The following is a 72,089-nucleotide window of genomic DNA, read 5'->3' on the forward strand; positions in this document are numbered from 1 at the left end:
ATTTCTTCCTCTGAAAACTGCCTTTTCATATCCTTTGACCATTTCTCAACTAGGGAATGACTTGTATTCCCATAAATTTGGTTCAGTTCCCTGTATAATTTAGATATGAGGCCTTTATCAGAGACACTGGTTGTAAAGATTTTCTCCCAATTTTCTGCTTCCCTCCTAATCTTTGTTGCATTGGCTTTGTTTATACAAAAACTTTTCAATTTAACATACTCAAAATTATCCATTTTGCATTTTTTAACACTCTCTGTCTTTTGTTGGGTTACAAATTCTTCCCTTTTCAATAAATCTGACAGATAAACTATTCCTTGCTCTCCCAAATTGCTTGTAGTATCAGCCTTTACGACTAACTCATGAAGCCATTTTGACTTTATTTTGGTATATAGTGTAAGATATTTGTCTATGCCCAGTTTCTGCCTTACCATTTTCCAATTTTCCCAGCAGTTTTTGTGAAATAGTGAATTCTTAGCCCAGAAACTGGATTCTTTGTGTTTATCAAAGAGTTTATAGTCATTGACTACTGCATCTTGTACACCTAACCTATTCCACTGATCCGTAACTCTGTTTCTTAGCCAGTACCAGGTAGTTTTGATGACTGCTGCTTTATAGTACAATTTGATATCTGGTATGGCTAGGCCACCTTCCCTACCATTTCTTTTTTTTTTAATTACCTTGATATTCTGGGCCTTTTCTTTGCAGATGAATTTTGTTGTTATTTTATCTAGCTCTGTAAAATAATTTTTTGGTAGTTTTATTGGGATGGCACTGAATAAGTAAATTAATTTAGGTAAAATTGTCACTTCTTTTTTTGTTAAATTTATTTATTTAACATATTTAGTTTTCAGCATTGATTTTCACAAGAGTTTGAATTACAAATTTTCTCCCCATTTCTACCCTCCCCCCCACTCCAAGATGACGTATATTCTGGTTGCCCTGTTCCCCATTCAGCCCTCCCTTCTGTCATCCCACTCCCCTCTCATCCCCTTTTCCCTTCCTTTCTTGTAGGGCAAGATAAATTTCTACACACCATTGCCTGTGTATCTTATTTTCTAGTTGCATGCAAAAATTTTTTTTTTTGTTTTTGAACATCTGTTTTTAAAACGTTGAGTTCCAAATTCTCCCCCCTCTTCCCTTCCCACCCACCCTCCCTAAGAAGTCAAGCAATTCAACATAGGCCACATGTGTATCATTATGTACAACCCTTCCACAATACTCATGTTGTGAAAGACTAACTATATTTTGCTCCTTCCCAACCCATCCCCCTTTATTGAATTTTCTCCCTTGACCCTGTCCCCTTTCCAAAGTGTTAGTTTTTGATTACCTCCAACCCCATCTGCCCTCCCCTCCATCATCCCCCCCCCTTTTTATCTTCTTCCCTCTTCTTTCCTGTGGAGTAAGATATCCAATTGAGTTTGTATGGTATTCCCTCCTCAGGCCAAATTTGATGAGAGCAAGATTCACTAATTCCCCCCTCACCTGCCCTCTCCCCTCCTCCCACAGAACTGCTTCCTCTTGCCACCTTTATGCAAGATAATCCATCCCATTCTATCTCTCCCTATCTCCCTCTCTCAGTACGTTGCTCTCTCATCCCTGAATTTGATTTTATTTCCTTTAGATATCTTCCCTTCATCTTCAACTCACTCTGTGTCCTCTCTCTCTCTCTCTCTCTTTCTCTCTCTCCACATACATGTATACATACATGCACATTCACTTATATATATACATATATATATATACATAAACATATATATATATATGCATATTCCTTTCAGCTACTACGATATTGAGGTCTCATGAATCATACACATCATCTTTCTATGTAGGAATGTAAACAGAACAGTTCAACTTTAGTAAGTCCCTTATGTTTTCTCTTTCTTGTTTACCTTTTCATGCTTCTCTTGATTCTTGTGTTTGGAAGTCAAATTTTCTATTCAGCTCTGGTCTTTTCACTGAGAAAGCTTGAAAGTCCTCTATTTTATTGAAAATCCATATTTTGCCTTGGAGCATGATACTCAGTTTTGCTGGGTAGGTGATTCTAGGTTTTAATCCTAGCTCCATGGACCTCTGGAATATCGTATTCCAAGCCCTTCGATCTCTTAATGTAGAAGCTGCCAGATCTTGGATTATTCTGATTATGTTTCCACAATACTCAAATTGTTTCTGTCTGGCTACTTGCAGTATTTTCTCCTTGATCTGGGAGCTCTGGAATTTGGTGACAATATTCCTAGGAGATTTCTTTTTGGGATCTATTTGAGGAGGTGATTGGTGGATTCTTTCGATTTCTATTTTGTCCTGTGGCTCTAGAATATCAAGGCAGTTCTCCTTGATAATTTCTTGAAAGATGATATCTAGGCTCTTTTTTTGATCATGGCTTTCAGGTAGTCCAATAATTTTTAAATTATCTCTCCTGGATCTATTTTCCAGGTCAGTGGTTTTTCCAAGGAGATATTTCACGTTGTCTTCCATTTTTTCATTCCTTTGGTTCCGTTTTATAATACCTTGATTTCTCATCAAGTCACTGGCTTCCACTTGCTCCAATGTAATTTTTAAGGTAGTATTTTCTTCAGTGGTCCTATGGACGTACTTTTCCACTTGGCTAATTCTGCCTTTCAAGGCATTCTTCTCCTCATTGGCTTTTTGGAGCTCTTTTGCCATTTGAGTTAATCTATTTTTTAAGGTGTTGTTTTCTTCAGTGTATTTTTCAGTAGGTTTTGGGTCTCCTTTAGCAAGTCATTGACTTGTTTTTCATGGTTTTCTCGCATCCTTCTCATTTCTCTTCCCAATTTTTCCTCTACTTCTCTAACTTGCTTTTCCAAATCCTTTTTGAGCTCTTCCATGGCCTGGGACCAGTTCATGTTTTTCTTGGAGGCTTTTGTTGTAGGCTCTATGACTTTGTTGTCTTCTTTAGGCTGTATGTTTTGGTCTTCTTTGTCACCAAAGAAAGAATGCAAAGTCTGAGACTGAATCTGGGTATGTTTTCGCTGCCTGGCCATATTCTCAACCAACTAACTTGACCCTTGAGTTTTTCAGCGGGGTATGACTGCTTGTAGACTAGAGTTCTATGTTCCACGTTTGGGGGGATGCGCCAGCTCTGCCACAGCAGCACTCCTCCTTTCCCAAGAACCCCCAACCCGGACTGGGCTTAGATCTTCAGCAGACTGTGCACTCCTGCTGTGATCTGCCACTTAATTCCTCCCACCAGGTGGGCCTAGGGCCGGAAGAAACAGCAGCTGTAGTTGCCCCACCTCCCCTGCCCCAGGGGCAGTGGCCGAACCGTGAACTCCTTCCACTCCCGCAGTTTTTCCCGCTAACCTTCTCCACTGTCTTTGGTGTTTGTGGGTTGAGAAGTCTGGTAACTGCCGACACTCACTGATTCAGGTGGCTAGGGCCCGCTCTGCCTGGCTCCTGGTCTGGTTGGTCCGAGCAGCTCACACTGGGCTCTGCTTGGCTCCGCTCCCAGCTCCAAGTTCCCAGCTCTCAGCTCCGTGTGGGATAGACCTCACCCAGAGACCATGCAGGCTGTCCTGGGCTGGAGCCCTGCTTCCCTCTGCTGTTTTGTGGGTTTTGCAGTTCTAGAATTGGTTCAGAGCCATTTCTTATAGGTTTTTGGAGGGACTCGGCAGGGAGCTCACTGCTTTCCAGCCGCCATCTTGGCTCCACCGTAAAATTGTCATTTCTATTATCTTATCTCTGCCTAACCAGGAGCAATTGGTGTTTTTCCATTTAATTAGATCTGACTTTACTTGTGGGAAAAGTGTTTTGTAATTGTGTTCAAATGGGCCTTGGCTTTGTCTTGGCAGATAGACTCCCAAATATTTTCTGGTGTCTACAGTAAGTTTTAATGGAATTTCTCTTTCTATCTCTTGCTGTTGGGCTTTGTTAGTAATGTATAAGAATGCCGAAGATTTGTGTAGGTTTATTTTATATCCTGCAACTTTGCTAAAATTGTTTATTACTTCAAGTAGTTTTTTACTTGATTCTCTAGGATTCTCTAAGTAAATCATCATATCATCATAAGCAGTTCTTCACAAAAGCCAAGTGAATGTTAACCAGGATTTGTGGCAAATCTTTTGGAAGGGATCTACAAAGTCAGAGAGTCCAACTATTCCTGAAAGAAATCCTTGCTTGTTGCTTGATGTAAGAAATCACATGCTTAATAAATGGTGATTCAGCCTCTCCTTGAATACCTCCAAAGAGATTAAGAGATTATCTACCAAGCCTTCAGCCAATTCCACTTTTGGACAGCTCTCTTAGGAAGTATTTTTTTTTGGTGTTTGTGTGTGTGTGTGTGTGTGTGTGTGTGTGTGTGTGTGTGTGTGTGACACTTGAGTTCTAAACTGTTTCCCTCTCTCCCTCACTACCCTGCACTAGGGAAGGCACAGATATTTTTTTTAACACAGATACATATGTGAAACTATACAATACAAAATTCTATGTATCAGTTCTTTCACTGGAGTTGGATAGCATCTTCCTTCATAGATCCTTTGTAGTTGATTTGAATATTCATATAACTCAGAATAGCTTAGTCGTTCACATTGACTTTTCAAAGAGTATTGCTGTTACTGTATGCAACCTTCTCTTGTTTCACTTTTCATTATTCCTTGCAAGTCTTTCCAAGTTTCCCTAAAATCAAATCACTCATCATTTCTCACAGCACAGTAATAGTCCATCAAAATCATATACCACAACTTATTCATTCATTCCACAATTGATGGATGTCCCCTCAATTCCCCTTTTCTTGCCACCACAAAGAGAGCCACTATAAATGTTTTAAAATATTTATGTTCTTTTTCTTTTACCCTGATCCCCTTGGAAAACAGACTTCATAGCAGTATTGCTGGCCAAAGGGAACACACACTTTTATAACTCTTGGGATGTAATTCCAAATTGCTCTCCAAAATGGTTGGATCAATTTACAATCCTACCTACACTGTACTAGCTATCCAACCTTTCCACATACCCTCCAATATTTGTCATTCCCCCTTCTCTCAGTTTAGCCAAGTTGATAGGGGTGAGATGATATCTCAAAGTTATTTTAATTTGTATTTCTCTAATCAATAATAATTTAGAGCATTTTATGACTATATATATTTACATATGTGTATCTTTTACTTCTTTAGCCAAAAAACTGCCTGCTCATATACTTTGACTATTTATCAATTGGGAAATGACTCACATTTTTATATATTTGACAAAGCCCTAAATATTTGAGATATGTGACCAGTATCCAAGAAACTATAAATTTCCCCCTCCCCATCCAGATTTTCTGTTTTCCTTCTAATCTTGGCTACATTGGTTATTTTTGTACAAAAACATTTAAATTTAATATAATTAATATTATTCTTTTTACATCTGCTAATGTTCTCTATATCTTGTTTATACTTAAGTTCTCTCCAAAAATCTGATAGATAATATGTTTCATATTTTTCTAATTTACTTATAAGATCTCCCTTTCTAGGTCATGTATCTATTTTAACCTTGTCTTGGTAAATGATTCTTAATTATTTCAACTAATTTCAACTGGTAGTTCAACTAGTTCAACTGGTACTCATTACCCAGGTCATAATCAGGATTTTAGGCCTCAATATCACTTCATGGCCCAGTTGTTCAGTCTCTATCAAAACCCATTATACAGCTAAAACTGCTTTTCAAAAGGTGTATGTTGAACTCCAGATGAAGAAAATTTCCTAGACCAAAATCCTAAGGGTTCATTTCTGCTTTGTTGTTTGTGCCATAAACTCCAGTTTGCATAGTCATCTTGTACAGTCACTCGTAATTCCACTGGGTCACTTTGCGTAGGCCATAAATCCAGGGCCAATGATATAGCAGCCTTGACTTCCTCAAAAGCTTTACTCTTCTCAAGTCCCCAATCAAATTCACGTTTTTTCCTGGTAACTTTATGTAAGGGTTTCAAAATCTGTCCTAAATGTGGAATGTGATGTCTCCACTATCCAAATAGTCGTATGAATTTTTGGGCCTCTTTCTTATTGGTAGGGATAGGAAAATCTTGAATCTTTTTTCTGGCTTGTGGGAGAATTTCTCACAGTCCTTTATTGTACTGTATACCCCAAAATTTTACAGTTTGAGCTGGCTCTTGAATCTTTGCAGGGTTAATTTCTCATCCTTTGCTTTTCATACACTCAATTAAAAATGTCAACCTCTTTCCCACTTATTTACGTTTTCTCCCTGTATCATATCATCCACATAGTGGGTAAGCTGCACACCAGGCAATTTTAATATATCTAAATGTTCAGCCACAGTCCTATGACAAATAGTTGGGCTATGCAGATATCCTCGTGGCAATTAGGTAAAAGTATATAGTCGGGCCTGTCATAAGAAAGGAAGCTGGTCCCATTCTTTAGAGTCTATTGGGATCGTAAAGAAAGCATTGGCCAAATCAATAACTGTGTACCAAGTCCCATCGTATTTCTGGATCCTTTCTATTAAGATAACAGCATTGGGAACAGCAGCATACAAGGGAGGAGTCACTTTCTTCAATTGTCTATAATCCGCTGTCATCCCCTACGTTTCATCTGACTTCTGAACTGCCCAGACAGGATGATTCCAATGAGTGGTGGTAGGAGCTAACACTCCTGCCTCAACATATTCCTTTATAATACTGGCAATTTCATCTTGCTCACCTGGCACACAATACTGCTTCAAAGTAATTACTTCAGAAGGTTCAGGTAAAGTGATTGGGTCCATTTTTACTTTTCCGACTAAAACTGTATTACTTCCTATCTTCCTTATTGCAAATTGGTATCTTCCCCCAGGTAAATTCAGAGTCATACCTCTCAACATATCTATTCCAATGATGTATTCAGGAATAGGTACAATGATCACTGTACATTCTTTCTTAGGCAATTGTCCAATTTTCATTGTTAGTTTGACTTGTCTGGCTGCTATTTCATCCCCTCCTAGTCCTGTAATGGTAATAGGAGTTCCATGCGTGAACTTGTCAGGATTTCCATAAATCAAAGTTGTCCTCCACCCTGGTGTTGATCAATGTCCTTGTTACAGCATTTGATCCATTTTCCAATATATAATCAGATTAATATGGGGTCTGTAATCCTGTCTGTGTGTTTCTTTAATCTGAGCTGGGGCTCGGCCTATTTCCTAGTTTCACTGAAGGTGTGACTCACTTGAATACAAGGGTTCAAGATCTGCAGGATTTGTAGGGCCAGTTCTCACTTCTCTGTTCTGTCTGATATTAAGCCCCTTATCTAGGTACGTTTTGTATAGCTCATTACTTGAAATTACCATCTATCATTCCAAAATCTACCCTTGTTCTCAATAGAGCAGTAAACATTTCTTTTCTTGTCACTCTCTTCTGGCATTGAATCCACTGGCTAGTCACTCTTCTGTCTTGAGGAAATTTATCTTTTCTCCAGTCTCCTAAATCACTTACCTGTGAAATCTTATCTATCTTCTCTGAAAGAGGATTCCCTACCTCCCCAATTATCACAGTCAGAATTAAGTGTTACTCTTGGTTACATCCTCTTGCTGCTAAAGCTAACAGACTAATCATCCTGTTACCCCTTTTCAGATGATAATCCCTAAAAACTTGCTGTACAAAAGGATTCTGACTAATGGTTATGAATTTCATACAGTCCATGCTTTCCATAGATACTCCTGGGGCCCCTTAATCTCTGATTTTCATAATCCAAGATATTAACAATTCTCCCATTCGTTGGTGTAAACCTACTCAAGATATCTGTGACTTCCTGCTGTGTAACATCTTCCAAAACCTCTCTGAACACTATTATTTTCTTGGATTTCCTGCCTCCTTCGCTGTATGGGGTGCCCTTCTGTCTGAGGAGCTTGATCTGATATTGTATCATTCTCTGGCTCTTGAGCATCATACCACAAAGTATCATTTTGCACCTCAACTCCCAATATTGTATCATTCTCTCCTCACTCACTTCCCCTGTCACAATGGCAACCAGAGTGGCAGCTATGCTTGACCTGGACTGAACTCAAATGCACTTTTGACCTCCTTGGCTTCCTCTTTCTTCTAGCTGAATTAACAGCAAAATCAGTCAATTCCTGAACAATAATCTGTTTTTCTGACACCTGAGATTCTCCATCTTGCTGTGGTATAGATATATTCTCATTAGAGCTAGATGATCCTCTAATCCTGAGTTCTTTCTCTTAATAGTCTGTCCCAGCTTTCATATATAATACGATATGCTGTGAGTAAAATCCAGCTTCTTCAAGAAAGTGCTGTTGGCAGTTCTCTTCCTGGCTTACCTTTAATTTCTTGCAAAGATCTGTCCAAATCTAGTCCTCACACAGTCCTGTGCCTCTAGCCCGTTGCTTTGCACATCATCCCATCCTGGGAAAACCATTTCTTCCTGTAAAGTCCTTCTACCTCCAAACAGAGATCTTCTACTTTGTGATCCCATCCTCCTAGTCACTAAGTGTATTAGCAAGGCAATACATGCAACATCAACAATCATTGTGAATACGGCTATGTAATTCTGTATCACAAAATGTGAGAGACTCTCCATATAGAAGACAGAAGAAGCGAAACATTTATCCAGATACCAGAGGACTAAATCCCATAACCAATAAGTCTAATCCATCATCGCAATGAGTAAGTCAATACACAATATCACAGCAGAGAACCACAATCCCTAACCTTCCACCCCCCTGCTGGAGCCTTCCCACAAACACACTCACAGCACAGCACACATCTGCTCTTTCCCTCGGCTCTAACTCCTCTCTCCAAGCTTTTCCTGTGACACACTTTCCTTTTCCTCCCAGCAAGTTCCTCTCACTACATGTGACTTAAGCTTCCTGTGATGTAAGAAGGTCACATGGCCTATTAATGGGTGGTAAAAATCTTCAAATGTAAACTGTTTCTACACTTGGTTTTCTTCTTCTTTTAAAACAAATTAACCAGTGATTTGTTTATTTTTTAATACCAGCACCTAGTTTTATTTAATTGTTCAATGGTTTTCTTCCTTTCAATTTTATTAATCTCTCCTTTCATTCTCATGATTTTCAATTTGATGTTTAATTGGGAATTTTTAATGTATTCTCTTTGCTAGTTTTTTTTTTTAGTTGCACGCCCAATTCATTGGTCTGCAATTTCTTTAGTTTACTGACATAAGTGTTTTGAGATAGAAATTTTCCCCCAAGTACTGCTTTGGCTATATCCCATAAATATTGGTATGTTGTTTCATTGCTGCCATTATCTTTAATGAGATTATTGATAGTTTCTATGATGTGTTCTTTGACCCACTCATTCCATAGGATTAGATTCCTTAGTTGCCAATTAGTTTTTTTATTTATCTTTCCATGGCCCTTTATTGAATGTAATTTTTATTGAATTATGGTCTGAAAAGGATGCATTTAATATTTCTACTTTTCTACATTTGATTGTGAGGTTTTGGAGCCCTAACACATGGTCAATTTTGTGTAGGTCCTATGTACCAATGTGAAAAGATGTATATTGCCTTCTATTCCCATTCAGTATTCTCCAGAGGTCCATCATATAGAGTTTTTCTAAAATTTTATTCTTCTCCAGAGGTCCTTTCTTGTTTATTTTGTGGTTACAGTTCTAGTTCTGAGCTAATTCTGAGAGGGGAAAGTTGAGGTCCTCCAGTAATATAGTTTTATTGTCTATTTCCTTCTGTAACTCATTTACTTTCTTTAAAAATTTGGATGCATGTATGTTTTGAACTGATATTATTTCATTGTCCATAGTACCTTTAATGAAGATGTAGTTTCCTTCCTTATCTCTTTTAATTAGATTTATTTTTGTTTTTACTTTGTCTGAGATCATGCTTGCTACTCCTGCATTTTTTTTACTCAAGCTGACTTATAATAGATTTTGCTCCAACTCCTTGCCTTTACTCTGTGTGTGCCTCTCTGCTTCAAATGTGTTTCATGTAAACAACATGTTGTAGGGTTCTGTTTTTTAATTCCCTCCACTATCTGCTTTCAGGCTGAAAGAATAAGCAAGAAGAAAAAAGAAGAATTCTAATAATAAAAAGCTCTTATAGGAGAACACTTGACGAAAAGGCCAAAAAAAGAGAATGACTTCAAAGCATTTAACAGCAAAGATTAAGAGGAAAACATAGACTAGTAACCAATACAACTAGGATTCCAGGAAGAGATACTTTAAAAAAGAAGTAAAAAAAATTTTATAGATGAAATGAATGGTAGAGAAAAATTTGGAAAAGCAATTGGAGCTGTGCAGGAAAATATTGGAATAGGATTTCACAGCTCAGAATAAGAAATACAAATCATGGTCCAAGCAATAAACTCCCTGAAAATTAAAATGAGTTAAAGAGAAGCTAATGATTCAATGAGATATCAAAAATATTACATCAGTAAAATAATTTTTTGGTAGTTCTATTGGTATGGCACTGAATAGATAGATTAATTTAGGTAAAATTGTCATTTTTATTATATTAGCTCGGCCTAACCATGAGCAACTGATATTTTTCCATTTATTTAGATCTGATTTTATTCCCGTGCAAAGTGTTTCATAGTTATGTTCATATAGGCTCTGGGTTTGTCTTGGCAAATAGACTCCCAAATATTTTATAGTGCCTTCAGTAACTTTGAATGGAATTTCTCTTTCTATCTCTTGCTGTTGGGCTTTGTCAGTAATGTATAGGAATGCTGAGGATTTATGTGGGTTTATTTTATATCCTGCAACTTTGCTAAAGTTGTTTATTATTTCAAGTAGTTTTTTACTTGATTCTCTAGGATTCTCTAGATAAATCATCATATCATCTGCAAAAAGTGATAATTTAGTTTCTTCTTTTCCTATTCTAATTCCTTCAATTTCTTTTTCTTCTCTTATTGCTACAGCTAATGTTTCTAGTACCAAATTGAATAATAGGGGTGAAAATGGACATCCTTGTTTCACCCCTGATCTTATTGGGAATGCATCTAGTTTATCCCCGTTACAAATAATGCTTGTCGAAGGTTTTAGGTAGATGCTATTTATAATTTTGAGGAAGGTTCCACTTATTCTTATGCTTTCTAGTGTTTTTAATAGGAATGGGTGTTGTACTTTGTCAAAGCCTTTTTCTGCGTCTATTGAGATGATCATATGGTTTCTGCTAGTTTTGTTGTTGATATGGTCAATTATGCTAATAGTTTTCCTAATATTGAACCAGCCTTGCATTCCTGAAATAACTCCTACCTGGTCATAGTGTATTATTCTCGTGATGAGTTGCTGCAATCTTTTTGCTAATATTTTATTTAAAATTTTTGCATCAATATTCATTAGGGAAATTTGTCTATAATTTTCTTTCTCTGTTTTAACTCTACCTGGTTTGGGTATTAGTACCATATTTGTGTCATAAAAAGAATTTGGTAGGACTCCTTCTCCATCTATTTTCCCAAATAGTCTACAAAGTATTGGAATTAGTTGTTCTTTAAATGTTTGATAGAATTCACATGTAAAACCATCTGGCCCTGGAGATTTTTTCCTAGGGAGTTCATTGATGGCATGCTCAATTTCTTTTTCTGAGATGGGGTTATTAAGAAATTTCACTTCCTTTTCTGTTAGCCTGGGCAGTTTATGTTTCTGTAGATATTCATCCATATCTCTAAGGTTGTCAAATTTATGGGCATACAGTTGGGCAAAATAATTCCTAATTATTGTTTTGATTTCCTCTTCATTAGAGGTGACCTCACCCTTTTCACTTTTGATACTGGTAATTTGATTTTCTTCTTTCTTTTTTTTAATCAAATTGGCCAATGGTTTATCAATTTTATTGTTTTTTTCATAAAACCAGCTCTTTGTTTTATTTATTAATTCAATAGTTTTCTTAGTTTCAATTTTATTAATCTCTCCTTTGATTTTCATTATTTCTAATTTGATATTTAATTGGGGGTTTTCAATTTGCTCTTTTTCTAGCTTTTTCAGCTCTATGCCCAGATCATTGATCTCCTTTTTCCCTATTTGATTTTGATTCATGTAGGCATTTAGGGATATAAAACTTCCCCTAAGAACTGCTTTTGCTGCATCCCATAAGTTTTGGTATGTTGTTTCATTATTGTCATTCTCTTGAATGAAGTTATTAATTGTTTCTCTGATTTGTTCTTTGGCCCACTCATTCTTTAGAATTAAATTATTTAGTTTCCAATTAGTTTTTAGCTTATTTTTCCATGGTTCTTTATTAAAAATGATTCTTATTGCATCATGATCTGAAAAGGATGCTTCGACTACTTCTGCTTTTCTGCACTGGATTGTGAGGTTTTTATGCCCTAGTACATGGTCAATTTTTGAGTATGTGCCATGTACTTTTGAGAAGAAAGTATATTCCTTTTTATCCCCATTCAGTTTTCTCCAGAGGTCTATCATATGTGCCTTTTCTAAAATTCTGTTTACCTCCTTAACTTTTTTCTTATTTATTTATTTATTTATTTATTTATTTATTATTTTTTACTAAGCTGGACAAAATAATAACAAAATTCATCTGGAAAAACAAGAGGTCTAGAATATCTAGGGTATTAATGAAAAGAGATGCTAGAGAAGGTGGCTTAGCCATACCAGATATTAAACTGTACTACAGAGCAGCAGTCATCAAAACTGCCTGGTACTGGTTAAGAAACAGGGGTGTGGATCAGTGGAATAGGATAGGTACACAAGTAGGAGAAATCAACAAGTTTAGCTATCTACTCTTTGATAAACCCAAAGAGGCCAGCTTCTGGGCTAATAATTTACTATTTCACAAAAACTGTTGGGAAAATTGGAAAATGGTAGGGCAAAAACTGGGCATAGACCAATATCTTACACCATATACCAAAATAAAGTCAAAATGGGTTCATGATTTAGGAGTAAAAGCTGATACTATAAGTAATTTGGGAAAGCAAGGAATAGTTTACTTATCAGATTTATGGAAAAGTAAAGAATTCATGACCCAACAAGAGATAGAGAGCATTACAAAATGCAAAATGGATAATTTGGATTATGTCAAATTGAAAGGTTTTTGTACAAAAAAAGCCAATGCAACAAGAATTAGGAGGGAAGCAGAAAATTGGGAGAAAATCTTTGCAACTAGTATCTCTGATAAAGGCCTCATTTCTAAAATATACAGGGAACTGAGCCAAATATATAGGAATACAAGCCATTCCCCAATTGAGAAATGGTCAAAGGATATGAACAGGCAGTTTTCAGAGGAAGAAATTAAAGCTATCTATAGGCATATGAAAAAAAATGCTCTGGATCACTACTGATTAGAGAAATGCAAATCAAAACAACTCTTAGATACCACATCTCTCCTGTCAGATTGGCTAAAATAACAAAACAGGAAAATGATAAATGCTGGAAAGGATGTGGGGAAATTGGAACATTGTTGCATTGCTGGTGGAGTTGTGAGCTGATCCAGCCATTTTGGAGAGCAGTTTGGAACTATGGCCAAAGGGCTATAGAAATGTTCATACCCTTTGACCCAGCAATACCACTTCTAGGGTTGTATCCCAAAGAAATCACACAAGCGGGAAAAGGACCCATATGTACAAGGATATTTATAGCGGCTCTTTTTGTGGTAGCCAAGAATTGGAAATCAAAGGGATGCCCATCAATTGGGGAATGGCTGAACAAGCTGTGGTATATGAAGGTGATGGAATACTATTGTGCCATAAGAAATGGGGATGATGCGGACTTCGTAACATCCTGGAAAAACCTACACGACATAATGCTGAGTGAGCAGAGCAGAACCAGGAGAACGTTGTGCACAGCCACAGATATATGGATTCTGTGAGGACCAACCCTGACATACTTCGCTCTTCTCAGCAACCTAAGGTGCAAGGACAACTCCAGGGGACTCACGATGGAGAATGCTATCTTCATCCAGAGAAAGAACTGTGAAGTTTGAATACAGGTTGCTTCTCTTTTGTTTTTGTTTTTGGGTTGTTTTTTTTTTTGGTTCTGTTTCTTCTTTCTCATGATTCATTCCATTGGTCATAATTCTTCTCCACAACTTGACTAGTATATAAATTAATTCAATGCAAAGTTATATGGGATAGTTATATGAGATTCCATGCCATCTTGGGGAGGGAGGGGAGAAAATCTGGAACTCAAAATTATGTAGAACCGTGTGTGGTAAACTAAAAATAAATAAATAAATTTTAAAAAAAGAAGAAAAAATATTATATCATAGTCAAAGTATTAAAAAAAAGAAAATGTAAAGAGATCATACAAGTAGGAAATGGACCCATATCTATAGCAGCTGCTTTTGTGATGGCAAAGAATTGGAAATCAAGGGGATGCTCATCAATTGGGGAATGGCTAAACAAATTGTGGTATTTGAAGGTAATGGAATACTATAGTGCAATAAAAAATGAGGAATAGACTGATTTCATTACAACCTGGAAAGACTTCTGTGAACTGAAGCTGAGTGGGGGGAAGAGAACCAGGAGATCATTATACACAATTACAGATACATGTTATCTGAAAGGACTAACTTTGATAGACTTGACTCCTCTCATCAATGCAAGGTTCAAAGACAGCTCCAAAAGGCTCATGATAGAAAAAGCTACGCACATCCAAATAAAGAATTATGGAATCTGAATGCAGACTGAGGCAAACTATTTGCTCTCTTATTTTCCTTCTTTTTTGGTTTCATTTCTCCTTTCTGATGAGTCAGTCCATTGGTTAGAATTCTTCTTTACAACTAGACTATTATGTAAATAAGTTCAATATGAAGGTAGATATAGAACCTACATTGGATTACATGCCATCTTGGGGGAGGAGAAGGAGGGAGAGAAAATTTGGATGCCAAAAACTTGTGGAACTGAATCTTGTAAACTAAAAATAAAAAATAAATTTATTAAACATATGTATTATTAAATTTATAAATTAAATTAAATTTATAAATTAAATCTATTTATTATTAAAAAAGAAAGAAAATGTAAGGTACTTCATAATAAAATTGACCTAGAAAACAGATGGAGAAGAGAAAACTCAAGGATCATTGGACTATTATGACAAGGATATTATATTTCTAGAAATCTTTTAAAAAATATGCTTCCTGAAGGTTTTAGAACCAAAGGGCAAAGCTGAAAGAAATAGAATCCACTGGTCATCTCCTGAAAGAAATTCCAAAATGCAAACTCCCAGGAACATTATGGTCAAAGCTCAGAGCTTCCATGTAAAAGAAAAAAAATACTTCCATTAACTCAGACATCACCTGAAGTAATGAAAGTTGCAGGTAGGAACTTAATATGTATCTAGGAAGTTAATAAGTTTAGGATGCTTTATGGATAAAGTTATGTCTAATTATGCAAAACATGTCATGCTGCTTTAATTGATGCCACTTTAAGTAATATGTAACATAGGAAGGTAAAGCAAGGTGGTACAGTAGATAGAGTGATGAACCTAAGTCAGGAAGACTGATCTTCATTAGTTCACATCTGGCCTGAGACACTTAATAGCTGTGTGACCCAGGGCAAGTCACTTAACCCTGTTTCCCTTAGTTTCTCAACTATAAAAATGATCTGGAGAAGGAAATGGCAAATCACTTCAGTATGTTTGCCAAGAAAATCCCAAACGGGGTCATGAAGAGGAAGACAGGACTGAAATGACTGAACAACAACAACATAACTGAAAGATTCTCAGGTTTCATTTTGCCAACTCAAATAGCAAGGAACTGACAGAATCATTGTGGTGACTCAGCTCAATTCCTCATATTTCTATGACATTGCTGGGAAGGAAATGCCACTTTTTTCCCTCTGACATATCCACCACCCTGGTGAAGGCCCTCATCACCTCGTAATATAGCGTTAGCCACTGACTGCACTCCCTACCTTGATTCTCTCCCCACTTCAGTTAATTTTCCAATCAGCTATCAAAGTGATCTTCCTAAAACAGAGATCTGATTATATCATTTTCCTATTCACTAAGCTATTGGACTCTCCATTTCCTCTAGAATCAAATTTAAAATTATCTGGCTTTTAAAGCTCTTCATAACATCATCCCTTGCTTCCTTTCAAGTCTTTCGCACCTTACTCTTGCTCCATATACTCGGCAATCCAAAGACGGGGATCTCCTTGATGTTCCCCTCACAAGACACTCTCTCTTCTGACTATGAGAATTTTCCCTGGCCTGTCAGGTCTGGAGCTCTCTCCTCTGTCATGGCCATGTCCTAGTTTCCTAGTTTCTTTGTTTTCCTTCATGTCTCAGCTACAGTCTCAAGAACGCTTTCTCAGTCCTCTCTAGTCTTACTACCTTTTCTCTGCGACTATCCCCAATTTATCCTGCATATATCTTCTTCGTACATTGTTGTTTGCATGCCATCCCCCCATTAAACTGTGAACTTTGTGAGAACAGAGGTTGTTTTTTGCTTTCTTCATATCCTCAGTGCTTAGCATAGTTTCTGGTACAGAGCAGGCATTTAATAAATGCTACTTAACTGTCTGATAACAGGCAGATGGCATTCTGAAGCAGAATTGTCATGCTCTCCACTTATCCTCTCCACTGAATCCAAACTTCACAGAACAAATCCCTTTAATAAAAGGATACAAGTCAAAGGGCTGCCATACTTGAGAACTTAGAGGGCCATATGTGCCCCTGAGGCCTCAGGTTCCCTACCCCTGCTCTATACAGCTGTCAAGCTAATATTAAAGCCTAGATCCTATCATGCTACTCTTCTGCTCTATAAACTCCAGTTTCTCTTTATTACTGCTAGGACCCAATGGAGTTTTATGTTTGACCTTTAAACCCCCTCACAATCTGACTCCAAACTACTATCTTTGCAGACTTATATATTAATTCCCCTCATGGTCTCTCATGCCTGCAATACACTCCCTCCTCAGTTCCATGTCTTAGACTCCCTAGTTTTCTTTGAAGTTTTGCTCCAACACCATTTCCTATGTGAAATCTTTCCTGATCTTTGACAGTTTCTAGTACCTTTCCCCCTATATAAATTAACTTCTATTTATTTTTATGTATACTTTTATCTTCCTGAAAAAAATGTTAACTCCTTCCAGAGATTTTTTTTTCATAGTCTTGTATTCTAGCATCTAACCCAGTGACTAAGTGGACCCTTAATAAATGACTTTGGATTGATTAGTCAATGGAAAATGACTTGGCTGATAGCTGAATGGATGTGAATGAGTAATGAAAGAGCGCTGTTAATTATATCAGTCCCATAATGTTGGGTTCACACATTGGATGAGAGAAACTTGCAACTGACAATACTACTTATGCTCCACTGTGGCAGTCTCTTATTCTGTGTGAATCTACTTCCTTTCCCCCACTTCAGATCTTTTACTCTCAGACTCAGTTCACAGATTCCCACTTCACTTTCTAGATTGGTTGCTGTTGGAAACATCTAATTTTGACCTGAGCCTGGTTTTCTATTGTCCCATTTATGTCTTTCCTTGAACCACATCTTCACCCTCATATCTAGTATGGTTTCTTTCTCTGGGCTGGGTTTTGCTAATCTTTATCAAGCAGTCTTTTTCATTCTCTTTGTATGGATCAAGGACCCATTAGGAAAAAATCTGTTTATCCCCAGATATAGCATTGAAAAGAACTCAATATCATTCAGAAGATAAAATGGGGGAGATGCTCTTCATTTCATCACATTTGGTGCATGGTCTTGGGCAAAAACCATGATGATATTTTGGGGAAAGGGGATTGGGAGCTAGGAAGGTGTTAGTGGTGAACTACTTAATCGGGGTAAGCTCCATGGAAAGATTAAGTTTATTGGTACCCTTTTGGAAAGAGGCAGGTAACAATGCTAAGGAAGCATTCTTTTCTTCTTTTTTTTTACCAATCATCTACTTTTTTGTAGTTGCAAAAATTCAGGCAGTATATGTTAGAAGAAATTCACATTAAAATCTATGGGTGATAGTTCATCTTCAGGAGTTGTGCTGTGCTTATATTTGAAACTCTTCTCTTCAAAAAGTAAAAAAGAAAAAACCTCAGACATCTAAATACAATATCAACTCAACTTTTACCTTTCCTATGGCAGAATCATGAGGAGAAAGGGATTAATGACCAGGGTAAGCACCTCATTAGGACCTCTTGAATGGAAGTCTTTTCAGCACATTTCTCATGGCTGCATTCACCTCCTTGTTCCGCAGGCTATAGATGATGGGGTTCAGCATGGGGGTCACCACCGAATAGAACAATGTGATGAACTTGTCTGTAATTGAATTTTTGGACTTGGGTTTCATATACATGAAGAGGATGGTCCCATAAAACACAGTCACCACAGTCAAGTGTGCAGAACAAGTAGAAAAGGCTTTTTTCCTCCCTTCTGCAGAGTTAATTCTCAGGATGGCAGAGAGAATAAAAATATAGGAGAGAATAATTAATAATAATGGGGAGAATGCAAGTGTTATGCAATCTATCAACATAACTATCTCATTCAAGGAGATGTCAGCACAGGCCAGCTTTAGTATGGCTAAGATTTCACAAAAAAAATGGTTAATTATATTTTTCCCACAAAAGGGCAACCTTATTGCAAGAGCTGTTTCCATAGTTGAATTAAGAAAACCTACAACCCACAATATAACCACCAGCTGCACATAGTGTCTCTTGTTCATGATGATAGGGTATCTGAGGGGATTACAGATGGCCATGTAGCGGTCATAAGCCATTGTGGCTAGGAGTACACACTCTGTGGTCCCCATGGCAAGGAAGATATACATTTGACTCATACACCCAGAAAAGGAGATGGTTTTTCTCCCCCATGAGAAGTTTGTCAGCATTTTAGGGACAAAAGAGGATGTAAAACAGATATCCAAGAAGGAGAGGTTACTGAGGAAAAAGTACATTGGGGTGTGAAGGTGAGAATCCAGGATAGTGAGCATAATTATAATACTATTACCCAGTATGATGACCATGTACATCACCAGACATAAAAGAAAGATGAGCCTTTCAGTCTTGGGGTATTCTGAAAATGCCAGTAGAACAAACCCCCTCCCAGATGTCCAGTTGAGTCCTTCCATCATATGTTCTTTCACCTGTAGAAGTTCAGAGAGAAAAGAACAGGTGCTTAGTGACTAGTCCCTGGGGAAGTGGGCAGCTTAGGAAGGGGGAATTAACCTATTAGCACAGGCTGATGTCAAGGAAGAATAGCACAATTCAGGGAGAGAGAGAGGGAGAGAGAGAGAATGTATGTATGTATGTATGTATGTATGTATGTATGTATGTATAGAGGAGTTTAAAAGAAATGGCCTGAGCATAGGTAGGGGCAATGCAGGGGCAAGGGTTGGGTAGAGGTCATGTCATGAGCAGCTGAGGGAATCAGGAAAGACTTGTGCCTTCTCCTGATGTCTCTGTTTTGGCTGATTGCACTAATATCCTCCTACTCACCTGGGCTCAGAGCCTCATGAGGCATGTTTGACTCTTTCAGCTCCTTCACTTTTATCCAGTCAGTTGCCAACTCTAGTTGATTTAGGGTCAGTAACATCCTCCCCATTCATTCCCTCTCCACTCACATGTCTACCCCACTAGGTGAGGCCCTTATCATCTCTAGCTTTGGCTATTGTAATGGGGCAGCTAGACTATGTAGTGGATAGAGTGCTGGGCCTGGAGTCAGAAAGACTCCTCTTTCTGAGTTCAAATCTGGCCTCAGACATTTATGGGCTGTGTGACCCTGGGCAAGTCACTTGACCCTGTTTCCTCAACTTCAAATGAGCTGGAGAAAGAAACCATTTTAGTATCTTAGCCAAGAAAACCCTAAATGGAGTCATGAAGAGCCAGACCCAACTGAAAACAAGTGAACAATAGAGAGAATTGTAATAGCCTTCTCTACTCATCTCCCTGCCTCTTGTCTCTCTTCTCCAATCTATATTCCACATACCTGAATGTACATTTCATAATGCTGAGTTCTGACTATATTAGATCATTCAGCTTAAAACAATTTCCTCTATTCCTTGCAGGATAAACCACAACCTATTCAGCCTGGCATTTAAGGCCTTCCACAATTGGACTATAGCTTACTTTTCCTCTTTCCTTACATCTCCTCTTTACATAATCCATGTTTGGGCCAAACTGGCTACTAGCTTATCTCCACTCTCATTATTCCATTTCATACCACACTGCACAAAAGCAGGCCAATTAGTCAGTCAACTAGCATTTATTAAGTGCCTGCTATGAACCAGGCACTGTCATATACTTGGGCTGCAGTCCTTCTCCACTGTCTTTTGAAGTTCTCCTCTTTTTCAACTCCCAATTCAGGTGCCAACTTGCCTATGAAGTAAGCTAATAAAAATATTCTTTCCCTCCTCAGGTTTTCCCAGAGACATTTACCTCCACTGCATTCAGTCTCACAATCTGTTGTTTTCTATGCCTGTTGGGTAAGCCATGTCATAGGATCATAGGTTAGACCTGGAGAGGACCTTAGAGATCATCCAGTCCAAAGCCCTTATTTTATAGATGAGGAAATCGAGGCCTAAGGAGAGGAAGTGACTTGCTATGATGTGAGAACTGGGGTCTGAATGTTGGTCCTGACTCCAGATCTTGCACCCTCTCCACTTCATATCAAACTGGAAACTCCTGGAGAGCAGGGACCTTTCCTTTTACATCTTTGTACCTCCTTAGTGTAATTTCTTGTATAAAGTATAATTACTTGTATCTCTCAGCAGCCTTCTACATGATCCTTTCCTTTGCTTCAGAATAACCAGAAACACCTGGCTACTGCTGACACAGCCTAGTTTAACCCATCGCTATTCACGTTTCTGTCAACAGTGTGAGTAGCCATAAAACTGTTTCTTCTCAGGAGCAATTTTCAGCCTCCTTTTCTCATGGAAAGAAGCGATTTGAGATAATGATTCAGAGATCTTGGCTGGGGCCATCTTCACCTGACATGTGTGCTAGGCTGTGTACTCCTTCAGGGTAAGGATTGAGCCTCATCCACCTTTGGGTCTTGGTGTGAAGTTGGCAAGAGGAGTGTGTTTGGGGTGCGGATAAAATCATGGGATTGAAGGTCATGGTATTACTGAACTAGAGCTTGAAGGGACTCTGAGGACTCTAACACCCTCATTTTACAGATGAGTAAACCGAGACCTAAGGAAGATAAATGACTTACCCAAAGTCATATTAAGGCTAAGAGACATCTTGATCCAAGGTTCTCTGACTCCAAAACCAGTGTTCTTTTCACTAGAGCATTAGAATACACTGACATTTTGAGTTTGAGAAGATTACAGGACAGTGGGGTGGGGATGCTCAGCAAGCCATTCATGGCATTTTGAGGCTTTTCCTTGTGCCATTAACCTCTTACTCTCCGTGCTGCAGACTCAATACATGAAAAATGTTGTAAACCAATCAGTAAATTCACCTTAGTATCTCAGTGATCACTAAAACTGAATACATAACCATAAAACTTTGCTGCTTGGTAAGCAATCTCTTATTTTTGCATATCAAGTGCTTCCTTCTCCAGAGACTACATTGGAATTTCAGAAAATGAAATTCTAGATATTTTCTAAGTTTCTAGATATTTTCTAAATACTTCATTTCACTTGACCAACTCTTAAAACACACTCTCGATGTGATCAGAGAAACTCTAAACTTCCATTTACCTTCTAGCATGTGTTATTTTCCTCTTTCTCTGCTGTTGACTTGATTTCTAAAGCATCTTAGAATCCCAACAGGCTTTGGGTTCCTCTCCTGGAACATTTCATGAAGTGATCAAACACAAGATTCTCGGAAACCTCGGCACCAATAACCTATTCTATCTGCATGAAAACCCTCACTGGGGAGATTTCTTCTCTCTCTTCTCCAGAACAAGATGAGAAGTAGCACAGGCACACCTGGCTTAGGCTTCTGATACATGAAAGAACTCATGCATGAGACAACAAAAGCCGATCTCACAGCATATCTATGTAACTCTGGCTCTTCCATAGTCCTAAATCTGGAACTAAGCTCTGGAGGACCAGGGCTGCTCTGGGAAAACAATTTCATAGATTCTTTTCAGGGACCTACTCCATCCCTTAGGCAATTTCAACTAATGACTCAGGAACTTCAGTATCCCCTGAGGAATATTGCCCCTAATCTTTTCATATTACTTAGACCCAATTATCTCAACTTGATTTTTGTTTTCTTGTTTTGTTTTGAATCAACCAGTTCTGGCTTTTTTGGAAATATTTTGTTGGGCTATCAGGCTTTTGCCTTAACGAAGACTCCTCAAAGATGTTAGAAATGTGAAATGTCAAGAATTCTTCTATTATTACAAATATTTCCTATCTTTACAGCAGAAACTTACCAAGAGTAAAATGATTCTTTAGATATGGACAAAAGTAAAAGAAATTATAAATCTGTGCAACTGAAACTGAACATCTGGGAATGCTGGATTTTTGCCCATAGAATAAGTGGAAAGTAGTAAGCAGCAAAGAAATTCCCTGTACTACCACTGGTCAGTACTTTGTTCAGCAACTGAAAGTCTAAGAAAATTCCTTGAGGCACAGAAAAATTAAATTAATTGCCTAGGGTCACAAAGTCAGTATATGTCAGAAATGGGATTTAGATCCAGGTCTTTCTGTCTCTGAGGCCAGCATCCTCTCCATTGCCACCCTACTTCTAATAAATAATCATGATGACTCCCGTATTAATATCTCCAGTCTTGACTACTGACAAGAGTTCTACTCAATGGAATTTGCACTGATTCCAGAGTTCCAGGACCTGGATTTGAATCCCTCCTGATTCTCTTGTTACCTCTATAATCTTGGGCAGGGCATGACGTCTCTAGGCCTCAGATTTGCATGTATAAAATAAGAGGACTGGAGTAGATGGCCTTGTAGCTTCTTCCAACTGTAAATCTATGATCATAGATGTCTTTAACCATTAGAAACAGTTGCCAGTGTCCTAATAAAAATTAAAGTTAGACAAGAGGGAAAGAAACTTGTTATTTTATAGTTCATATTGGTTAGTTATAAAACACTGAATAAAATGAAAAATCAAACACAACTTCAAACCTAGAAAGCGCACTATAGCCTCACACTACTGGACTCCTATTACCTACTCATTGGTATTTATTCACTTTTGAAAAACAATTAGTGGTTTTATTAGGAGTGCTTTTTAGTCTCCTCTATTGATTCATCTGGTATAGAATTTGGAGCCAGAGGACTTGAGTTAAATCCACACTGTTGTGTGAGGTGCACAAGTCACTTAATCTCTCTAGGTCTCAGTTTCCCTTTCTGTCATGGAGACCAATTTGAAGGGTATTTAAATAGTCCATACAAGAGATGACGAGGGCCTAAGCAAGGATTTTGCTTTTGTGAGTGGAAAGAAGGGGATGTCTATAAGACATTGTAAAGATCAGAAAATCACTAGGATAGGAAGCTCTGTAGAGGATGGGTTGGGGTGAGGAGAGATTAGAACCATGGAGATCAATTAGATTATTATTGCAAACCCAACCCTGGATTATAATCATCTGCTCCCTTCACTCCTGTGCTACCAAATGGACCTAGAGAACATCATAAAAGTGAGGCGATTGGGACCATTAAATTTTTATGTTATTTAATTCCAACTGGACCTTGATGGTAGCAAGGCAACCCCATTCCCCTCTAACAGATTCCTTATCTCGCTTACCATTGCTGTTTCAGACATTCTCATTTGTCCTCAAGCCCCAACTGAGAATCTCACATCATACTTCCCCTCCCCTCAAACTGAAGGCTGACCAGCATGAACTTCTGATTCTCCCCCTTTACTCATATTACATTTCTCCATCATCATCCCTCACTCTGCCTTCACTCCATTCTCTAATGAAGAGTCAGACCTCTTTACCAAGACCACCTCATCTATAGGTACTCTTTATCATTCAATCTCCCCTAGTACTTTCCAGCAAATTTGCGCCCCCTCCCCCACCAACCAAATCTTTTCTCTATTCTTCAATATCTCCTTCTATACTGGCTCCTTATCTGCTTCTTGCCTACTCATGTCTCTCCTATCCTTACAATGTCCTCATTTCATCTTCCCATCCCAATGGCTTTTGTCCTCCTTCCCGTAAACTCTTCGAAAAATACGCAGTACCTCAATTTCCTTTTTTTTCTTTCTTCAAACCCTCTGCAACCTAGCTTTAAAATTCAACTGTAACCGTAACTTTTCAAAGTTACCAGCAAATTATTTGCTGCTAAATCTAATTGCCTTTCTCAATCTTCATCCTTCCTGAGCAGTCTATAACATTTGACTCTGTAGGTTATCTCTTACTGCAGCCACTTCTCTGTGGGTTTTTGTGACACTGCTCTATCTTGGCTCTCCTCCTACCTGCTCAATCACTCCTTCCCAGTCTGTTTTGCTGGATCTTCATTGATATCATACTTCCAACTGTGTGTCCCCCAAGGCTCTGTTCTGGGCCCCTTTTCCTTTCCTCCCTGTACTATCTCATTTACCTGATCAGCTTCCTTGGGTTAAATTACCATCTATATGCAGATGATTTTACTGATTTATATATCTACTCCTAATCTCTCTTCTGAGTTCCAATATTGTGTCTTCAATGCAAGGCTTCTTTGAACTTTTGTCTCATAGTTATCTGAGAATCAGCATGTTTAAAACAGAACTCATTATCTTTTCCCCCAAATCTTCGCCTACTCTTAACTTTCTTATTATAGTTGAGGATAACACCATCCTTCCAATCACTCACTTTTGAAATTTCAGTGTTGTCATCAATTCCTCACCCTTCTACCCTACCTATCCAATTAATTTTCAATGTTTTCATTTCTACTATTGAAAGTTATGTTGATTCCGTATCCTATTGTTCCCAGTCCTGCTTGTCAATATATGTTGGGGGAAGCACTACCCACTCCCCCTAATATTTGTCATGTAGCCAAATCATCCTCTACCTGTGACCTTAGCATCCCTACCTGAAAAATTGTCATGTTCTTGTTACCTTGGGGTGGAACTGAGATGCAAGGGCCCCACTTCTGCTAAGGTGGACCCATCTGGATTGTCTTAAAGTTACCTATAAAAGCTGGCACCACTTTGAAGACATTGCTCATCTTCAGTGACCAGCTCATCAATGCGTTACTACTGTGATGTACTTAGATAAACTCCTTTTAATTTTCTTTCTCCTGAGTTCTGTCTCATTATTCAAGGTGAAAGCCCAAAATGAAGAATTTGTCTTTCAGCACTACGTTAAAACCTCTCCCCCTCTTACTCTATCTCTCTCTTTCTCTGTCTCTTTCCATACAAATATAGATTTATATCCCTTTCTCTCCACACACACAACTGTCCTAGTCCAAGTGAGAATTGATAAGGAAAGACAGTGAGCCATGCATTAAACTCATTGAGAAAGGAGATAGACAGACTTAACTGGAGTTCAACAGATCAGGCCCACCAAGATCTGAATTGAGTGATAAATACGAATGCATAAACCTCAGAAAAGTTACAGGATGACGATATTAGAAGGATAATCTAGAAATTATAATGAGGAGTTGGGGTAAAGTATCCTTATCCAGGAGGGACCAGGAAGAGAGTAAAATCCCTGTGTATGCCTGCTACACTAATATTTTACTGTACTTAAATAAAGTGGTGCCATATTTCTGTAACTCAGAGTGATGTCCAAAGTGACAATTAATCAGTGGAACAAGATAAAGAAATGTGAAATTTTTCCTGCTGTCTAGTTGTTCAAAGTTTGGTTTCCTTATTCCTTGAACTATTGTGCGGTTCCCAAATGTAACATATAAAGCAACAAGCATATAAATGCCAAAGAGATGCAGTGTGGCCCGGGGGCTGGGCTTGGAGGCAAGAAAAACTGGGTTCAAGTTCTGCTTGTGACAAATGACAGAATTGTTAACATAATTGTTAATGTAAAGACAGAAAATTGTTAATGCCAATTATGATATGGATTTCCTAAACCTCTTAGTCTTCATGACAATGTTAAAATTCCAGTAATGTCCTTACATTCCTACCCTTAAAATAATGAGATTAGGTTAAGCTGAATCATACCCTAGGTCCCCCTAGCCAGGGATGTTGCCTTGAGGAGACCCCAGCTCAAGCTGAATCTCAGCTTCTAGTGTCCTTGCCCCTTTCCTTTACGATCCATGGTGGGAGGACCAAAACAATCAAAATGAAATGATTTTCTTTTCTGGGATCGCCCGGGGCCACTTGGGTCTCATGAGCAGGCCTTGCTACCTCATATTTTCTCTTCTCCCTCTCCTCCCTAAACTATAAATGGATCTCTTTGGTCGGGAAATCCACTGGACATCCCCCAGGGAGATAGGTTTGCTACCCTATTATCTCAATTAAAAATGAGGAATAAAGATTCCTCAACTTATGGTTTTTATTTATTTCAGTACTTGACACATATAATAGCTATGTGACCATGGTAAGTCTGTTAACACCTTAGTGTCTTCGTGAAATTTTCTAGTTACTTTCCATCTTATGTGTGTATACCATATATCACTACCTATCTATCATCTCTCTCTCTCTCTCTCTATATATATATATATATATACATATATATATATATGTACATGTACATATACATCTATATGTATAGGTACACATATAATGTAGGTATATATGTGTATGTATATAAATAAATATATACATACAGCACACACATTCTATCCCATTAGATTGTAAACTTCTTTTTTGTTTTTCTTGTTTATTGATGGTTTTGTTAGGGGAGAGAGGAGTTAGCTTTAGTGTTGCCAAAGAAAAGAACAAAAGAAAGAAAAGAGAATCATTGGAATTTTTTTTTAAAAATTTATTTATTTAGTTTTAGTTTTCAACATTCACTTCCATAAGACTTTGAGTTCCAAATTTTCTCCCCATCTCTCCCCTCCCCCTCCCCAAAGATGGTGTGCAATTTGATATAGGCTATACATATACATTCATATTAAACCTATTTTCCCATTAGTCATGTTGTAAAGAAGAATTAGAACCAATGGGAGAAACCACAAGAAAGAAGGAACAAACAAAAAAAGAGAGAGTAAATAAGACACTTTTGATCTCCATTCAGACTCCTTAGTTTTGTTTTGTTTTGTTTTTTACTGGATGTGGACAGTATTTTCCATCATGAGTCCTTTGGAGTTGTCTTAGATCGTTGCATTGCTAAGAAGAGATAAGTCTATCAAAGTTAGCCATCACACAATGTGGCTGTTGCTGTGCAAAATGTTCTCCTGCTTCTGCTCACTTCACTCAACATCAGTTAATATAAGTTTTTCTAGGTTTTTCTGAAGTCCATCTGCTCCTCATTTCTTATGGCACAATAGTATTCAATTACATTCATATACCATGACTTGTTCAACCATTCCCCAATTGATGGGCATCCCCTCAATTTCCAATTCTTTGCCACCACAAAAACAGCTGCTATCAATATTTTTGTATACGTGGGTCCTTTTCCCATTTGTATGATCTCTTTGGGATGCAGACCTAGAAATGCTATTGTGGTATTACATTGCATAATTTTTAAATGCAGAGAAGAGAAAGAAACTCAAAAGGAAACACAAACAAGCAGGACAGCTTTGAAAGAAACACGTACTTTAATGAGATCAAGAAAAAAATAGAGACTTGAAGATTCACATACTGATCTTTTCTCTCTCCTATGAATAAAGAAATTTTGTGCTGTTCATTAAATTCAGAGGTTTTTTTTTTTTTAAAGAAAGTAAGCTCCTTGGAGCAGGGGATGTTTTTTGCCTGCCATTTTATTCCTGGGGCTCAGCAAGGCGCTTGGAGCAGAGTGTCAGCTTAAGAAATGCTTGTTGAGGATTTGCAGGTGAGTTGGTCTAGTGGACAGAGTTCCCACACTGAGACTCCTCATTAACTGATGAAACCACAAGGTTAGACCAAACAAATACAAACCAAAAAAAAAATCAGAGTTAAATAGAAATAGGTTTAAAAATTATGCCCTCGTTTTGTTGACACCTTAAAGTGGTTTTATTCATATTGATATATTTTATTTTACATTTCCTTCAGCTGAGAATATATATCATCTGTGCTGCAACTGTCTCCTAAAGTACTGCAGGTCTTACCAGCTGCCATGCCTTTGTGTCCTACTGCCACCTTAACTTTCAATATAGCTTATATGAACCTTGGGGTATTGACCATACCTCAACTGATATTCCCTTAGGATTTCCCAGCCTTTGGGGTAGCTAGGTGGTGCAGTGAGTAGAGCACCAGCCCTGAAGTCAGGAAGGACCTGAGTTCAAATCTGGCCTCAGACACTTGACACACTTACCAGCTGTGTGACCTTAGGCAAGTCACTTAACCCCAATTCCCCTGCCTTCCCCCTTCACAAAAGGATTTCACAGTCTTTACATCCTCAAGCTGAACTTTCTTTTATGTGTTCCCTCCTCCAATTAGACTGTGAACTTTTTGAAAACCAAGATTATCTTGAAGCTTAGCACAGTTCTTGGTAAATAAAAATTTTCTTAATATTTTTTAAACATTCAACTATTCATTCTGTTTGTTGCTGCTATAAATATTTTATTATATGTGGGGCCCTTCTTTCTATCTTTGTTCCTGGGATATATGCCCAATATTGGGGTCTCTAGGTCAAAGGGAATGGATGCTTACTCTTTTTTAGCATAAGTCTAAACTGCTCTCCAGAATTGTTCGATCAATTCACTGGCCTGCCAACAGTGTATTATTGTGGCTGGCTTCCCTATTCCAACACTGACTATTTCCATTTTTTTTGCATCTTTGCCGATTTGGGGGATGTGAGATGAATCCTGAATGCCTTTTCTTTGCATGGAAGTAGATCTGAATTCCCTCTAGCATTGTTCTCCCCATTGATACAAATAATCAACATCTGGGACTTCAAGTTATTTTACTCTATGGCCAATAAGTTTTGAGAGGGTGAACTGAGCAGTTTGGACAAAGCTATTAGAATAGATACAGAGGAAATTCTTCATCATAATCATGAGGTGGATTAAGGAACAAACACTTATCCCTGATAATCTTTCCATTTGAAATCAGAAAATGAATTCTATGTAATTAGGTCTTTAGGGCATTGTTCCTGAAGTACTAAAAAGTTTTGAAGTTCTACAAGCGATAATTTTAAATTACTTCAGGGACAAAATAAATCCCTAAGAACAAATAGGCATTTAAGGGGCCTTCTAGAGCCCATGGCTTGTCCTTTTGAAATGGGCCTCCACTATGGAGTCAATGATTCTGTCCGGGCTGCCTGCCAAATGACATTGTCCTTAACCTTAAATTCTGTCTTTTCTTCATTCTCTCTCCCTTTATGAACAATAATAATTTCAGTATACCACCTTGATAAGTTTTCAGGAATAAATATGTCCTGAACATACAGGGTTTTTCACTCGTTATAACAGCAGCTTCACCAGAGAATTGAATAATCGTGACATCCTGGAATAATGCATCTCCCCTTTAGGACTGACTTCTTTGGGAACCCATCAGCTAAAGAATCTTCAAAAGCAGATTGAAAAAAGTTGAAGTGGAAAATAAAAGGAAAGCAAACTTTTGGGAAAAGGTAAATTGAGTTGAAGACCGTACACATTCTGATCAGTCAGTCTTGAGCAACAGAGCAATGACTAATGCTACTGAGTTGAGTTAAGTAAATGGTTGCAGAGAGGAAGATTTCGGCTCCATGTAAGGGAACTGTTTCTAATAATAAATACTGGCCCAAAATGGAATGGGTTTTTTAATGGAAGAGCGTTCCCATCCCTGGAGGTCTTTAACCAGAGATTAATTTGGGTTGATGGGGGTTATTGAAGGTACACATCCTATCCTACTAAGATTATATGGTTCTATATAGCATGCCTTGTAAACACTGTAAAGTCTTATCATTGTGAGGTTGCCATGCAAATATGCATTTGTGTTCTAATCAAAGAATGTAGATCTCTATCATCTGAACTTCTAACAGTTTAGTGCTTACAGGGTGTTCAAATCTGCCCTCTCAGTAACTGTGTGTGTGAGGAGTCGTAGTCGTAGTCATAGTAATAGTAGGTGCAGGAGTAGGAGTAGGAGTAGGTTAGAGTGGACATTGAAGAGAAAATAATCCAACATATTCTATCTCCATTGGTATTAGGATAGATATCAATATTCCTCTCCTCTCCTCCTCCTCCTCCTCCTCCTCTGCCTCCTCCTCGTCCTCCTCCTTCTCCTCCACCAACTCTGCCTCCTCTTCCTTTTCCTCCTCCCACTCCTCCTCCTCTCCCTTCTTCTTCTTCTTCTTCTTCTTCTTCTTCTTCTTCTTCTTCTTCTTCTTCTTCTCCTTCTTCTTTTTCTTCTTGTCCTCTCTCTCTCTCTCTCTCTCTCTCTCTCTCTCTCTCTCTCTCTCTCTCTCTATCTCTCTCTCCATCACATAGAAGAAAAGCAAAGTTGTGTCATTGCGTTACTGCCTATGCCTTAGAGGACAAGTATGAAAGTGCTAGTATATATCTTTCAATTTCTAACATTTTTTTCTTTTCCATAAATCAACCATTAAAATTAAATTGATGTTTGGATGAAGTTCATGAGAGACGAATGAGTCTCTGGAAAAATGACATTACTCTGAAATCTATGCTTTCCGTGCCTGTTGCAGCACAGAACGAATGTGTCTCCTGTATTGCCTGTTGCTCTAACATGGTTATAAACTAGTGGAGTATCAGGAGTGGAAGACTCAGGAAAATGGAAAGGCCATGAAGGTAGTGGAAGATAGAGAATGATGCATGCAAATTGAGTAAGGAATACTGACTATATGGAGAGAGGAAAGGGAAGGAATGTGTGCCACTGATGATCTAGAAAAAATATTGGCTTCATATTCCAGCCTACATTAACAGCAATTTTCTTCTTGTAATGGCGAGGGTGAAGAAGCAGGCAGCACAGGAACATACCAGGTCACTCAGAGCTCCTTTCTTTTGCAGGCATCTCTTGGCCCCTAAAGAAAATTTCTTTCTTGAACCACCTCACCCAAAGAGGAGGTAGATGTCCCTGTTATGCTTTCCAAAACCCTGTCCTACACTAACTCTTTTAGCCTTCAGGGGTTCTATTTGTGAGTTCTGATAGGCATATTCCAAAGGCATAGAGGTCCAAAGAACAACCATTCCAAATGTCAATAAGCTGCCCAAGAGTGTACCATGTAAAGGATGCCTTTCCAGAGAAATGAAAAGATAACAGATGTCAGTTCAAACAGGTGTCATTCAGTTCATCACCAGGCTCCGATATCTAGCTTCATGACTTTTATTTTAGGAAGCACATGAGTAGAATTCAATAATGATGGTGCAGGCATAGTACAGGACCCAGGTTCAAGAATGAGCAAAAGGCAAACAAAAAAGGAAACATAAATATGATATTGAAAAGATAAAACTGAGTATTACTATAAAACGACACCTAGAGTAAAAATGCCACAAGCAGCAGACTACAAAGAAAAAACCAAGCTTCTGTTCCTTCCTGTATAGCTTCAAAAGATGGAGATTTTCCAACTAAAAACAGAAAACTTAACATGGTTTTTTGATCCTTAATAAGTTTAGCAGCAAATGAACTAGAACATTATGTTGTTTTGGTGAAAATTAGTTTTATTGAATCTGTTATGACAAAAAGGATGCCCAGGGTCATCCAAATGGTTAGTGACCAGGGGAAAATTGGAGCCTGTATCTCCTAACTTCCATATCCTATCCTTATTGCACTAAAAACTGGTTAAAAAAACCTTTTTTCTACTTTCAGCACTCTTATTTAACATGGTGTAATGTGAGTTATGATAAGAGCTTCATTTAGATTTTTATTTTTATATCAATGTGCACAATGTGTATTTTCTCATTTGAATCTCAAAAGAATACTGTGAATGAAATATCCCTGCTATTATTTCTATTCACAGATGAATTGAGGCTCAGAATTTACAACTTGTCCCTAGAATTGATTGTACCTAATAGGAAAACAGAACAGAAAAAAAATAATTATTAGAATTAATATAGGTAATTAGGAATAGGAATTAGGATTGCACCTGCGATTTTATTACTATAGACATCAAAATAATATTTTCAAATGGTATGACTATTTGCAAAATATTCTCAAAAAATTAAAATACTAGATGAGCTGAGCAAAGTTGTAAGAAATGAGCTAATAAGATTTAAAAAGCCCATTTTGTATCCTCTCAAGAAAATATGACAAAAATAGAAATCCAGCAAATAGAACTGTAGTCTCAGTAATGTAGACTTTCCTTCCAATGATGAGGATTATAACACATCCATCCTTGACAATATCTTCCCATAAATTCACCATTGGGGATTCACTTGACTCACTTGGTGATCTTTTTGGTATTTTCTTGGCAATGCCTAGGTATCAGAAGAATATGTGGACTGTACACTGGTCATTTCTTGCTTTCTGGAAATAAATATATTAACTATCTGAGCATTAGCTTACCTCTTCATATGTATAATTTTATAGCAATAAGTAAAATTTTGGTTATAAAAAGGATGATCTTAATCATTGGAAGAAAATTCAATGTTCATGAGTGGATTAGTTAAAAAATGACCATTGTTATTAAAATAATTCATTGATATATTTTAATAGCAATGGAAATGCCAATGTTTTCTTTGTAGAAGTAGATTAAAATGAAGGAATTTATATAAAAAAACAAATTGTCAAAAATATTAAGTTAAGTGACTCACCCAGGATTCCACAGTTATGGGTCAGAGGCAAGACTTGAACTGAGGGCTTCATGAGTCATAGGCTGGCTCTCTAATCACTATGTCATGCTGCCTCCCATGGAAGATACTAATGTTTTTTTTATAAAAAAATGGTAAATGAAAACTAGAGAAAGAATGCATTATATCATAAATTGAGCAGAAAGCTCAATAAAGGCAAAAAAATTAGATTCTTTCCTCACACTATGTAATATAAGAAATTTCACCAAACCCATTCAGTTCAACATTACTCTACATATGAACTTTTAAAAATAAGGTAAATGAAATGTATTTATTTCAGTCATTAAAGTAGATAAAATATCTATGTTAAAAATGAATGTATTAGAGCTTTGTGTTTTCAATTATTTTAAAATTATGTAAAAAATTTGGGCCAACAAAAATACATAATTATGGGAAAAATACAGTATATTGGGGAAAATAGTAGTATAAATATAAGAGTTAAGACATCTAAAATTGATAAGAAACCCAGGGCTCATTGGTCAAAAAATGTGAACAGACGATCTACAACAGAGGAAATGTACATTGTAAATAATCATTTGAAAACATGTTTGGATTTATTAATAATCACAAAAATACAAATGAACAATTTTGAGGTGTTACCTCACGCTAATGGCCAAATTGGCAAAGGTGTCAAAACAGTGCTAGCAGAGATATTGAGAAAGTTACATGTTCCAAAATGGTAACGGAATTGCAAATTAGGTTCACAAAAACTATTGCTGAAATCATATAACCCTTTTATCCAATAATCCCATTACTGAGACTATCCCAGGAGCACCAGCATGACTTTAAAGACAGTCATTTTGTCAAAGTCAACAGCAGTATTTATAATTGCAAAGAATTAGAAACCACCTAAATTAGCCTAATAGTTAGCAAATGGACAAAAAACAATGATGTATGAATATTCTTCGAAGGAGATCAAGCTGAAGATTTCATCAGGATAGGAACAGAGGATTGCATGGCTCCGTAAGAAAGGTGTAAGATGACAGGTGCATACTCGTAGTGCTCCATTGTTATCTTCAGATGTTGAGGGAAAGCAATGAAGACCTCTAATACATTGGGAAGCAGCACTAGGGTGAAGCTACGTGAGGGCAGGCATAAGACTCTCACCAGAGGGCCAGGCACAGATGAGTTGCAACCTGCAGAACAGCACGATTAGAAGTAACAGCCAAATTGATGAGCTCCCAGTTCCATTTGGGTTTTGAGCTACATCAGTCTATAAAGTCTTTGGCTATAGCCACGGCTAAGGACCATCTACTAAGTCATAGAGAAATTATAATTTCTGTATGTGGAGGGAGTGTATACACCGGAAAAATGATGATTCTTTCAAGTGACCACATATAATGGTAGACCAGTTTACGAATATGATAAATATTTGATACATTAAGAAATTTGGACAGATAAATTAAATAGTTCAAAGCAAAAAGCAGAATTGGAAATCATTGAGCCTCTATGTACCTCAGTTTCCTCCTCTGTAAAATGAATGGGTTGAACTAGATTATTTCTGAGGCTCCTTTGAGCTCTACATGCTAAGATCCTAATAATAAACTAGACAGAGAACTGTTTTTGTCACCAAGGATTCTCCACTTCCTTGTGACTAATATGGTCATTAAATCACCAAGAACAGGCTGGGGAAGAAGATTATTACTTTGTACAAATGCTCCTGAGCAGAGTTTTTGTGACAAGAATCTGCCCTTGGTCCACTTAAAGAGGCTGATAAAAGTTCAAGGTCAAGTTCAACCCTGACATTGTTGCCGAGTTCTAGATACAGCTTTAAAAATTTCAAATATATAGTTAGTGATGAGGTCGCCACTTGAACATTCAAGTTCCCAGTCAGTAGGTGACGCACAAATGTGGCTGAATAGTAATGGATTGGAATGTGAAAACATTGTTCTGTGTTCTCTGAATTTCTACAGGTAAAATGGAAAAGATAAATGAAACCACTGTGACCGAATTCTTCCTAAAGGGCCTTTCTGGCTATCCCAGACTTGAGATCATTTTCTTTGTGCTGATTCTGGTAATGTATGTGGTCATTCTTCTGGGCAATGGCATCCTCATTGTAATCAGCATCCTGGACCCCCACCTCCACACTCCCATGTATTTCTTCCTCAGTAACCTCTCTTTCTTGGACATCTGCTACACATCCACCTCTATTCCTCCTACACTGGTGAGCTTCTTATCTCAAAAGAAAAGCATTTCTTTTTCTGGGTGTATAGTTCAGATGTTCCTTGGCTTGGCCATGGGGACCACAGAGTGTGTGCTCCTGGCCACGATGGCCTTTGATCGCTATGTGGCCATCTGCAAGCCCTTGAGATACCCCATCATCATGAGTAAGAATGTGTATGTGCAGATGGCAGCTGGCTCCTGGATATCAGGGGGTGTCAACTCCTTGGTGCAAACGATTCTTGTGGCCCAGTTGCCTTTTTGCAGGAATAATGTCATTAATCATTTCAGCTGTGAAATCCTGGCAGTCATGAAACTGGCCTGTGCTGACATCTCTGGCAATGAATTTATCATGATGGTAGCCACTACAGTGTTCACTTTGACTCCATTGCTACTGATTGTTGTCTCTTACACCTTAATCATCTCCAGCATCCTAAAGATTCACTCAGCTGAGGGAAGAAGTAAAGCCTTTTCTACCTGCTCAGCCCACCTGACTGTGGTAATTATATTTTATGGGACCATCTTGTTTATGTACATGAAGCCCAAATCCAAAGAATCACTTAATTCAGATAAACTGCAAGCCACAGACAAACTCATTTCCATGTTCTATGGCGTCATGACTCCTATGATGAATCCTTTAATCTATAGTCTCAGGAACAAGGATGTGAAAGAGGCAGTTAAACATCTGCTAGGAAGGAAGGCTTTTAGCAAATAAGCACGAAAGACCTTGTACTTTGGTCCAATGAGTGACAGGAATTTATAGAAGAACAGCAGGAAAACCAATCAGGAGGCCTACTCAATGCATGAGTTCCACCAATAAATCAATCAGAAAACATATGCACCCACCATCTCCTGGGACCTATGTTTTATGCTGGTGACATAAAGATGAAAATAAAACACACCTTGCCCTCAAAGAGCTTCCATTCTATTGGGAGAGATAGCATGTATTCATATAAATATCTACCAAACATACACAAAATAAATGTAAAATATTTTTGGTGGGAGGCATGAGTAAGTCAAGGTGAGGAATAAGAAAAGACCTCATGTAAAAGATGGAATTTGAGCTGAGATTTGGACAAACTAGAGATTCCAAGAATCTGATAAAAGGCCTGAATCCTAGGCATGAATAGACTGTATAACCTCATGGAGTCAGGAGAGGGAATAGCAAAAACACCAATTTGGTTGTGCTTTATAGTGTATGAAGTAGAATACTGCATAGGAAAGGTGGAAAATTAGTTTGGAATCATGTTTTAAGTGGTTTTATTGCAAAGAAAGGAATTTTTATTGATCCTAGAAGAAATAGGGAATTACAGAAATTTAGGAAGTAGGAGTATGGAGTGGTGTGTGTGAGATGGCCAGACTTATGTAACTGGAATATTACTTTGTGAAAAATTGTGAATAAAGGGAAAGGCAGGATAATCCTTTACCACATCCACTGACTCTTGCTTGGTGTTCTCATCCTGTTCATTGTAAAATCCAATTAACTATACTGTATGCAACAAAACTTTTTAAAAAATCAATTGCATTGTCAAATTTCTCTCCCTGATGATCTAAATACTATCAGGCCCAGTTAGAATTTCCAAAACATCATGAAAGCTTCTTGGGAGCCATTGAAGTGCTGTTGAAAAAATCCTTGATTTAGAACTGGGAGATCTGGATTTCAGCCCTGCTTTCTCATATTTGCTAGTTCTATGCCTATGGGTCAGCCTTAACATTTTTGAGCCTCAGTTGCCTCAGGAAATTAAGGAAATTGCCATGTAGTTGGAAAGATGGGATATTGACCCAATATATATGTATGTATAATGTCAGCTCTCCAGATGCCCATGAGGATAACGAAACTTGTACCACTAACTATGTATCTGTATCTATACACACACACACACACACACACACACACACACACATATAATGACGAGAGCAAATATCAAGGACTGCAGGAACTCAGCGTTCAATCATTCAGCCTCTGTGTATCCACTGCACCACCTCGCTGCTGGGATTCAAGAGACAGAAAGACCATAATTGAACCTCAGTTATGGTGTTTTCAGGACAGGTGACCACAAGTAAGCCAAAACCTCACTACATTTCATTTGCATTTCTCATGCATAAAAAGAGAATCGGAATGCCTTTATCATCCATCTCAAAGTCTGGGAAAGGCTTTGTAACCTGTAAAGTGCAACATGTACTTTATCAATGGCTATTATCCTGCAATTCAACATTGGTCTCAAATATTTCCCTGGAGGAATGGAAATGGAATTCAGAACACAGAGAGAAGGGAAGAGACTGGGAGGAATGGAGATGAGGCTTAGGTGATGCACTTGTAGGGTTTATTAGCAAAAGGAATCAGGCAAACTAGGACCTAGGGAAATTGAACAATAGGTTCAGGTACAAATTCGGTTGTCTTTAATACTGGTCCTGAGAAACAGCTTATTCAAGGAGGGGGAAAATGCTAGCTTTTCTGCAAAACTATAGAAATGGTGGGTCCAGACAAGATACATTATTAGTGACTCAAATACTTCAAAGTGAATTTGCCACGTTCTTTTCAGAGACACCCCGATGATGCTCACATCTGGATGTGCCATAGGCATGTCAAACTCAGCATTTCCAAGACTGATCTTTTCTTTTCCAAAAATTACCCCCCTTTCTAAATTCCCTGAGTCTCAGAGTATCACCATCTTTCTCATAACCAAGATTCACAAACTAGAAGTCATGTTCAACTTCTCATTCTCCCCTTGGTGGAATCCTAATAAAGCTGTCCCCAGCCCCAATATTCTAACTTCCCCACTGAACAGCAGGCCCACTGCCTCTACCTAGCCACTCACCCCGCCCCCACTCAATCTCCTAACTTCTTCATATATGCCTCACTGCTCACTAGAACAACAGGTGTGGCCACAGACTCATATTTCTCACAGAACAGCAGGTGTCCATGTGAAGGGATCCCAGCCACTGCCTCGAGCTAGCCACTGCCCCCAGTCACATTCCTCGTATTTCCCACAGAAACAGCAGGTGTATCCATGCACTCAACCACAACAACAACCATCTAGTCTTAGGTGGACCACAATATTCAGCCAATTAGAAAGCAGCACCACCAGGATGCCCAAGCAGGATGTGGACCCCAAAACAATGGAAGAGACGTTCCCTAAGTAGGAACCTGTGAAATAATAGTAATGAACTGACCTGGAGTAAACGTATGACATAGAGAAGCTTATTATAACATCATTATCATACATACATACCCTCCCCAAATGGGTTTTTCTGTATGCATTGTGGGTAATTGCATGCACAGTTCCACTATGTCTGGGACCCCTCCTCTATTACCTAAATCCCTGAACAAACCCCTCCTGCCTTTTTAATATTCATAATTTCTGTTATGAAATTACAACTTTACGCTGTAAAATCCATCTTGCTTTCTCTGAAGTTGCTGGTTCCTCTTGGAACTTATCATGAGAGGCATCAATCTCAATAAATGCCTATACTTGGATTAGAGGTGGTCTGATTCTGAATTCTGTGAGACGGTTCCACCACAACACATCATGGAACTGCAACAGTTTTGGTGTCCCTGGGTGGGCAGATCCTAAACCCCAACAGTTTTGGCACAGACAGAGTTGAAAGTGCAACACCCTCCCATGTCCAATCAGTTGTCTACTCTTACCAGATCTACTGCCACAACATCTCTTGTATCTATCCACTCACTTTTACCCTAGTTCAGACCCTGATCACCTTACATTTATTACAAATATGTTCCTAATTCATCTCTTTGCATCTAATTGCTTTCTCCCCTCCCCAATCCCTACAGCTGCCAAATTAAGATTCTTCAAGCATAGCTCTGATCACGTCACTCCTTAGATCAAGAAGTTTAAGTGGCTCTCTATTGTCTCTACGATAAAATACAAACTCTTCTGTTTGGCATTTAATCTGGCTCCAATCTCTCTTTTGAAATCTACTATATATTGCTCCACTCAGTCAAACTGACTTACTTGTTTCATGTCCCCATATATATTACTATCAGTGACCCAGTTCTGTGCTTGTGTAGCAAGTCATATCCTATACTGGAATGCCTATATCTATTTAAGTCTCAGCTTAAGTATCATTTCCTTTTAGAGGCTTATTCTGATTATCCTAGTAGTTGGTACTTAATTTCCCTGCTCTCCAATGCTTTGACTCTGTGTGTCTCATTAGCAGAAATCAATCTCTTATGACACCAAGTATCCTATGCTTCATTTATCTTTTAAGAGTACCTTTACCCCCATATTCTCCATCATTGCTCTTGAGTAGGGCCCTATGATCTGTGGATATGGTTTTTATAACACTAAGAAGACACATGGAAACATTCACCCCGATTTCTCCATTCCAGGTACATAGGTTCTAACAATAAGTTCTCTGAAGTCACATTGAAGAGAAAGTCTTCTGTGTAAGATTCCAGAGGAATTCAGCCAAATTATCCCAAAGGATACAATAGAAGGATTTTTTCAGTGAATTTTTATGTACTAAACCTGAGTCATTCATTTAAGAATAAATTTGATTTACTTATATGTAGGGTCCATTACTAAATATCAAAACCTGTACTTGAATCTCAGGCACATCCCTTTTGAGCTGTAGCCTTGGGCAATTAGCCTTCTCTCCTACACATTACTCCTCTGCATACGCTATGATCCAGCTACACTGGCCTACTTGCAGTTCCTTCACATCCCATCTCATCTCTGGGCCTTTGTACTGCCTGACTGCATTTCTGGAAATGCTCCACCCCTCACTTCTGCCTCTCTTACTTTCCCTGACTTCCTTCAAGACTCAGCACAAATCCTATCTGAAGGATAGCTTTTTTAGTCCCTGTCCCTGCCCAGCTGCTAATGCCTGTCCCTTTCACACTATCTTGATATACTCTGCATATATCTTATATGGACCTAGTTATTTAGATGTTGTGTCCCACATTAGAATATATGCTCCTTCAGAGTAAGGATTATTTTTCCCTCCTTTCTTCATATCCCCAGCACTTAGCATAGTGTGTCCTATAATAAGGGTTTAATGAATGCTTGTTGACTGACTGACCAAGTTAACATCTGAAGGTCTCACTTTTCTTGATAGTAAAGTGAGTACAAGAATGTCTCTCCTACCGATCAGGATCATTTGAGGATCAAATAATGTATGCAAGGGGTTTTGTAACTATAAACTACAAGTTAATGGAAACTACTAGAATTAGCTATTATCTCTGATTAGAGTAGTTGATATGCCAGAGGATAAACATCAATTTTCCCTGGCCATATTACTGAGTTTTATACTTTGTCTATCAAATTTTGCTCATCTGGCCTAAGTGCAAAAGGAGTTACAGGAATAAGAAAGAGCCTTGAAGCCATTTGTTCACTCTAGCTTCTAACCAGTTTCTAGGAAAAACTTTTCAACTGAAGCACTTACTTCCTCCAGAGGAAGGTTTGAAACACATAGATGGTGACTTGTGAACAAGCAAGAGAAAGAACAGCTCTGCAAAGGTTGATTCTTTTGTCATTTTAAGGGATGAAGTGTATCTGCAGCTTAAAACAAGTAGAAGAGAAAAGTCAGCCATTGGAATAGAATAAGGAAATCAGATATTTCTGGTCTACTGTCCAAGTCTTCGCAGCATGTCTCCAAAATTTTGACAACACCCCCAAATTCCACAGAAATCAATATTAATACACTCTAAGTATAAAACATGAGGTATAGCTAAGAACGGGTTTGTGTAGTGTGCTCTCTTTATAACTAGATCATAAATCTCTTGAGAGAAAAGACTTGATTTTATTCATTTTTAAATTACTCCTTGCCACCTGATACCTGCACTATCTGTTAGCACAGAGTTTTTTCATAGAGATGAGTACTGGCCCATCGATTTATTTGATATATGTGATGCCACTGTGAGTAAACTTTACCAATCTAGGTCAACACTTTCACTGTAACTTGTAGTTTCAGAGAGTTGTCTAGACAATGAGAGGCAAAATAAATTGTCCAGGATCACAAAGGTAGAATCTGTCAAAGGTGTGACTTGAACTCTCATCATCCTTTCTCTATAGCCAACTATCCATTAAACTATGAGCCTTCAGGCAGCTTCACAAATATTTGTTTAATTTAATTGAACTGAGATGAATTACAGTGTTGCCTAGACTGAAGATTCAAACACAGATTTGTTTAAAATAATATAATGTAACACATTCCAAGCGATTGGACCTTGGGGACACTGTTCATGAAATATCAGAAAGTTTTCACTATGGGTATATATTCCAGTCAGAACTTTAAATTGCTTCAGGGACAAAGAAATCCCTAAGAACAAGAGATTTAAATTGCCTTCTAGAGCCTGTGGCTGATTCTATAGAGATTTGGGGGACCTCTACTACGGGTTCAGGTACTTGGTTCCCCTTGGCCAAATGAAATTGAGTAAACTCTTGAAAAATTCTTGAAACAGTTTAATGTCCTTTTCTTCCCACATTTCCCATCCCTGAGCAATTTTGGCTTCCTTTTATTCATAAGCATTTGGAATAAGTCCATCCCTGTACATATGTGGACTTTGGAAATTACATCTAACACATAATTGAAATGTAAATAGGACCATAAAATTCTGAAGCGACATGTCTCAGAAACACATCATCACACTGAAGAGCTTCTGAAAGTATGGGGCAATCAGTTGCTTTAGAAGGAAAATCAAGGCAAAGCAACCTGCAGCATGCTGAAGCCTAAGAGGAAAAACAACCTCCCAACTAGAGGTAAATGGCTGTAAAGACTAAAGATATAATAAGCCCTCAATGCTAAGCGGGACTCTGGTTCATGAGGATAGATTAGGCTAAACCATTAAGCTTGGGTATGGAATTTTTCTCACTGCAAAGGGACTCTTGGAACACAAAAAGATCTTCTAAGCAAGATCATCAGAGGCAGAAAGGCAGGAGGGAGTGAAAAAATTAAGAAAGAAGTAAAAATTGTATAGAAAAAAAAAGAATGTACAAAACCAACAGAGATGGAGATCTAGGTTTCTAATTTATACCAACAGGTATTAGATGCTAAGTTAAGGACTGGGAAACTTGTTCTCACAGAGTATGGAGAGAAGGCTGAATTTTATGGGAACATTCATTAAACTATAATGGTTGTATTTCTCACATGCCAGGTATTAGTTCTGATAAAAAGCAATCTGGTGTCTCTCCTGGTAGAAGGGCTAGAAGAAAGCTTCTCCACTATTCACGTTGTCAGGTAGATGATAAATAAATACATGAATGAATGTATCCATAATGTATGAAAAACATTTCTTCAGCACTTATGTATATAACACCACATTAAACACTGAGGATACAAAAAGAATGGCTATACGGTCCCTTTTCCCAAGGCACTCACTTTCTAATAAAGGGAAACAATACCTGTAAGGAGGTTTTAGCTACAAGTCAGATGGAAAGGCCACATGGTCCTTAGGGTACAGCAGCAAAACAAGTGCATCTTCTTGAATGCTATTTCTCCTAATAAAACCATATCTACTTCTGATATTGAAATATTTGACAGCACTGAGAACTTCCGCAGAGAGAAATGTATTTTATTTATTATTATAAATTATTTATTTATTATTATACAATTTATTTTATATCACGGCCTCTGAGGGGTCAGGGGTCATACCTCCTACACAGACAGTTGTCAAATCCTATCCCCACAAGGTTTGATGTTTTCAGGGGCTAGGCTGGAAGTAGGGCTGGTGTTCTTCATCTTGAAGAGATGCCCCACCTGAGCAACCAAACAGCAAGATCATATGCATGCAGTGTCTATGTTTCCAGTACCTAGGTATTAATGATGAATTATAAATGACTACAGATATCTGAATGACACTGAGATGAGCACCGCGCAGAAGAGACCAGCGTATGACGGCTATAAACACATGTGGAACTTAAAAGTAATCATGATCAGTGTAAAGGTAAAACTGTAACATCCACCATAATTTCGACCAAGTGATGCCTTCCAACTCAAGACTCCAGTTTGAAAAGGAATTTTATTGACAAGAGTTCCTTGTACTGAATGTCAAAGTTCTGTCCTACTGTACACATTTGGCAGGAGTAGAAAACAATAGACTCAGGAGCCCTGGTTCTGGGCATAAGATAGTCCAGATGGCTAAGTGAAAGATATAAGGTAATGCTAATACCACTGTCCCTGCCCTAAGTATTGTCAGAATTCTTCTTCAAACTTTTGACTTTTTTATTCCTAGAAATAACACTTTGGGTACCAGGTGTCTCCTACACAACAGATAATATCAATTGGTACAGAGCGCAAACAGCTGTGCTCTAGAATCTTCACTTACTAATGCTTTTCTTGTTATGTTATGACTTCAAGTACCTTTCACATTGTCTTTTTGTGTAAGCCTGCCTTTGTTCATCTCTGCAGTTGAACACTTGCCTGATTGTAATGTGGCATCTCATTGCCTAGATTCCTAGGCTGTTGCTATTGTTCCAGCATGAAGGGATGTCTTACTGCACAAGTGACAGGAGGCATGCATCAAAGTAGGGGCAGGAGTGAAATGCATTTTGGGTTGGGGAGCAGAGCTCATTGAAAATAGATGCTTCTCTTTAAAAATCGAAGATAGGTGTAATGATTGGGAAAAGTCATTGGTGTAACTGTGGTAGAACAGAGTGGAACTAAAAAGCCATTACACCTAGAACGCAGATCCCAGCATATCACTAAAGAGACCTTTCAAGAATGCATCCATTTTCTCTTGTGAAGGAAGATGTAACTTCAAAGCTCAACATGTTTTTGATTCTGTTTGTTTTTGGAGCTTGATTCATAACACATTTTTCTCAGAAGGCTAAATGGCTTACGTGTATGCTAGATGAATTCTGGCTGAGTAAAGGAAAAGATAAAACTAACATCTCTAGTAATCACTTAATAAATGCTTGTTTGATCTAGATAAGTGACTTTAATCATATCCTTCTGCTATACTTGTTATGACTTAGTTCTAAAAGTTCACAGAGCATGATACTCCAAAGACGCCAGGTGTAGGGCTGCGTTACCAACCTTTAGAGAAGGTATGAGTCTCTGGCAGTTTGTGGAGGTGTGCATTACAAGCCAAGATTAAACACGCAAATGACCAAGAATGTGTGAAAACATGAACTGCTATTACTTTATTAATATGATTATGTAAGCACTCAGTTGGAAGTCAGGATTTCAGGCATTGTTCCAAGTATGGATCCCTCAGCAATACAAGGCTTTATTTTGGACTTCTGCTACAAATTTTCGGGAAAACCTCTGCCTAAAGATCATGTAGGTCACTAAAAACACATGGCTTGTCCTACTGCCAATCTGAGCAAAGTATTAAACAGTTAACAAAGTAACTAGTGAGTGTAGATATCTGATAGACAGAGTCCTGACCCATGCTACCTCTGAGTGCTCTTCAGATAGTAAATGATAATACCTAGGATAAGGTGAAATGGTTCAAAGTCAAAGCGGTGGGGGTGAGCGGAGCAGTATGGGGAGAGAGGATGGCAGTTGGGAGAAATGACCCTCTTATACAAATAATAACAGAATTAATTTGTTTAAATATTTAGTGAAGTCCTACTAGAGGCATCTAGGTGCTGCAGTAGGAGTGCCAAGCCTAGAGTCAGGAAGACTCTTTATGAGTTGAAATCTGGCCACATACACTTGTGACTGTGGACAAGTCACTTAGTTCTGTTTGCCTCATTTCCTCATCTGTAAAATGAGCTGCAGAAGGAAATGGCAAAGTACTCCAGTGTCTTCGCCAAGAAAACCCCAAATGAGGTCATGAAGAATCAGACATGACAAAACACAAGTACTCAACAAGAAAAGGTCTCACCACATGTAGGGCACTATGCTAGGCATTGGGAGAGATACACAGATTAAGGCATGGTCCCTAATTTCAAGAAGTTACAGTCCAGTAAAGGGATATTAAACATACCTAATTGAATCTAATGCAAAAATGACACCATATAAATTCCAATGAGTCATGTGAAATCGGAGTGAAAATTAATGGAGGCCATTCACAGAGTTATATACATCATACTTACAGAGCATTGTACTCCAAAGATGCCAGGTGTATGGCTATGCTACCAACAATCAGGCTCTTTTAAGTAGGTCTGAGTCTCTGGCAGTTTGTGGAGGAGTGCATTGCAAGCAGAGATTAAACATGCAAATGACCAAAAAACCCCGAAAAGTCAAGAACAATGCCATATAAATCAGGAGACCAAGGTGAATTCTGTTGAGAGGAATGAGATGCGAAGTTATACATGGTAGTTATATGAGATTCCATGCCGTCTTGGGGAGGGAGGGGGGAAGGAGGGGAGAAAATCTGGAACTCAAAATTATGTAGAACCGTGTGTTGTAAACTAAACATAAAAAATAAATAAATAAATAAATGAATGAATAAATAAATAAATAAATAAATAAATAAATAAATAAATAAATAAATAATCTTTTACAATTTGTGGTGTAGTGGGCATATAAGGCTCACGCAGTTCTGTTTTGTTTTTCTGCCAAAGGAAGAGGAGTCCAAATATGAGCAGTTTACTCTTTTGATAACCAACTGACTTGGGTAGAAAAATGGATGACAACCTTCTTGCTCATTCCAATTCTCATAAGATTGGGCACAGAGCTTGAAAAACAAAATAGGTAATTTAGGCTCAAACATCAGGTTCAACTCTAGAAGAGTTGACAGAGATTGTAGCAAATAGAGATTAAACAAGAAGTATGATGAAGGACCTAAGGACAAATAAAATTTTCCCGTCTTCCCTCTTCCCTTTTCCCTATTTCCTTCATTAGAAAAAGCAGTTCATCTACTCTGGTGGACAGATAAATTTTTCTCTGCCCAGGAGACCAAAGTACCGTATGTCAGAGCATACCTAAGGAGGTCTAGGACCCTATTAAACCCAGTATAGGACCCTATAATGGTTTATAACCTAATTCTACTCTGCAGAAATATTTGTATGCTATTTTATGGATATTATAAAAATATTTAGTCTTGATAGGAATGAGTTATTTCCATAGTGTGTTTACACTATACTACAAAAAATTTATATTTTTATAACTATCCACTAAATATCTCCTAGCTTCCTAGAAAGTTTATGTGTTTAGTGAATGGGTATTGAATTTACCCCAGCAGGAGGTCAACCAGTGCTTTAAAAGTCCCAAAAAATGCTAGGTCTAGAAAGCCAATGATGGCTTGAAATCTGTTCACAGAGTCATGTGTGAGTGTATGTGTGTGTGTGTGTGTGTGTGTGTGTGTGTGTGTGTAGCACTGATAGTTTGAAAATGAGGTTGTTTTGGATGCGCTAGTCTGGAGACATGGCCACTGTGCAAAACTTGGCTAGGATACTGGAAATTCTCCATTTATGGCCATGTGTTAAATATAGTATTCTTAAAAGTAAAAGTCATATTTGAATCTACTGTAGTACTATAAAGTTGGTGCCATCTCATCTTGTCTGAAATCTTGTAGGAGGAAGATACAGAACAAATGGAAAGAGACAATAAGACTTCGGTGACTCTATTTTTTCTTCGTGGTCTTGCTGGCTACCCCATCTTTTATTTCATTTTCTTTCTGTTATGCCTTATCATGTACATTATAATCCTGTTGGGCAACAGTTTCCTCATTACAATCAGCATCCTGGACTCTCACCTCCACACCCCCATGTATTTCTTTCTTGGTAATCTCTCTTTTCTGGACATCTGCTACACATCTGCTTCAGTTCCTCTGTTACTTGAGAACTTCCTTTCAGATGAAAAATCTATTTCCTTCATAGGATGTGGACTACAAATGTTCTTTCCCTTTGCCATGGGGAGCACAGAGTGTGTGCTCCTGGCTGTCATGGCATATGACCGGTATGTGGCCATTTGCAAGCCTCTGAGATATCCCATCATCATGAACAAGGGGCTTTCTGTGAAGTTGGTGACCGGTTGCTGGATGGCAGGTGGGTTGACTTCAGTGATACAAACCACCCTGACTATGCGGTTGTCATTTTGTGGGAACATCATTGATTATCTCACGTGTGAGATACTGGCTGTGTTGAAATTGGCCTGTGAAGACATCTCCCTCAATGTGATCGTAATGATGATATCAAATATCTTTATGATAGTGATTCCAGTGGTATTCATATTCCTCTCCTACTTTTTCATCCTCTTTACCATCCTGAGAATCAATTCTGTTGAGGGAAGGAAAAAAGCCTTTTCTACTTGCTCCTCCCATCTGACTGTAGTGATCATGTTTTATGGGACCATCCTCTTCATGTACATGAAGCCCAAGTCCAAAGACTCCCAAGCAACAGACGAACTGATTGCTCTCTTCTATGCTGTGGCCATTCCCATGCTGAATCCTATCATCTACAGTCTGAGGAACAAGGATGTGAAAGCTGCTGTGACAAAGCTTGGCAAAAAAATCTTCTCACAGAGAACATGAGAGATTTTGACACATGAACCATGTAAGGTGAAAAACTAACAGCCCGCATTCAGAATCAACTTTTCAAAGCCTGATTGTTTGTGTTCCCCAGCGATACTCATGACCAAAACCACCTATGGCAAGGAACCATCATACAGGGGACTAAAATGAAAGATAAAAACTATAAAACATTTTTTTTTTCTGTTTGAAAAGATAAAGGATTTAAGATTCAAAGAAGTGGAGCCCTGATGATGGAACCAAGAACAAAAAAATAGAAGTTGAAAACAATGATAGGCAAAATTTCATGCCAATCAGAACTGCCCCCAAATGGAATGGGTTGCTTTGAGAAGTAATGAGTTGCCCATCATTGAATACCTCCAAGCAGACTTAAGTAACCACTTGTTGGATGTGTTAGAGGTTGTTACAGTGGGAGCCATTTGTGGGGGGTAGACTAAATGGCTTCTGAGATAATAATAAAGATGATAGCTAGCATTTCAACATTTTTAAAAAGTTTGATAAATGCTCTACTCAGCTTATCATATTTGACCCACACATCAGCCCTGTGAAGAAGGTGTGAAGTGTGCCCATTTTCAAAGATAAGGTTGAAAGATTAAATGACTTCCTTAGGGTCACATACTGGGCAAATGGCTAAGGTAAGATTCAAACTTAGGTCTTCCTGACTCCAAGTCCAACATTCCATCCACTATGGGACATAGCTGCATAGATTCATTGTCATTTTCACCTTCTGTGATGCTATGGATCTCTTTGACTGTAGAAATCCCTCTATAACTTGACCACACATCTTGTATCCAACTTTCTTCTACATAACTACAAACAAGAACACTGTACCTCTTAGTTTAGTCTCATCATTTCTCTCCCTCTCTCTCTCTCTCTCTCTCTCTCTCTCTCTCTCTCTCTCTCTCTTTCTCTCTCTCTCTCTCTCTCTCTCTCTCTCTCTCTCTCTCTCTCTCTCTTTCTCCCTCTCTCCCTCTGTCTGTCTCTATGTCTCTGCTTGCTGGCTGTCTCTGTGAGGGGGGGGAGGGAGGTGGTGAGTCCGGGTGTGCATCTTTCAGTCTGTTTCCCCAGTCTTGTCATATAATGTCTGTTTTACTTATGACCACCTCCTTTTCTCTACAGACCTTGACTGTGATGGGATGCTTGTGCTTGAACCCTAATTCTAACAGCCTATGTTTGGGTGCCTGTGGCAAAATTCCAATTCCAAAACACGCCTAGTTCTCAAAACATATTCTTTCCCAGCCAGTCTCTTTAGCTAAAGGGCAGCATGCCCCAACTAACTTATCTCTGCTTCTTCCTCAGTAAGCAGCTATGCTCAATTATGGTTTGATTCTGGATGATATGCTGAGTCTAACAGACATCCTAGACATAATCAAATGTATACTCCCTTACATTAATCTTCTCTAACAAGACATGTGAGGAATGCACCTGGATATTCCCGGTCAGCCATGAACTTTTGGTGACGTAGTGATTTTCACTGTCAAATCCATACCTACACCTCACCACCATGGGCTATTTCCCAGTGAACTCTGGGTAAGATACCTGCTCAGTAGATACAAAAAGTGTATGTTCCTTTAAGAACTGACCACCCCTTAATCATGCCTTAGCCACTCCCTAATCCCATTCCAAAACACCTAATTGACAGGTTTCATCCCTAAATCTTGTACTTAAACTTTCCCCTTAGCCCTGTATGGTTGCAGGTTCCCTAAGAAGTCTTGCCCGCTTTATTTATGTAAAGTGTAATAAATCTTTGCCTCCTTGACTTAAAGAATGCTTGGGTCTGCGAATTCATTGCAGGAGACCTGGGAACTTTGGTTTGGGATTCCTACATCCCTGGGGATCTTCTCTCCCTCAACAACTGTTTATCACAACTCTGCTGCCCTGCTGTCACCACCACCCCCCTTCCCTCTATCCATTCATCTCTACTTCCCCCACACTCGACAAGGTTCCAGTGTTTCCTGCCCTCCAGAGCTCCTCTTGTCCCCACCTGCTTCAGCCCATGATATTCTCCTGCTTGGTATCCCCACTGCCAACAGTGGCCAGAGGCTGACTCCACTATTCTTCCACCACAAATAGCTGTTTAGGCACAAATTAAACCTGCTACATCACCAGGACGACCTAGGAAACCGCGCCGAGTTCATGTACCTTAAAGTCATCGGACTTTCAGACTCCCAGCAACTAAATGGGAAGATACATAGCCACCAGTTCAAGCGCTATGGGGCAGCCAGGGACTGTCCCCAATGAACCCCATGAATGTGGGCAATTCTCTGGAAACCCCACCAGATGGAGCTGCTGAGCCACTTTCTGCACAGCTGGGCCAGAGACTACATCCAACCTTTCCACTGTCCTTCCTCCGGAAGCCAAGATCTTCCTGTTCTCAGCCACAGGTAATATCCTGTGCTGACTCAAAGAGCCTCAAATTCACCCTAATTCTGCATCCACCAATTTCCCCCAGACTCTTGTTTTACAGGTAAACACACAGGTAACACAGGAAGGCTGCTGGCAGGTGTTCTAGCAAAGGCTCCCTCTTGATCCAGGCAGACAGGAAGGCAAGAACCGAGACACAATAAGGGGTCGAGTGAGCTTACTGTATTCTGGTTTATTATTCTCACAAGGATCGCTGATTATGGGAGCATTGACTCCTACAGCTTCCCTACATCTCTTTTCAGAGGGGCTGAGGAGAATATAGTAGGAGCTACAACTCCCACAGGTCCGATAAACCTCAAAGGGGGCCAATTCTAGGATAACGCAGATTCCCCTCCTAAAGCTTTGATGGAGGCTGATCAAGGCACCTACAGCATTCCAGTATCTCTTCTCTGTCTCTCTCTGTCTCTGTCTTTCTCCTATCTCTCTCTCTCTCTCTCTCTCTCTCTCTCTCTCTCTCTCTCTCTCTCTCTCTCTGTGTGTCTCCTTGTCTTTCTCTTTTCTGTCTCTGTCTCTCTCTGTGTCTCTGTCTCTGTCTCTCAGTTTGCCTCTATCTCTCTCTCCCTTTCTGTCTCTCTCTCTTTCTCTGTCTCTGTCTCTTGTTCTCTGTTTCTCTGTGTGTGTCTGTCTCTCTCTGTGTGTGTCTCTGTCTCTCTCCCCCTGTCCCCCCCCCCGCTCCCCGTCTGTCTCTGCTGTCTCTCAGTGGGGGGGGGGGGGGGTGTGCCCGTGCATGAATTTTAAGGATAATACAGATTCCCCCCTCAAGCTTTGATGGGGGCTGATCAAGTCACCCACAGCATTCCAGTATCTCTCCTCTGTCTCTTTCTATCCCTGTCTCTCTTCTCTCTGTGTCTCTTTCTCCTGTCTCCTCCCTCCCTCTCTGTCTCTCTCTCTCTCTCTCATTTCCAGTTCTGTAAATTTGTTGCTAAGGTTCCTTACCAAGGACATGTATCTTTTTTTTTCTTTTTCAGAAATGCAAATTCTAATCAGCTTCCAAGGCCTCACCCATGTCTCATTTTTTATACCAACATTGCCTCAATACTACGGGTCACAGAGATGCTGTTTGGTTGCATGTTTTCTTGTAAAATCTTGATCAATTTCCCACATATTCCATTTGTTTCTCTGGTTAGATTTTAGCTTCTTTGGGAGCAGGACTCATTTCATATCATATATTTATTTTATGTTCACTTCACAGCTTAAGAATATAAATTGTATTCAATAAATATTTGTTGATTGATAGGAAGCATTTAAAATTTGTTTTCCTGAATGGCGTAATCCACTGAGAAGAATACCTTGTTTATTGGCTAGGTATATTTCACATTGAAAATTACCATTATCATTATACCAATCATTAATAATAATAGTATTTATAATGAGATCCTATAATTATTTATATAAAGTTTAACATTGGGTAAAACACTTTCAAATCACCAGAACCTGAGTTCAAACCCCAACTCAGTTATTTACTACCTTTGTGACCTTGCCCAAGGCTCTTAATCTTTCTGAGCCCCATTCTCCTACTCTTTAAAGTAAAGATGGCAGATTAGAGGATTTCAGAGATCCCTTCTGGGTCTACACCTGTAATCCTATGAATCTAGGACTTCATTTGATCCTTCTAACCATTCTGGGAAGTAAATGGGTCAACATTTATCCTAGCCACTTTATAGAAGAGGAAATCGATGCTCAGACACATAAATTGTCCTCAAATCACATTTTATTATTGTTGTTCAGTTATTTCAGTCATGTCCAAATCTTTACGACCCCATTTGGGATTTTCTTGGTGAAAATACTGGCCATTTTGCCATTTCTTTCTCCAGCTCAGTTTACAAATGAGCAAACTGAGGCAAACAGGGTTAAGTGACTTGCCTTGAGTGACAGGGCTGGTAAGTGTCTGAGGCCAACTCATGACTATGAGTTTTTCCAACTCCAGCACTCTATACACTGTACCTCCTAGCTGTCCATATTATGCATATAATATATGCATGTTATAAATACATATATTTAGGTATGCTATACAAATATAAATAGATACATGTTTATGGCTATATTGTTTATAAAAGCAAGCTACTAGAATGGGAGAGTATAACAACAATGCTGCTAGCAGCTGCTGCGGCTTGTAAGACCAACAAGAGCACACAGAAGGGCTGCCAATGCAGGTTCTTTGATCTGCTTTTCTAAGGAAAGCAATTTTAAAGAGTTAACAATCTCAGTTTAATTATATCACTCACTTAGTTCGGGGTTGGGAGGGGAAGATCAGCTCCCTGAACCTCAGGGCAATTACAAACAGAAATTACAAGCATACATTATAAACAGAGCAAATAACACAAAGCAGTTTATCCATAGCAATGCATAGTTACCAGAGAAGCATCAACATCTGGGTTTCAAAGCCAGGGGGAGCTATCTCAACGGCTTGCAGAGTCTTGTCACCCATACTCTTTCTATGAGTGTACCCCCAAAAGTGAAACACTAAACTTCCAACACATATACTGTGCTTAGGGCCCTGAGGGCTTGAGGCTCACCATCCAGGGTGTGGGAAAGTTGTTAATCACTAGCACCACATCCTGTAAGTTATTTCCAATCAATGACTCTAGATTGTTTCAGTTCTGAGAAACACTCCAAGACAAAAGATCCTACTTTACCTGCCCCATTCAAACCAAGGCCAGATTCATTAAAGGCATTTGATAGCAAAATATCCTGTCCTAATTACCACGACATTCAGCAAGTATCTACTCCCTTAGCACAACCTCTATACTTCATATTCTCAGGAGGCTCTCTAGTTTTCATTTGAACAGTAATGTACTGGTTCCTTAACTTGAAATGGACTCTTCCTGCTATTAGTACAACTATAGAAAATTTCCCATCTTTTTGAACCCTAACAAGTCAGGAAACCCTTCTGGGTTTCTTTGGGAAGGAGAGTTTGGAAACGGTGTTGGAAAGGTTTGTCTCTAGTTCCCTATAACTTTAGACAGAGTAGTCCTAGACTTAGCTTTGTATAGACCTCTAGAAACACCATGTTACAAAATCTTGCTCTAAATTGCTTCTGACTTTGACAGACTGAACTAGAGGTCAGAAACCAAGGAAAAATCAAAGAATTTCTTATTATATTCTTGATTACTAAATCAAAACATGTGACTTTTTTTAGGATGTTGTTAAGACACTGTTTCCATATTACATTTTACCTGACTGGTATATATACACACAAAATTTAAAAATACAAGGAATTTGCATGATAAATTTGTTGGTCCTTGTGTGCATATACACTTTTATCCTTGGCAGTGAAATAAATAGGGATTCTTATGCCAGGAGCAATTTTTAAATTGATTTTATTTTTTTTCATTTGACATATATTTATTCTCTCTCCCTCCACCTCCTCCCATGTTGGAAAAATATTCTTTTAACCAAAATATATAGTAAAGCAAAATTAGTCATAAATGTGTCTTATTCTCCATATTTAGTCCATCATTACCCTAAGAGAAGGTGTGTGTCATTCTTCCTCATCTGTCCTCTGGAATCATGGTTGGGTGAGAAATGATTATTGAATTAGAACCAAGGTTTTTCCTCTTTTCTACTTCCTCATACAGAAATCAACCAATGTGGGAAATCTCTCTTAAAGATTTACCCAGGCCAAGATCTTGTCAAAGACCATAAAAAATTCTAAATTAAGGCTAATGGCACATTCCTGGTCTTTGTGTTTACTCAGATGGGTCTGGGGAAATGTTGATTGTCCCTTACATCAGACAGGTGAAATGGAAATTGATGTCCCTTTGACCAAGATTTGGGTGATCCAAGTCATGTACCCCAAGACCCTCATAGTAAAACAGCCAGCCTCTCATTGTAGTATTCATTTTCTCCTTGTTAACCACTCAGAGTTGATTGCCATCCTCAGGAACACCTGCACTTCTAAGAGCATATAAATGGTGAGCCCACCACCATCAGGGTTCTTTTGTTCTAAGAGAGATGGCTGAATGACCATCCTGTTATCAATAAGCATGCTGACCTCATCAATAAAATGATTAAATCACCCAGAAACTATGTCTCTAGAAGTTTTTAAATGCCACAGCTGGCCATTATGTTCTTCAGAAGTTATTTGGTCTTTCAAATTTGTTTTAAGGCCCAGTTCAAATATCACCTCCTCCATAAAGCCTTATCCCAATGATTCCACTATGGTCTCCCTTATATCATAATTTTGAGTTGATTTGGACTTTCAAGAAACTTAAAAACTACTGTAGATTTCTAAGGGCCCATGTATCAAGGCAGTTCTGAGTGCTGCAGTTTTCACAGTATTGTCCTGCATTTTAACTCCTGCTGAGGTCCAATTAGTATAAAATATAGAACCTTCTTATCTAGTATACTCAATTGTATTAATCCTGGTAATAGAACTTTGATGAATTTCAGTTCTAAGCAAAAACTAGATCATTAATCAGCTTGGATAGAGGTGAAAGCACTGGGATAATCTAGCCATTCACCAATCCACCAAAGAAGCATTTAAGGGCCTTCTATGCATCAAGCATTGTTCTAAGTGGATGCAAAGACAAAAATAAAATATTTCCTGCCCTCAGGGATGTTACATTCCATTTAGAGGAAACAATATGAACATGTGTAAGTAGATTCAAAAAATAAATGCAAAGCCATCATTGGAAACTTTGGAGAGTAATGAATGGGGAGGTCAGAAGTCAGATAGCAAGGGAGTGAGAAAGTGGAAACAGTGAATAAAGGCAATGTTTTTCCTTAAAAGTTTGTCTGTGAAAGAGGGTGCACATAAAGTATGATAGGCAGCTAGGTGGTACAATGGATTGAGGACTGGTCCTGGAGTCAAGAAGACCTGAGTCAAAATCCTGCCTCAGATGCTTCCAAGCAAGGTGCCTGGGCAAGTCATCTGACTTCCCTAAATGCCAATTTCCTCCCTTTAAAATGAAGATAGTAATGACATCAACTTCCCAGACCTGTCATAAAGATCAAATGTAATAGACAGAAAGTACTCTGCAAACTTAAAGTGCGAGATGAATTACTTTGCTTTAAAGGGTAGCGACTTCCTTGCTAAACCCCCATATCTACAGCTCCAAAAATAAAGAAGTAAAAGGGGTTATGAGAAAGTTACTCAGCATGTCTTTTCACAGAGACTCTGAAAGACTTGGTATTGGGTTTATCATTAGCAGAAAAACAGGCAACTTCCCTTAGCAAGTGCTAAGGGAGATTTGGACTCCTAGGATGCAGGTTTCCATTCATATCACTGGTATGGGTGCTTCCTATTACCACATGTATTAGGTCCACCATGATTTAGGAGGAGATTTCATGAGTTTCTGTCAAGAAAAGTATGATAGTCAACCTGCTGATGATGAGTCTCTAGACTTACAGTACTTGTGCTGGCCTTCAAACATGTCTGTGACCAAGTGTGCTCCAAGCTTTTCCAGCATGGGAGAGTCTGTCAGAGTCCATACTCTCAACATTGCCCTTAAGAGTCTAGTGTTAACTGCATCCCATCTTGAGGTATAAGGGGGGGACCCTAGGGGAAGAATTTATCTTATTAGCAAAAACAATCATATGCTCAAATTAATGGTTAGGTAAAATGTTTTCTATATAATCTAAATAATAATTTGGCAAGGGGAAAAATAAGAAGTGACTCAGACTACATTGCAAGAAAATGAGAACCTAAAGGGGGTGGGATTGACCAAGGGGCACACAACAAGCAAGGCTGGCTCTTGATTTCAAAGCAGATTATGATGAACTCTTCTATTTCTTCTTTTTGAATTACATATGAACTAACAATTATTTTGTAGCTTTGTTAAACTGTAGATTCACCATAAAGGACTAATAGGGGGAAGTGGATAAGAACAATTAAGAATGAGGAGGCATATGGGAGAAGCTCTGTGTTTTGATAATGATCACAATTCTTTAGTGATTTCTCATTTTGCCTTATTGAACATTTTTTCCTCAATGATCTTATGATCTTCCATAAGGAATTGGCAATTATATGGAACTCCAGAATGACTCTTAGCTTATCCCATGATTTTTAAAAGAAACAAATAAATCCTTAAAAGCAGAACCTTTAGGCTTTTTCTTCATCATAAGGAGATATATCTACTTCGAAACCAAAAAAAAAACATCAGTAGCTGTGCTAGAGAAAGAAATGGCAAACCACTCCAGTACCTTTGCCAAGAAAACCCCAGAATGGGGACATGAAGAGTCTGAAACAACTAAACAACAGTGGTTTTACCTTGGGCAAGTTACTTCCCCTCTTTGGAGGTTTTTTGTCTTCATTCGTAAAACAGAGCTATACAAGATGATCCTCTAATGGATAATTCCAGTTTTAACATTCTTTGATTCTACTAATTTTTTTCTTATTCTGTATTGAAAACTTAATAGCCATCAATAGAACCATGCCAAACCACAGTACCTTAAAAGGACAATTTGTAAAACTATTTAATTTATTTTTAGTACATTTTATTTTCAACTTATAAGATAGGTACAAGTATTCGAATATATGTATTAATACAACAAAAGAACATGCCACTTGAAACAAATGATTGTTTATACATCTAGAGATTCCATTACTCTCTCTTTCCAAAGGAACTAAATATTTATTATAGAGAAGTATATTCATCATCATTCTTGTTTTTCTGACTTTTTCTCTACTTTGTGTATGATGGGAACTTTTGACAATTATTACCATGAGAAACACGATTTTGGGGATCACTGGACTTCCTAGGCAGGGCCAAAGTCCTGAGGAAGAACCCTGTGATAATCCCAAGGGAAGGCTGCACAGACTACAGGACTTCCAGAGAACGAACAAGCAGTAGCCACCCCCCTCAATCTGTGGGGATCACAGGGCCCCCTAGGGGTCGGACCCTAAGGAGGACCCGAGTGATGGCCCCTTAGAACAGTTGTGGGGAAATCACAGGACCTCCTAGGGTTGGACCCCAGGAAAGAGCCACGTGATGACCCTTAAGAAAAGCTGTGCAGACCACAGGACTCGCAGAGGAAGACCAAGCGGTACCCCACTTAATCTGTGGGGATCATGGGGCCTCCTAGGTGTCAGACCCTAAGGAGGACCCAAGTGATGGCCCCTTAGGATGGCAGTAAGATCACAAGGCTCCCAAGACAGGACTGGAAGACCAAAGTGATGTCCCCTTAAGAAGGCTGTGCAGACCACAGGGTTCCTTGGGGGAATCCTGAGTGGTAGCCCTCTTAACACTGCAGTGGGGATCACAGGACTCCCCAAGGCAGGATCAGGAAGTAAGCCTAAGACAAGCTTCCGCTGCTCATTGCTTTCCTTTTTCCTTAGCCTTAGGAAAATCCATGTGATTTACCTATTCTCACCCAAAGAACTCGGGACCAGAGTGGGCAGAGGAAGGCATTTATTACGCTCCTCGAGAGAACAAGTGTAGTGCTCACTGGAACACTCACACTGATATAGCTGCAGGAGCAGGGGTAAGCATTCCCTCCACTCCTGCTAGAGCTATGGTTAGTTTACAATCTTTATTTTTTTATTGTTTTCCTAGGTTACACAGTTTATATAGTTAGGATAATAAGGATACAGAAGCAAAAGTGAAGTTAATTAGATTTTCCTCCTCTGAGTTTAGGAGTAATCTACATTCTTTACTCCCCTACGCTCCCTCTTTAACATATGCAAATTATGCAAATCAGTAGGCCTGGACTCTTGACCAAGACCAGACCCTAGATAAGCTTGAACTGGTACAACCTGGTTTGGCCTGTCTAATTCCCCTGACTGTCTTCTCAAAAAGCATGAGCATGCATACAAGCCTCTGACCTCTCACCTGACTGACCTTGAGGCCTGGTTTCTGCTAAAGCTGGGGTGGGGGAGAGGGGAAGAAGTAAACCTTTAGTTCTGTGGAAACAAAACTCCTCCTCCCATTTCTTACATTACTGTCTTTACCAAGTTATCACCAAGTATTTTGTTCTTTTGGTTCTTCTTTATTCATTCTTCATCAGTTCATAGAAGTTCTCCAATGTTTCTTAAACTTCTTTAGACTAGTTATTTGTAATGATTCAATGATATTTCATTTGCTTAGTCATTCTCCAATTAGTAGAACCCAGTTTTCTCTCTCTGTAACAACAGTGTTGCTAGCAGCTACTGTGGCTATGTAAGACCACCAACAAGAGCACACAGAAGGGCTGCCAATGCAAGTTCTTTGATCTGCTTTTTTGAAGAAAGCAACTTTAAGTGGTTAACAATCTCAGTTTAATTAAACATACATATATCATTCACGTAGTTCAGAGGGAAAAGTTCAGCCCCCTGAACTTCAGAGCAAACAAAAACAGAAATTACAAGCATATATTTTAAACAGAGCAAATAACACAAACCAGTCTATTCATAACAATACGTAGTTACCAGAGAAGCATCACCTCTCGGTTTCAAAACCAGGGGGGTTATTTTAACATTTTTCCCAGAGTCTTGTCATCCACACTCTTTCAATGAGTGTATCTCCAAAAGTTAAACAACAACCTTCCAACGCATATACCCTGCTCAGAGCCCTGGGGGCCCCAGCCTTACTATCCAGGGTGTGGGAAAACACCACATCATGTACAAACCAAGGACTCTGGACTGCCCAGGTGCTGAGAAGCACTCCAGGACAAAAGATCCTACTTAACCTGCCCCATTCAAACAAAGGCCAGACTCATTAAAGGCACTGAAGAGAAGAACAGCAAAAAATCCCGCTCTGATTACCATTACACTGAATGCCAGTAGAAATAGGGCACAGGCAGTGACCAGAAATACACAGAGTTGAGAAAGTCTTCAAATTTTCTGAGAATGTTGCCTAGTTGTTTGATATATAACTTAAAACTTATAACAAACAGTAAACTGTATGGAACTATGGAACATTATTGCCAAAGCACCAGAACCTTTTAACTTTGGTGCTTTTCTTCTTTAAATTGCGTTTGAGACTGACCAGTTAGGTCTCTAAAAGGTCAAATTGTATGTGCATTGCCTTCTGGATTCAAGGGATGAGTAGACATAGGATTGTTGATCATATCAGATATGTTCAAAAGTTAAAATTTTAGTCCAGATGCAATGAATCATGTAATTGTTTACAAAAATCTTGCTTTTATATTTATTCTTTTGGCATCCCAATTCAACTTCCATTGAGAGTGGATATGCTTTATATCAAGTGTATGAGAGATGAACATTTCTACATTAAAATATCTGCCTTTGATATCCAAGACAGCAAAGAATGTATTGGGGTGGAGCCAAGATGGCAGCTGGAAAGCAGGGACTAGCGTGAGCTCTCCACCGAGTCCCTCCAAAAACCTATAAAAAATGGCTCTGAACCAATTCTAGAACTGCAGAACCCACAAAACAACAGAGGGAAGCAGGGCTCCAGCCCAGGACAGCCTGGATGGTCTCTGGGTGAGGTCTACCCCACGTGGAGCTGGGAGCTGGGAGCTGGGAGCAGAGCAGAGCAGAGCCTAGCATGAATGGCAAGGACCAACCAGACCAGGAGCCAGGCGGAGCGGGCCCTAGTGCCCTGAATAAGTGAGCTGCAGCAGTTACCAAACTTCTCAACCCACAAACACCAAAGACAGCAGAGAAGGTGAGTGGGAAAAGCTTCGGGAGTGGAAGTTCACGGTTTGGCCACTGCCCCTGGGGCAGCGGAGGCGGGGCAGCTACAGAAGTACAGCTGCAGTTGCTTCCGGCCCCAGGCCCACCTGGTGGGAGGAATTAAGTGGAGGATCAGAGCAGGAGTGCACAGCCTGCTGAAGATTTGCGTCAGGTCTGGGTTGGTGGTTCTTGAGGAAGGAGGAGTGCTGGGGTGGCAGAGCTAGCTGTATAGAAATAACTCTGAAATCAATGGCGCATCCCCTCAAGTTTGGAACAAAGTACTCTTTGCTCTACAAGCAGTCATACCCCGATTAAAAACTCAAGGATCAAGTAAGTTGGCTGGGAACATGACCAGACAGTGAAAATACACCCAGATTCAGTCTCAGACTTTGGAATCTTTCTTTGGTGACAAAGAAGACCAAAACATACGGCCTGAAGAAGTCCACAAAGTGCAAGAGACTACACCAAAAGCCTCCAAGAAAAACATGAACTGGTCCCAGGCTATGGAAGAGCTCAAAAAGAATTTGGAAAAGCAAGTTAGAGAAGTAGAGGAAAAATTGGGAAGAGAAATGAGAAGGATGCAAGAAAACCATGAAAAACAAGTCAATGACTTGCTAAAGGAGACCCAAAAAAATACTGAAAAATACACTGAAGAAAACAACACCTTAAAAAATAGACTAACTCAAATGGCAAAAGAGCTCCAAAAAACCAATGAGGAGAAGAATGCCTTGAAAGGCAGAATTACCCAAATGGAAAAGGAGGTCCAAAAGACCACTGAAGAAAATACTACCTTCAAAATGAGATTGGAGCAAGTGGAAGCTAGTGACTTGATGAGAAATCAAGATAGTATAAAACAGAAACAAAGGAATGAAAAAATGGAAGACAATGTGAAATATCTCATTGGAAAAACCACTGACCTGGAAAATAGATCCAGGAGAGATAATTTAAAAATTATTGGACTACTGGAAAGCCATGATCAAAAAAAGAGCCTAGATATCATCTTTCAAGAAATTATCAAGGAGAACTACCCTGATATTCTAGAGCCACAGGGCAAAATGGAAATTGAAAGAATCCATCAATACCCTCCTCAAATAGATCCCAAAAAGAAATGTCCTGGGAATATTGTCACCAAATTCCAGAGCTCCCAGATCAAGGAGAAAATACTGCAAGCAGCCAGAAAGAAACAATTTGAGTATTGTGGAAACATAATCAGAATAACCCAAGACCTAGCAGCTTCTACATTAAGAGATCGAAGGGCTGGGAATACGATATTCCGGAGGTCAGTGGAGCTAGGATTAAAACCTAGAATCACCTACCCAGGAAAACTGAGTATTATGCTTCAATGCAAAATATGGATTTTCAATAAAATAGAGGACTTTCAAGCTTTCTCAGTGAAAAGACCAGAGCTGAAGAGAAAATTTGACTTTCAAACACAAGAATCAAGAGAAGCATGAAAAGGTAATCAAGAAAAAGAACAAGAAAAAGAAATTGCAAGGGACTTAGTAAACTTGAACTTTTTTGTTCACATTCCTACTTGGAAAGATGACATCTATGATTAATGAGACCTCAGTATTAGGGTAGCTGAAGGGACTATGCATATATATATATATATATATATGTGTGTGTGTGTGTGTGTGTGTGTGTGTGTATAAGTGAATGTGTATGTATGCATATATGTATGTTTTAAAAACAGATGTTCAAAAACAAAAAAAAAAGTTTTTGCATGCAACTAGAAAATAAGATACACAGGCAATGGGGCATAGAAATTTATCTTGCCCTACAAGAAAGGAAGGGAAAAGGGGATGGGAGGGGAGTGGGGTGACAGAAGGAAGGGCTGACTGGGGAACAGGGCAACCAGAATATACGCCATCTTGGAGCAGGGGGGAGGGTAGAAATGGGGAGGAAACTTGTAATTCAAACTCTTGTGAAAATCAATGCTGAAACCTAAATATATTAAATAAATAAATTTAAAATTAAAAAAGAAATAATGTATGTTGAATATCATGCGTTGCTTTAATATGATTAGGAGCTTGTGTAGGAGTTCTTAACCATTTTTCAAACATTGACCCCTTTGGCCATCTAACAAACCCTTTCTCAGAAATATATTTTAAAATAACTGGAAGCAATGCTCAATTTCATTTAGAGCTGAATGTATATGGTCATTCCTTCTGGTCTATAGCACTCTCATTGCAATCAGCATCCAGGACATGTGCCTCCATAGTCCCTTGTACTTTTTCCTTAGTAATCTCTCTTTCTTGGACGTCTGCTCCATATTCACCTCTATTCCTTAAGATCTGATTGGCATCTTATTTCAAAGAAAAAAATCACTTCCTTTTCTAGATACACAATGCAGAAATTGCTTGGCTTAGCTATGTAGACTGCAGGGTGTGTGCTGCAGGATGGATGACTGCTATGTGGTCACCTTCAATTTTCAAGATGTCTCATCATCTCAAGAAAGATTGTATATGTGCCAATGGCAGCTGGGTCCTGGTTAGCAGCTGTCCATTCACTGATGTAAAGAGTTTTTGTGGTCTAGTTATGCTTCTGCAAAAATTATGTCATTAGTAATTTCTCATGTGAAAGCCTTGCTGCCATGAAAGTAGCCTGGGCTGACATCTTTGGCAACAAATTGACCAGGCTGGTGGCCCATATGTTATTCACACTGACTCCACTGTTGTAAATCTTTGCCTCTTACATTTATGATATCCAGCGTCCTAAAGATTAACTCACTTGAAGAGAGAAATAAAGCCTTTTCCACCTGGTCAGCCTAGCCAATGATGGTACTGTTATTCTACAGTACTATTCTGTTCATGTAAATGAAGCCCAAGCCCAAGGAATTATTTAATGCATATAAACTGTAAGCTACAGACAAAATCTTTCCCATGCAGTCATGATGCCTATGATGAATCCTTTAATCTATAGTTTCGGGAAGAAGGATATAAAACAGGCAGTGTTAACGCTTAAGAAAGAAGTTCCTTAGCAAACAAATATAAAAGGCATTGTGCTTTGATCCATTTTATGATAGGAACCTAAAGAGGAGCAGTAGATGATAAATATGGTCCCTCCCTCTAACAATCCATCCATGCCTACCCACCCTGTGCTACTCAGTTCAAGTGCTACTGACTATCTTCCATAGGGGATCCTCTCCCTGTTCTGCGGGTTTTCCTTTAGATTTTTTGGCTTTAAATTGGATACCACTGGAGAGGATGAGTTGTCCATCAGTAATCTGTCAGACTCACTTAATAATCAGTCCACCTCCTTTTCCAATTATATGTCCCTCTGATGACATGTTTTCTGCCATTTTTCTGGTTTGGTTCCTCATTGGTGAAATATTGTCGGCTGCTCGCAATCACCATTCACTTCTCTATTGCCCTCTGACTTTCTCTATTATTCTTCAGAGATTAGTATTGAGAAGCAATTAAGAACATGCAACTGGTAAAGGGAGTGGGAATTTCTGATTCTAATGAAACTGAGGGCAAAAATAACAAGAAAAGGAGAAGGAAAAGAGAAGAGAAAAAAAGCAGAGCAAAGAAAAGCTCCCTTCTCTGGATAGGGTGTGATCTTACTGATAAGAATGAATAATATAGCTTCAACCAATAAGCAACTGGAGATGGAGGGTAAGGAAGGGACTTGAAAATTTATTCCTATCCTCTGCTTTCTCTTGTAAAATTGATTTTACTAATAATAATAATGGCCAGCATTTATAGAATGCCTACCATGAGCCAGACACTATGCTGAGCACTTTAAAAGTATAATTTCATTTGATTCTCACAACTCTGTAAAGAAAGTGCTACTTTAGAGCCATTTTAGAGTTGAGGAAAGACAGGTTAAATGACATGCCCAAGGTGACACAGCCAGTGAGTGTCTAAGGAAATACATGAACCTAGGTTCAATGCCCTCTTCACTCATGACCTGACTGCCTGCTTTTTGGTCCCCTAAATGCAAGACTTTGAATTTATTGCCATTGATTCCTTTTAGATGCGGTCCAATGCCTGAGTCTTTCAGCTTTCAGATCTTGACTCTCTCATCTACTGTGTTAACTCTCCATTCCAGCTTTTTGGTAGTCAGAAAAATGCAAATTGCATTAGTTCCTTGAATGTTCCTGAGCTCTATCCAATTGGGAGATACAATTAAAGATAACAAAATTCAATACTGGGTATATTTTGGGGCAGTTCTGGTGATACAAGTTTGCTATTGCATTGCTTTTACATTTGAGAACTGGTCCTTTCTTTTTTTATAGTAAGAATTATAAAAGTGTGAATTAATAGTCACCCACTGTCCTTACTACTGAGACTATATCTTAAGAATATTATTGAAGGGGAAAATATTTATAAATATATATATAATGTCTATATATACATATCTACATATATGTTGATGTATACATTATATATGCATGTGACACACAAATACTTATACAATCCATATGCCATATATATTATGTTACACACGGTATATATATATATATACATATATATTATCTGTATGTTATACATATGTGTGTGTGTGTGCGCGCGCTTCTAGTTATATTTTTCTAACAGCAAAACACTAAAGTAGGCATGGGAGAGAAAATTGTCTATCAATTGGAGAATGACTGAGTAAATCATGGTATATTGATGTAATGAAATGTTATTGCACTTTATATTGCATATAAAGAAATGAAGATATATTGGAGGACTTCTATGAAGTGATTCAGAGTGAATAAAGCAGAACCAAAGAACAAAATGCTTGATACCTTTTTTTGTTAAAGGCAACGTTAACTGCCAAAAGTTTATGTTACACACGAACTAGATAAATGTTAAAAGGGTCATGAAAACAAGAATGATGATCACTATACTCCTCTATTGTAATAAAGTTGATATATACAGTTTCTTTGGAAGGGGAGAGTAATGACCCCTGAGTAATGAATGCTTAAGACACACGAATAATCATTTATCTCAAGTTACATGTTCTCTCAATATGCTCTTATTCATATATTGGACTATTTGGGCTTGTCTTTTGAATTCAAAATGAAATGCATTGAAATAAGAAAAAATAATTTAAGCATTTCACAAATTATCTCTTAAAGTTATTAGTGATTTTGAATGTTTCTATTGAGGGCTGTTAAGTTTTTGACAAAGAATAAGAGGGAAAATTTAATAGAATCAAGGAATACGAAAAGGGGAAGTATCCATTAGAGATCATTTAGTATAATTTCATTTTACGAATAAAAAACTAAACCGCAAAGGAGAGGAAGTGACTTGCCCAAGGTAACACTTCCACTAATGTTTTATGTTTTCAAAGTACAGTAGATATATCTCCTCGTGATGAAGAAGGATCCTTCAATATCTACCTTTAATTTAAAAAATCATGGATTAACTAAGCCACTTTGTAGTTCTATAAAATTATAGATTCTTTATGGAAGATTATAAGATCATTGAGAAACTAAATTTTAGTAATCAAGAATGAAAAGGTTGAAGTGCGTGATCATTATTAGAACACAGAGTTTCTCCTTCTACATGTCTTTTCATTCTAAATTGTTCTTGTCCATTTCCTCCATTAGTCTTTCATGGTGAATCTACAGATTAACAAAACTACGAATGGACTCTTAACCCAAGCATCATTTTAAAAAAATAGAAATAGAAGATATCAGCGTGATCTACTTTGAAATCAAGAGACAACATTACTTGCTATATGTCCCTTGGCAAATCCCACCCCTATTCAGTTCTCCTTTTCCTCTCACCAATATAATTATAATTCCCCCAACCCTCTGCTTTGCAAAGTGTCATTTAGAATTTTATGAAAACATTTTATTCAACCATTCATATGAGCACATGATTTTTTATTTCTTTCTGTTAATGTGATAAACTCTTCCCCTAAGTCCTCTCCTGTTGCCTCAGGATGGCATGCAATTAACACTAGGCTCTCAAAGGCAATGTTGACAGTCCACACTCTGGCAGGTTCTCCCATGCTGGAAAGACTTGGAGCACACTTGGTGACAGACTTGTTTGAGTGCCAGCACAGATATTGTAAGTCCAGAGACTCATCACCAGCAAGTTAATAATCATGTTTTTCTTGACAGAAACTCATGAACACCCCTACTAAATTGTGGTGGACCCAAGCATACAGTATACAGTAATAAAGAAAATACCCGTACCAGTGACATGAATTGAAAACTCCCCCCGAAGATTAAAATCCTCCTTAACACTTTCTATGGGAAGCCGACCATTTTCTTGGCAATGATAAATTCAATACCAAGTCTTTCAGAGTCTCCGTGAAAAGACATTTCTGCTCAGTAGCTTTTTCACAGCCCCTTTCACTTCTTTATTTCTCAAGCTATAGATAATGGGGTTTAGCATGGGAGTAACCACTCCATAAAACAAAGTTATGAACTTATCGATTTCCTGAGAATCCACCGATGATGGCTTCAGGTACATAGAAAGGGCAGTCCCATAGTACAAGATCACTACTGTAAGGTGAGCTGAGCAGGTGGAGAAAGCTTTGCTCCTTCCATCTGCTGAGTTGATCCTTAGAATAGTGAAGAGAATGAAAGTATATGAGATGCAAATTAAGAGCATTGGGATTGGAAGGAGAAGCACACTGACCACCAGCATGATCATGTCCATGGCCAGTGAGCTCGTGCAGGCTAACTTCAATAGCGCCAAGATTTCACAGGTAAAGTGATTGATGGAGCTCCCACAGAGAGGCAGCTGCAGGGCAGAACTTGTTTCAAGCAAGGCAGTAAGGCAACCTGTTATCCATGACCCAGATGCCATCTGCAGACAGACACTTTTGTTCATGATGATAGGGTACCTAAGGGGGTGACAGATTGCCACATACCGGTCACATGCCATCATGGCAAGGAGCAAACACTCTGTGGACCCCATAGCAAGGGAGAGATACATTTGCACGGCACACCCTGTGAAAGGAACAGTATTTCCTTTCGTTATGAATTTCACCACCATAGGAGTGACGGAGGAAGCTGTGTAACAGATGTCCATGAAAGAGAGATTGCTGAGAAAAAAGTACATGGGAGTGTGAAGGTGCAGATCCAGTATGCTGATTGTAATGAGAATGCTGTTACCCAGTAGGGTTACCAAGTACATCAAGAGGCACAAGATAAAGAGGATGATTTCAAGTTTGGGGTACTGGGAAAACCCCTCCAGAGTGAATTCTGTCACTGTACTCCAGTTCATTTCAGTCGCTTATCCTCTGTCTTCCTTTCCAAAGAATATAAAGAAAATATTACATAGGCAGCATCATTATTACACCAAAAATATCACTTTATTTTCTCTTTTATGACATTTAACTCTTTAAGAACATTCTCTTAAAATGTACACTCTTCCATAGAAGTAAGGATTGGAAAGAATATTTGGAAATTTTGGAAAGGATATTGATGTTAGCCAGCAACTAGAAAATTATTATTTTAATGGATAAAATTGTTTAAAAGGATGAAAAGCAATAGTCTAATCATGGGATGATGAGCAATGTGAAAGAAAGGAAGGGACAGATTAAAAAATATTGGATTCCTAGTTAGGGAAAAGTTGGACTTGATAACATCCTTAAAAGTACCTTTCATCTCTAAGATTCTTTGATTCCTCATGGGAAGATAGGACACTAGATGAAATGGTGAACATCAACACAACGTAATCTATCCTAAGTGCAAAATACAATGGAATTAAGAGAAGAGACAGTGGTGGTAGGGAAAATATTTAAAGCAATAGGCTTAGCATGCATGGAGTGGTGAGTAATGGGAATGGAAAGAAAGGTCTGTTTCCAAATGAATTGGATTTAAACTTAGAGTGTGCTGGCTTTCTCTGCCTTGGTGTAAGTGGTTCCTTATATCTGGAATGCACTCCCTCCTCATCTTGACCTTTGAAAATCCCTTGCTTCCTGCAAAGCCCCCAAAAAGGTGTCCCTTCTCCTACCTTTCCAAACACATCAAGTTGTTAAGTGTTTCTTCCCTCTCAAAATTACTTTATCTCATTTTGTATGTCCTTTGCATTCACCTATTCGTGCGGAGTTGTATTCCTTTAGCAGAACACAAATTCATTGGTGTCAATGGCCATTTTCCTTTTCTTTCCCCAGAGCCTAGAATGGTACCTTACACCAAATATTTCACTGACTTTAAAATGGCATGGTAAAAAAAGGACGTTATTGTGCTTCCAGTTTTATCTGATAGCCCATGAGATTTTGGATATGATATTATTGGAGTTAAAAATATTATAACTAATTTTGATAATTGAATAGTAATAAAATGAAGTTTTACTTTCCCAGCCTATGCTGTATTATAAGAATAATATTAGTAAAATGACATTTGCCCATTACATGTGAGTGCTAACCTTAAAATAGTTCAGATCATGAACTTATAAAGTACTTAATATAAATGATAACTCTTATTTAAGGGACAATGTGAATGCCTGCACACTGTGCCATGAGGACAAAGCAAAAAGAAAAAATTTGACAAGCACTGAGAAAGGTAAATAATAAATATTTGGGGAAGTGGTACAACGGAACGTGTGCTGAATTTGGAGGATGAGGACCTGGGCTGAAATTCTTACAGCTATCCTTGTTGCCTAAGGATATTGTTATCTAAGGATCTGACCTTGGCCAAGTCACTTAACCTCTATGGGCCTCAGTTTCTTCACCTGTCAAATCAGAGTGGTGGACTCAGACATCCCTTCCAGCTCTAAATCTGGGATCCTATTGTATACTGACATGTTGACCTCTGAAGCAAATATCTTAAAATCTTAACTGTTTTGAATCTAGGAGAAGAGGGAGATAAATCACAACTATCAATTTAGGCTAAATTCTAATTAGTCTGTGGTGTGAAGATAAGACATTGGAAGCAAGGAAATCATTTAGGAACCATGGCCATAGCTAACGTGTGAGGAAAATGGGCCATGGCCATGGCCGAGAAGAGATAGATTTTCAAGATTCTTCTCTGGAAACAGATAAATGGCAAGACTTAGTTGCTTCCATGTTGCAGGGAGAGAGAGAAAAACCAAACTTGATTCTGATATTTTGAGCTCTGGTAACTGAGACACATCTTGAGGTAATTGCTCCTAAACCAACCATCTTCAGACATTGAAGGTCACTGTCCTATTTGTTTACTGTGTCAAAGACTGTCTAGTTCTAGTGAATCATGCAATGAAGTAAGTGGGAGGGTGAGGATCAGAGATTTAGAACTAGAAGAAACCTCTAACTCATCAAGTCCAGCCACCTCATTTTATAAATGAGGAAGGTAAAGTAAACAGAGGTTAAATGACTTTCCTAGAATCAGATATCTAATAAGATTCTGAGGCAGAATTTGAGTTCAGGTCTTCCTGATCCCAAGCCCAATGCTCTCTCCTGAGAGTCTTTACTCTGGCCAGAAAAAAGAGCTCACTTACCTTGTCCTTCAAGGTTTCAATTACGAACACTTTATAACATCGGTAACTTTCTTTCCGTTTCATCCTTTTAATTTGAGGGCTTTCTTCACATTTTCCCCTCCTGGCTCTGAAAATAAATTTTACTTACTGAAGAGTAAAGTCTACGTTGGCCACTGAGAAATAGTCTGTGTTTGTATTTCGTCAATCTCTTGTTGTTTTTAGGGACTTTTAAGGTTCCCTGAGCAATTTAAAGCTGTGACTCTCAAACATGAGGACAGTCAGACATTTGGGAATGTCTTAGGAATAAGGTCCCAAAGACCCAATTACAATCAGCTTCTTGATTGTTTTTGGAATGTTCTTCATTTGTATTTTGGTCTGAAATATGCCAACAACCAGAGGCAGGCAAAACAGAGGTAAAGGATTAAGTGACTTATTCAAGGTCACGCAGATAGCAAATGTCAGATAGGATTTGAAACCAGCTCCTCTGACTTCAGAGCCAGGATTCTCTCCACCACATCAAGTTGCCTCCTTTACTTTCCTCATTATGTTACATGAGAGTTTATGACCAGGTGACCTCTCTTTCTATAATCCCTTTTCAGTGCGGTAACAATAATAGAATAAAAAAGTTTTTAATATTTTTTCCAGAATCTGTTTTACCTCCTTTTCCCCCTCAGACTATGAGCCTAATAAAGTGAGGACATAACTATGTCTATTTCCTGTGAACTTACTGAGGAAGGCTTTAGGTAGACATGTGGTGCATTGAATGGATCTCGGCATCTGCAGCCAGGAAATCTGGGGTTTCAACTGGGCCTCAGATAATTACTAGCTGTGTGACCCTGGGCAAGTAACTCAAGCTCTTTTTTCCTCAGTTTCCTCAACTATATAAAGGGAATAATGATAGCATGCACTTCCCAAGGTTGTTGTGAGTATCAAACGAGATTTTCAGAAAGCCTTTAGTGCAGTGTCTAGCACGTAGTAGGTGCTTAATAAATACTTTTAAAAGTACAGAGGATAAAGTCACCGCTATCAAAGAGGCCACATAAAAGGAAAAAAAAAAGTTCTACTTCTGTGTCCAGCTGAGTTTAACCTCCAGTGATTGGAGAGAATAAAAATGTAAAGGACACCAAAGAGGAGCATTGTGGTAAGAAAGAAGAATGCAGTTTGGGGATGGGGGCAAGATGTGGTTGTTAAACAACTTCCATGGTATACTAGAGGCAGCTAGATGATGCAATGGCTAAAGTGCTGGAGGATCTAAGTTCAAATCTTTCCTCTTACACTCCCAAGTTGTGTGACACTATCTGACTCACCCTTGAAATAGGCATTATGATAATAAAGCCTACTTCCCAGAGTCAAATAAAATGAGATAATATTTGTAAAGTACTTTATAAAGTGCAATATAAATGCTAGCCATTACTTCTCTTACTTGACCTTTGAGACCATAACATCATTTGTCATTTCTCCTGTAAAATCCTGACCACCTGCAAGTTGGCTAGTGTAAGCATCAGTATGATGGTGTTTCTCATGATGACATAATCAACATCCTTCTTTCTTATTCCAGTGCTCCTGGGTTCAAGTGTGGCCCGTGACACATCCTGGCCATGGGACCCAATGCAAATTCTTTAACTTCTCAGTGCCCTTAACACACCCTGGCCATGAGACCCAATGCAAATTCTTTAACTTCTCAGTCCCCTTAGTGCCCTTAACACACAATGGCCATGAGACCCTATGCAAATTCCTTAACTTCTCAGTGCCCTCGAGCGATTCTCTAACATGATAAATTGCAGAGTAGTTGTTGCTGTATGTTGGTAACGGGGATTTCCTCATATGAAGCTCCCTGTTCTAACTAATTAAATCATGTGTCCAGGCCAAAAAATAAGTAAGGAAAAAAAAGGAGTTGGATAGCCCTAGAAGAGCAGTGAAAGTTGCATAACACATGTTCAAGAAGGAGACTTTACTGAAGATGAAGCATATGGGACTGGGAAGACAGGATCTAGGGTAGAAACTGAAATCAGAACAACATTGCCTGGTTACAGTACCAGGTACAAGCATTGCCTGACTTTGGGTTAAGTGGAAAATCTCAGAAATGGGACATCTGTCACAGCGGTCCAACTGGTTGTGTTCATTTTATTTTTCATCTACAAAAATTCAGAGATGGGTAGATTATTAAATGAAGAGAATATAAATGCCACATATTGCCAGGATCTGCATTTAAGGTTTTACTATTAGACTAGGTCCTAAACACTGTGCCAGTAACTTTTGTTGGCTCCCTATTGGATCTAGGATAAAATACAAATTTCTCTGCTTGGCCTTTCAAGGTCACCACAATCTGACTCCAGCCTATGTTTCTAGGTTGATTACACATTCCTAGATCCCCTCCACCTCCCTCCAAACAAACTGACTTATTGATTCTTCTTCCTATATAACATTTCATCTGAATCTAGCAAGAAGGATCCATTAAAGCACCTATCATGTGCCAATAATTGTTGTCCAATCATTTCAGTCAAGTCCAACTCTTCATGACCCCATTTGGGGTTTTCTTGGCAAAGATACTGGAATGGTTTGCCATGTCCTTCTCCAGCTGATTTCATAGTTGAAGAATCACAGGCAGACAGGGTTAAGTGACTTGCCCAGGGTCACACAGCTGGTAAGTATCAGAGGCCAGATTCAAACTGAGTTCTTCCTCACTCTGCCCAGGGCTCTATCCCTTGTTCCACCTAGCTGCCACGTACTGTGCCAAGTTGTAAGGATACCAAGACAAAAGCAAAACAGTTCCTGTCCACCTCTGTGGCTGTGTAGACTGTGTAGACTGTGCCAGGTGGCTAGAATGCTCTCTCTCATCTCCATTTGGAAGTTCCAGCTCCCTTCAAGGATCAGATGCTTTAAGAGATTTTTTTTTATTTTCCCAGTTATTAGACAGTCCCACCCAACATTACTTTCTGCTCATTCTGGATATACGTACATGCATGCATGTATATTTATTCTGGATATATGTATACATATACATGTATGCATATATTTTCACTTCTCTTTGCGCATGTCATTGGACCTTTCTCCTCTTGAAGAATGTAAGTCCTTTGAGGGTGACACTTTTGATATTTTTTCCTTTGTATCCTCTGTACCCAGCATAGGACCTAGCACATAGTAGGTACTTAATAAGTGATTGTGGAACAGATAATGGATTCTGTGAACATGGGTAGTACTTTCAAGAAAGAAAAAAAATCAATTCACTTTTCTCCCTTAAGGACTTAACACGGTAGGAGTTTATGGTGTACGGTAAATGAAAGCTCCCTACCCTTGAAAGCATAGGGCCTTACTTACAATTCTAGCTAGCTATGTTTCTGGGCCACAGTTTAGTATTCTATAAAAAATGGGAGTTCCACTAGGTGACTTCAAGGATCTTTTCCTAAATTAAATTGTAGCATTGTAAGAATGTAAAATCTCGTGGCTTTCTCTTTTTTGTGCTAATACAATTTGGGGGCAAGCCCAAATAAATCCATCTTGTGTGACGCATCAAAAAAAAGTATGAAGAACATATATGATGCATTTTAATTTTTCCAGAAAACCAATGAGGCCACAAACAATTTTTTTAAAAAGTCCTATTCCCCTGAAAAAATTTTCATGCGACTCTCATATATGGCCATATCATATCCCATCTTTAATAATATAATTTCCAATTAACAATGTGCATATGTGCATA

General features: G+C 38.6%; 4 protein-coding genes across 4 annotated transcripts; 2 read left to right on the forward strand and 2 right to left on the reverse strand.

The window, feature by feature from the left end:
• Positions 1-17,997: 17,997 nt before the first annotated feature.
• LOC118831139 (olfactory receptor 13C9-like) lies at positions 17,998-18,939 on the reverse strand. The gene has a single exon (XM_036738304.1). It carries the CDS (start codon positions 18,937-18,939, stop codon positions 17,998-18,000), a length of 942 nt encoding a protein of 313 aa, XP_036594199.1.
• Positions 18,940-34,438: 15,499 nt separating this feature from the next.
• On the forward strand, positions 34,439-35,395 carry LOC118831317 (olfactory receptor 13C9-like). Its single transcript, XM_036738605.1, has one exon. It carries the CDS (start codon positions 34,439-34,441, stop codon positions 35,393-35,395), a length of 957 nt encoding a protein of 318 aa, XP_036594500.1.
• Positions 35,396-46,126: 10,731 nt separating this feature from the next.
• On the forward strand, positions 46,127-47,065 carry LOC118831338 (olfactory receptor 13D1-like). The gene has a single exon (XM_036738645.1). The coding sequence runs from the start codon at positions 46,127-46,129 to the stop codon at positions 47,063-47,065; it is 939 nt and encodes a 312-aa protein (XP_036594540.1).
• Positions 47,066-65,284: 18,219 nt separating this feature from the next.
• Positions 65,285-66,217, reverse strand: LOC118831430 (olfactory receptor 2K2-like). The gene has a single exon (XM_036738777.1). It carries the CDS (start codon positions 66,215-66,217, stop codon positions 65,285-65,287), a length of 933 nt encoding a protein of 310 aa, XP_036594672.1.
• Positions 66,218-72,089: the final 5,872 nt, after the last annotated feature.

The sequence above is a fragment of the Trichosurus vulpecula genome, chromosome 9 (genome assembly GCF_011100635.1).
Source record: "Trichosurus vulpecula isolate mTriVul1 chromosome 9, mTriVul1.pri, whole genome shotgun sequence".
Lineage (NCBI taxonomy): Eukaryota > Metazoa > Chordata > Mammalia > Diprotodontia > Phalangeridae > Trichosurus > Trichosurus vulpecula.

Excerpts from the sequence above, each read along its gene's own strand:
- LOC118831139 (XM_036738304.1), bottom strand. The coding sequence starts at position 18,939 with ATGATGGAAGGACTCAACTGGACATCTGGGAGGGGGTTTGTTCTACTG.
- LOC118831317 (XM_036738605.1), top strand. The coding sequence starts at position 34,439 with ATGGAAAAGATAAATGAAACCACTGTGACCGAATTCTTCCTAAAGGGC.
- LOC118831338 (XM_036738645.1), top strand. The coding sequence starts at position 46,127 with ATGGAAAGAGACAATAAGACTTCGGTGACTCTATTTTTTCTTCGTGGT.
- LOC118831430 (XM_036738777.1), bottom strand. The coding sequence starts at position 66,217 with ATGAACTGGAGTACAGTGACAGAATTCACTCTGGAGGGGTTTTCCCAG.